Raw genomic sequence first — 72,089 nt, forward strand, 5'->3', positions numbered from 1 at the left:
ACCACATAACTTATAATCACATCTAACAAATATATTACATTACATGGGAATTTTTTAAGAGGGTATCTTTGCACAATGTGCACGCCTAGACCTTGTGATTCACCTTTGCTTGGGATGATATTTGACATAAACATCATCACTTAAGGTAATACTTTGGCTAAACTTGTAAACATTGGTGTTGCTATACTTTCTATTTAAGGTCATTTGGGCCATATTTTTGCAGCAAGCACAATAAAGGAACTACTTTCTTGTGTAAAAATTACACCCACTTTGCAGTAAAGCAACAATGATTCTATTTATCCTACTCCATAAGGGTAACTTGTACAATGTAAGTAGTTAGTTTCACTAAAGCAAACAATGATTCTATTCATCGTTTTATTCCATAGCCCAAACTAACTACTTACACTGTTAGTTAGTTTGGGCTATGCAGTAAAGCAAACAATGATTCTATTTACCATTAAGGGTAACTTCTACAATGTAAGTAGTTAGTGGCCATCGTTGACAACAATGATATATTTTCTATGTTGGTTGTTGACGTCCAAGCGACTATCCATTGCGGATTGTGCACATCATCTCACACAATACAGCTGAGCCAATATCTTGATATCGTAATTGTTGTGAAGATATCATGAAATATTGATTATTGAGGTTAAGCAACATGGAACTGACCATTCTATATGAATTGTGTCAACACACAACATTTAATGTTAAATAACTCCTATGGAGGATGAAAATTTCAATATATTTGTTTCTAGTAAAACCAAAAAGAAATCTTCAATTAGGCTTAACACCATGTACGTAAGCTGCCAAGCATGAAGCAAAATTCAATAAGCATACACATTTTGTATCCTACTCAATATTGCATCCTTGGGCTAAACCAACTAAAGGTGTGTTATACACCATCAACGTTCACTTTTGTTATGTATTTTCTGAAATTGTAGAGACCTACCTTGTGACTTTGAGTAATCAAAGTTTCTTTTTAAGCTAGATGTAGTGATAGCAACTTTTATGCTTTATCATTGATGTCCAATTAATCATTTTTATAGTTATACTATGTATGGACTGGTGAAGATAGTAGGAAAAGCTAGTGGTGAGAAATTTATTATGTAATATGGCTATTTAGTGTTGAAATGAAAGTGTGACAAAAGTGTGGGCATAGGCTGATTTTTTTAAATGTTGGCGGTCAAAGGGATATTCATTGTTGGGACCGTGAACCAGGATGAACTTGTCCATATGTTACAAATTGTCTCTCTTTGTTTAAAGGACGAAGAAACAAAGCAATGAGAAAACATTTAAAAAAAAGTCTTTCTGCATAATCACGCAAATGAAGAGCATTAAGATACAATGGTTGAATGATAAAAGCATGCCTAATGTATGATTCTAGTAGTGAGACACCCTTACAAACAAAGTCGTGTTCCAATAGTTGGGGTTCCCATGAGGGCAAGAAGTAGTTTTTCACCCATTAGCATACATTGCAATCTTTTTTTCATCCTACTTTCACATAGAAGTTCTGCAAAAATGGAAAACAACAAAAACACTGCCCTACAAAGCATCATTACATTGCGATTTGACAAGTCAAGTGCAATTGGATCCAATCAATTGATTGATTGCACTTGAGGTGCAATCGATTACAATGGAGTATAGTTCAATCTAAACCAAGTGCAAGTGAGTCCAATGAGCAAGATGGTTAATGGAAGTTGTCAAGAGTGCAAGACGCCGATTGCATTCAATCGTCCTCGGAGTCCATCCATTTGTACTACCTTTTGTTTCATGGCTCTCTTAGGCACATCCCAATTCACTTGTAGTACTCGAAAAAATACCATTAAACTTTTCAGCTTATTCTAAGCCCATCAATCAAGAGTTACAACGCAAGCTACTCTATGTACATAGCACATTGAGCTTTACCAAGATCATTTGGAGCTCTGCATGCTTGTGTAAGCCCAAGTCACGTCAGAATTTGATGTGCATACTCTTGATGAGATACTAGACTCTCTAGACCATGTGGCATATGTGAATTTCATGCCAGGGTGTTCTTAATACTTAATTCATTCACAGACTTTTATCATTCTCTCCAGCAATTCCTTTCTGATTATCAAAGAATGCCCAACAACATGAGGCCACTTTCTAATAATCGTGGAATGACCTGATCTTGGCATGGATAGGTTCACCACTAAGTCCACCCACCTCATTTATCTATATGTAGATGTAGATAAGAGGAGAACACTGGTCTTCATGTGCATGCACCAGCACATGCACAGAGACAGAGACACAGAGAGAGAGAGAGAGAGAGAGAGAGAGAGAGAGAGAGAGAGAGAGCTGGCTGTGCTGACAAATTATGTCCATCGGGATTTGGGCTTTTAAGGTGAGGTGAACATCACCAGGGATCAAAACAGGTGAGGAGAGCAAATACATGAGCAGTGCTCATTGTGACATTAGAGATACATGTGGATTATAAATATGTCTGGTTGCAAATAACATGCAATGAATTTGTAAAAGGTTCCACTCAACAGACTCTGCAGAAAGGTTAGAAGGAATCCAAGGAATGGACTCCAAATCCAACTGGCAGTGCCTTATTTAACTACTTTGGAGGTATGCAGAAGCTAATCCAATCCTGACAGGATCACCGAGCACGAGGCTTTGATACATGTGCCCTTTGGCACAACACATCTTGGCGATCCTCGATAAAATGCAATTCGCTACTTGTAAACCAGAGAGCGTACGTTCCGTCCGCCACCGTGCTATGAAGTACAGCTAATTGTTGCATTAAGAATTTCAATAAAAAATGTACTCCTCCCTGCAGCAACAGGACAAGATGCACACCTAGAACAATGGAAAACAATAGCCCAAATTATCAGACTTCAGGCAGATGCCTTGAGCTTTATTAATGGTGAGGGTCATAGAGGCCTTCTTGCATCCATATTTTGACAAGAAACTGCATCATTTCCTGTTAAAACAGAGTCTCAGCAATCTGCGTTTTCTCTTATAAAAAATGCAATTGACGCAAAGGAACGCCAGCCCACCTTTAGTGGCACAGGACGAGGAAAGGGCCTGCTAGTAGTGAGCAAATCCTCATAGGTAGTCTCGGCACTGCAGCAGCAAGGGCCCAAAGAATCAAACCACAGAATTGAAACTGAAAGCCGTAAATGCCCATTACATAATTCGTACCTTAAGACAGGCTCACAAGCATCTTTGCTCGACCTTTCTCGCCTATTACCAACCCACTGTCTTCTTTGCTCTTCCCATAGCAAGAGGGCTGAGAGTACAGAGGTGCAAATTGAGTCATCAAAAGCATGTGCAGCTCGAGAAAATTTGATATTTCATTCCATAACGAGTTGAAAACCCATACCATGATTAACAAAAACTGTGCCATTTGCTTCGTTGCCCAAACTTTTGATGTCTTGATCATGTGCGCTTCTTGGCGTATTTTGCTCGAGTGGTCTCCGCTGATTTTCCATCTCACCAGAGCTTGTCGCCCACCAATTTCTTTGAGATTGAAGACTGTGACCACGTAAACCTCTCTTAGAACTGTGTACAGCCGATGACTTCTCTACCATAATGTCAGAAGAGGCTTTTGCACGAATCCCAATACAGCCACTGTTCTGTTGCAAGCACAAAAAACCAAGCTCATCATCGAACAATTATGGGACTTTCCACGGCCTTGCAAGGTACAAATAAGCTTTTAAGCAGAAGTGTTTCCTTATTTTGATCAGAAACAAATGAATAAATAGGGGAATGGAGTTGAATGTTTAAGAAGGAAACACACCCCATACATAATACTGTTTCATAAACAAGGATTGTACGACCGAGAGAACACATACACCAGCTGCTGTTCAGCCACACCCATTAACATGATTGGATTATTCGCAAGTTCTTTGCTGGGATGTTGCCTTAAATATGAGTAAACCTGCACCTAACAAAACATCAGAACTCTCAATTTGATCTTTCCAGGTTAATTAAGGCAGCTTAATGTAGCAACATCATTTACACGAACTCTCAATTTGATCTTTCCAGATTAGTTAAGGCGGCTAAATATAGCAACATTATTTACATGAAAGCACTACTTCCATCTGCATTGGCAGGCACTTAAATAGCTTTACATACGTGCATGGATGTGCTTGTGCTTATCTGTGCATATGCACGCACACTTTCAAGACCTACTCCAAGCTCTCAAAAGACATGTCTTATTTTTCGTGTCTTAGTGAAATATGAAAAATCATAGAGAAACGGTTCAGCTTATTCCCTAAGCATTAAATGTCGAAGACGGGCACTCTAACCACGGCTGCAATCCACTGCATAACAGGGTGCTGGTAGGGATTTCCGCTGCAGCTGAGGCAACTGTTGCTGTTGCCCTGCTGAGTGCTGCACTTGCTGAAGGTTTACAGGCCGCTGTTGGAGGTTTGTGTGAGAGTGCACGCATGCAGAAACATGGAGAGAGAGAGAGAGAGAGAGAGAGAGAGAGAGAGAGAGATGAAATGAAATGAAATGTTATATTAACGTCTTCAAAAGGCCAAAGTGACCTATGAGACCAGAAAGTTACAAGGTGGTGGATCTGATACAAAGTCAGAGTAACAAAATAACAACAATACAAAACAAAGATATATACTATGGGATCGTAGATTGGTCGATGTGAACTAAGCAAAAATGGGCGGCTTGCTGGGATAGCTGAATCACAGGAGATCTAGCATCGGTCGTTGGCGGATCTCATCAATCTCCTCCATGGTTAGTAGTCTGACCAGGCGTCGTGCATGCCTGGCCATAGTGCTCCGAATCTTCTGACGTAGCCTCCGTCGATGCTGTGTAGTCCTCCGCAGTCATGGGCGCCTGAATTTCCCCAGTTCAGTTGCACAGTCGATCAGTGTGCCTCTGGTGTGAGACAAGAGGGAGCTCTACTGTGGGAGTGGCTCCTGTGGCTGTCCCGTGTCTGCTCTGAAGAAGTGTGTGATCCGTCTTTGAGACTGGCTAGCCTCGCCACTCATCAGGCTATCTCTGTGTCTGCGCAGCTCGAGCAAGAACAAACCCAGGCATCTCTGATCCTCGTATCCCATGACTCTTGAGAGTGGTCCAAAACCCTCTCCGAACAAGCAATGGAAGCGGCCTCGTATCTCGTAGTAGACAGGGCAGCGGCATGTGTAGTGCAACTCTGTCTCAGGCTCCATGTCACACTAGGGGCCTCTGCTAGTACTCGGCTGTATCTCCTAGTCTCAATCCGTAGCTGGTGAGAAGATGTGCGTAGCTGGCCAATAGCACATCGTATCCCATGAGACAAGTGGGTGTCCATGTATCTGGGTCTCGTCACAAAACCATCCTCCGTAAGCTGGAGAAGATGGTCTCTGTAGAAAGCCATCTTCGTGCCCAATGCCTGTGCTGGCTGTATCCATGTCCTCCTGGTGTCTAGCTGGGTCAGGTCTTGGCGGATGAGCTTGGTGATCTCTGACTATGTAAAAGTGAGAGATGGTGCATCCAATGAGTACTGGAATGGTGGCAGCCTGTCTATGTTGAACCCATGCGCCTGAAACCATGATGCCATCTCCCCATAAAAGCATGTTGTATCTCCTTGCATGGCTAACTGTCGAGAGGACTCAAGTGCAATGCGAGCATATCTGTCTCTAGGAAGTTCCCATGTGCCGTTTATGGAGATTGATCTGGTGAGCGCCTCAACCACTAGTGGGGGGGGGCGCTAGCTCTGCTTGGATAATGGCCCATGGTACTGATGCCTTGGCTCTAATGAGCAGCGAGATCATAGAGACGAGAGGTTTCTCCATGTTCCCCCATCCATCAATGCGACCCGGCCTCCCGTGGTGATCCAATGAAGGTCCCCATATCTCAGTTCCATAGAGCAATGGAGAAGCCACCAAAGTGTCAAAGAGCCAGAGCTTCGTCCGGGGCTCCTGAAACTGAACCTGCGAACACATCCTCTCCAATCTACCCAATGCTGCGTGGGCTCTAGTCAGTCTGGTCTCTGCTGCTCTTCTGAGTGAGAATGCAAGTCCGCTAAAAGCCACTCCAACGTAAGTGTAAGCATCTGTGTACTCCACAATCTCCTGGCCGTATGTGAATGTAGGTGCTGACCTCCTGATCCATTGTGGGGTGGTATTAAACACCATAACCTTGGTTTTACCAAGGTTGACAGACAAACCACTTTCGTGGGCAAACCTATGCAAAGCATCCAATTGACGTTGCATTCCCTCTGGAGATTCGGAGATCAACACAATATCATCAGCATATAACAAAAGTGGAATCCATGTCCCTGCCAACTGTGCACCACTATCACCATCGCTCTCAATGTAGTCAGAAACCTCATCCACATACATACCGAAAAGAGTAGGAGAGAGCGGGTAGCGCTGCTTCACCCCAATAGTGGAGTGAACCGGTGTAGAAAATCCCTCAAGGGTGCCTACATCCCCTACTACTGATCTGTACAATGCCATGATCCCCCAAATGAGCTCTGTGGGTACTCCCATCTCCTGTAATCTGCGCATCAATCTAGCTCTGGGTACTGTGTCAAAAGCTTTGCGGAAGTCCACAAAGCTACAATAGATCCGTCTCCCATGAGATCTGCCCACCTCGATGATGGCCCTGAGTGTCAAGATATGGTCAAGAGTAGAGAAGCCTCTCCTGCACCCTGCCTGCCCAGCTGCACGCATTCCTTCCCTCTCTGCCCATCTACTCAACTGTTGCTCAAGAATGGATGCATACAACCATGCCAGTGTGTGTCCAATCATGATAGTGCGATAATTCCCAGGCTCCATGGGGACTCCTGACTTGAAGATAGGTACAATCGTAGATAGGTTCCAAGTGTCCGGTAGGCCCTCACACATAGCACGGTTAAACATAACTGCTAGAAGCTCTGCTAGTAGATCTTTGGCATGCATGAAATGCTCAGCGACTAAGCCATCATGATCATATGCTCTCCCAGTCCTCATCTTGTCAATGGCTTTCTTCACCATCTCAGCGGTGAAAAAAGCACATGTGTGTGGGCATGGATCGGGGGGGTTGGGAAGGGGCGGCTGTCCAGGTATTGTGTACAAAGATGATGCGTACTGACCCCAGGTCTCTCTGGAGGTAACAACAGGGGGGGGACTGCTCATGAAAGAGCCGCCACGCCTCACGCAAGTCCTGACTCAAGAATAGCTAGTATAGATCCTGCTCGAGTCGAGCCAAAAAAGCCCTCTTCTTCCGCCGCACAAGGCGTCGGAAGTCAATCTGTGACTGTCTGTGAGTGACGTCCCCCAAAAGCACCTCCCTTTGAAGTCTAGCTTTGGCGGCACTCCTCATCGTACTAGCTGTTCTAAGGCATGCTCCCTGATCGGCGTCTCTGCTCAGGCTAGGTGTGTGGGTATGCCTCTGCTGCTGCATCATGTAATGTATGTGTCAGTATAGTAGTTAGCTCCTCCAGAGGTCGCCCCGGGTCCTCAGTGCATAGGCGTCTGTAGATCCCATCTATGTATAGATTCGGCTGAGCCATGACATAGTCCACTGTGCTGGCTCCATGTCTATGTGGGAAGCATGTAAAACCTCCCGCAGCAGGAAATCTCTGTAGGCCATTCAAGATGGCCAATCCATGTGCAGTGCCCATGTCTATCACGTGTCGCCCATACTCAGTATATTCCACATCGTGTGATAGTCTGGACAAGCCCGTCTCTACAACATCTAGCTCTCTCAGCATCTCCTCTAAAGTATCATAAGACACTGTCTGGTGATGGGCAGTCCTAGCATTGAAGTCCCCTAGAATGATAATGTCACCATCTCTAGAGAACTCCCATATGTCATCATCCAAAATAGAAAAAGGGGACTGTCCTCTGGGTGATGCATAGACTGATGTACTCGGGGGAAAGTAGCAAATGGCAATGTAGAGATATCTGCCTCTCTCTGCTTTCAATCTCACCCACATGTACCTAGCCTGCTCATCCCTACAGGCTAATGTATCAATGGCTGCAGATCCTCTCTAAATAACACTACCACTCCCCTCGAGCCCCGTCCTCTGTGCTCTGAGCGTGTCTCCTGTCTGTAATGTTAGGTGCGGCGAAATGAATGTTGTATTTTCTCAAGATTAGTGATCTTTATTGCTCAAGGTTCCTTTTAGTTATTAGGGAAAGAGAGAGCTTTTCGTCTTATGGAGAGTGCTATGATCACGAACAAAGTGAGTGGATTGTGCGTGCAAGTGAATGAGACTGAGAGAAGGAGAGAGAAGATTACGACACCGAGAGGTTGTAAAACCCTCCTCCGAAGGCCCCACTCTCGTCGGCGAGAGTGGTCTATTCTTTGATTGCACAAAGGTGTACAATGCGTATGCAATGGACTGATGCAATGGGACTATGCCGATGACGACGACGGCGCTGAAATCTGAGATCTTCTAATCGCTGAATTCTGGGACTGTTTCGGTGGCTGAAAATGACTGTTTTGGCTGCGTTTTTATGGCTGAAAATGGGGGAACATCTGCAACCAACTTGGGGGCTGATCTGCTTCTGTGTCTAGGCTGAAAATTGCGTGCATCTGCGGCGGTTAGGGCTGAAACCAAAAACGCTGAAGCTACTGGCTGTAATTGCTGATGAAAAAGACAAAACGCTAATGCATCTGCTTCCCATTTGGCTGGCGTTTTTGCAAAGAAAACGCTGGCTGGTTTCTATAGCTGGCGTTAGTGATTGGGCTGAACTGGTTGCCTTGATGCTAGTGGGGAAACGCCAAGGACTGGAGGGTACCGGCGATGGCTGATGGAAACACTAGGTTCTGCAAGAGAGGGCGATCCCAAAAACGCTAGAGGGTCTGAGTGTCTGAGGGGGTACTGCTGAGAAGTTGCCTGTTGAGCGGGAAGCTCCTGCTGCCTCTTCTGCCAGAAAGTGCTAACTTGGGTTTGCTTATATATTAACTTAGCAAAATTGCCCTACCTACTTTGGTTGGAAAGTCACTTAAAAATAATAAGTGAAAATAACCAAAAATAGGAAAATAGGCTAAATGCACTGGAAAATTCCCCTAACTGATGCTAATGGATTCTGATGGGAATTCCGATGATCATGTTGTGTGCAACCGGAGGATGTATCTATGCTAAGTGACTGGGCATGCACGGTCTACGAATAGACTCACAAAAGTGCCATATCACTGCTAAACTAACTTGCTCGGACTGACTGAACCCTGCTGTGGTGTAGCTTGTCCACGGACACATAGGGTTGGGATGTGTCACGTGACATCCCCTCCTTTTCGAAGTGAGGTACTGGTACCGAACTGTATGGCGTCGAGGGAGATCGCCAATAGCATTCGGAATCCTGGAAGGGACTCTTCGCCGGCCCACTCTGATGTGTGGGTCGTGCGGTACTTGAACTTCATAAAGGTCCGCAACGCGTGCTTCTTTGGGCCGCGTCGAAAGCGACACAAAGTCTTATGAATCTCCTTTCTTGCTTCAACTTCGTTTAGAGTCCTGCTTCTTTCGTCTTCAAGAATCTCCATGGCTGAAAATTCCTGAAACCATCTCCGACACAAAACCATGAACATACCCATTCCATGTAAAGTGAAGGAAAAAAAATCTAGTCTTCTCTAAAGACTCTGTATGCAATGTAGATGAACATAGAGACGGAGTGACAACCCATTCATCAAACACATGCAAACACTGCGCTCGAATCTTTTCTGTTTGATCAAAATCAATCAACTGTGGCAAATCACAATGGAAATGCCCATGCTTGGTGCTCACACAATCATGTGCTCATTCGGAAATTGTGTCATGCCAAGGAAGAGACATGGAATGTGACTTCCTGACATACAAACTTGTCAACTTTTCATGAACAATCCGCATACATTCGTGCTCATCCATGAGAGAAACGTGCTCAACATACAATATGTCATGCCTAGTAAAAGGGATCACATAACAATGCTGACTAAAATACAGGAAACCTTCACGAATGAAACACTCGAACAATGCGTGTGTATCAATCATGCGAACATATAATACTTCCTGTGATGGTTCTCTGGACCTAGGCTTGAGAACCAAGATCGGTTCTTCGGGATCTATCAAATCTTCTTGTGGGGGATCTGTGGACCTCGACTCGAAAGCCAAGATCGATTCTTGGTGACTGATCGAATCTACAACGAGGTTAGCTTTGCTAGAAAAAGCATCAACTAACACAGCATCCTTGTGAACAATCACATCTTCTTCATGCAACTCATCATGCTTGTGAGAAATCACATCTTGATCAAGCAAATCATCATGCTTGTCATTGGCATCCAAATCATCATGCTTAGCAATATCATTCAAATCATCATGCTTATCTTTGTCATCCAAATCATCATGCTTATCATCATGCAAATCATTGTGCTTATCATTGTCAATCAAATCATCATCATGCTTCACACAATCATGCAAATCCTGTGTGTCATGCTTTGGAGAAGGAGAGACGGAGAGAGTCTCCTTTTCGTGATTCTGTGCAAAGTACGCATGTACTTGAGAAAAAAGTCGCAACATCTCTTTGTTCTGTCGGTCGCTCTGTTCTTTGAGGGCTTTGTTCTCACGATCAAATTCTGCTTGTCTTGCTGGGTTCTATGCTTGTCTTGCTGCTTGTCTGCGTTCCATTTCTGCTTTTCTTTCTTTGAATTCACGATCAAATTTGGCTTGTCGTTCTTTGGCTTCCAAGCGTGCTTGCTCATACTCACGTGCTATGGCTGCCATTCTTGCTGCATTTCTTGCTTTGCGTTGTAAAGTCTGTTCCATAGACAGCAGGTTCAACTCCTCCATTGGAGTTAGTGCAATCGTTGTCGTAGATGGGGAAGGGTCGGAAAAACCTCCTGGTGGGGAAAATTCTTCTTCGCCTCTCTCATGCTCATCACTTCCAAGCGAAGTATCCATTCCGCTTCAAGTGATGATCATTCTGAAGTCGTGGGTTCTTGTGGGTTCTTGGGGGTCTTGGGTTCTTAAGTTCACGAGGAACTTGGGTTCTTGAGGGTCTTGGGTTCTGAAGTCACGAGGAACTTGGGTTCTTGGGGGTCTGGGGTTCTTAAGTTCATGAGGAACTTTGGTTCTTGGGGGTCTGGGGTTCTTGAGGTTTTCTTTCGCTTGCAAATCGAGTTGGAGAAGGATCTTCTCTTCACCCGAGTTCTACTCCTTTCTGTGGGCGCACCCCTTGGCGGCCTTGCACTCACACCAAGGTTGCTTTTTCCCACCTCACGTCGATTGGCCGGCCGCTAAGTGCACGGTCCGCTCTCAATGAGTGAAAAGAGACACAAGGGGAGGCTGGACAAGCCCTTCTTTCTAGGGATTCCTGTCACTCTTCAACAAAACACGATTAGGAATCGCCACGCCCAAGTAAACTTGGGTTCGTGCGATCACAAGAAGCAAAAAAAAATTCTTGTGGTTCTTGTGGTTCTTGTGGTTCTTCCCTTGAGTAATGCAGAACACTTCCAAAGCTCTGATACCAATGTTAGGTGCAGCGGAATGAATGTTGTATTTTCTCAAGATTAGTGATCTTTATTGCTCAAGGTTCCTTTTAGTTCTTAGGGAAAGAGAGAGCTTTCCTTCTTATGGAGAGTGCTATGATCACGAACAAAGTGAGTGGATTGTGCGTGCAAGTGAATGAGACTGAGAGAAGGAGAGAGAAGATTACGACACCAAGAGGTTGTAAAACCCTCCTCTGAAGGCCCCAATCGTTGGCGAGAGTGGTCTATTCTTTGATTGCACAAAGGTGTACAATGCGTATGCAATGGACTGATGCAATGGGACTATGCCGATGACGACGACGGTGATGACGACGGCGACTTGATGGCTGAAATCTGAGATCTTCTAATCGCTGAATTCTGGAACTGTTTCGGTGGTAGAAAATGACTGTTTTGGCTGCGTTTTTATGGCTGAAAATGGGGGAACATCTGCAACCAACTTGGGGGCTGATCTGCTTCTGTGTCTAGGCTGAAAACTACGTGCATCTGTAGTGGTTAGGGCTGAAACCAAGAACGCTGAAGCTACTGGCTGTAATTGCTGATGAAAAACACAAAATGCTAATGCATCTGCTTCCAATTTGGCTGGCGTTTTTGCAAAGAAAACGCTGGCTGGTTTCTGTAGCTGGCGTTAGTGATTGGGCTGAACTGGTTGCCTTGATACTAGTGGGGAAACGCCAAGGACTGGAAGGTACCGGCAATGGCTGATGGAAACGCCAGGTTCTGCGAGAGAGGGCGATCCCAAAAAAGCTAGAGGGTCTGAGTGTCTCAGGAGGTACTGCTGAGAAGTTGCATGTTGAGCGGGAAGCTCCTGCTGCCTCTTCTGCCAGAAAGTGCTAACTTGGGTTTGCTTATATATTAACTTAGCAAAATTGCCCTACCTACTTTTGTTGGAAAGTCACTTAAAAATAATAAGTGAAAATAACCAAAAATAGGAAAATAGGCTAAATGCACTGGAAAATTCCCCTAACTGATGCTAATGGATTCTGATGGGAATTCCGATGATCATGCTGTGTGCAACCGGAGGATATGTATCTATGCTAAGTGACTAGGCATGCACGGTCTACGAATAGACTCACAAAAGTGCCAGATCACTGCTAATTTAACTTGCTCGGACTGACTGAACCCTGCTGTGGTGTAGCTTGTCCACGGACACATAGGGTTGGGATGTGTCACGTGACATGTAAGCTGTCTCCCACTTGTATCCACTAATGTGAGGCATGGATTGCCCAGGGGCCTGATGTGTCTCAGAGTAAAAGATGATGTCTCTTCCAGTAAAGCTATCCTCAAAAGCACCCACATCAAGACGCATAGATCCATTACAGTTCCAGGCAGTCACTTTGAGTGTGGTCCCATAAGTCTCGCACCGTCATGTGGAGCGTCGCTCTAGTATTACCACTCTTCTATCTCGGTAAAAGGCAATCTTGCCTTTTTCCCTTGCTGCTCTAATCTCCGGCATTACTTCGTACATATGAGTGATCTGCGAGAGGGTGAGATCATCCCCCAGAAAGATGCCCGTCTCTTTAAGAGTTGGTCTTTTCTTCAAGAAGGACTTCTTCGCTTCCATGGAGCGAAAACGGAGGATGAGTGCTCTTTCTTTTGAAGTTTCCCCACTGCTTCCATTTTTCTTTATGTTGCCCACTCTCCAGGCTCTTGTGTGCATCGGCTCATGAACCCCCATCAAGGCCATGAGTTCTTTTATCTCTTCGTCCACATTGCCTTTGTCTTTAAGACCGCAAATTCTCACATGTAGAGCGCGCACCCGTCTTCTTTGCTCCTCCTCTAGTGTCTGATTAATGATAGTGGGTGTGGACGTAGACGTTATCTCCTTGCCTTTTCCTTTCTTGGCCACCTTGATCCATTTCTCAGCTTCATCCGCGTTCTGTTGAGTTTTGGTAAGAACATCCACCCAAGAAGTCGTCATCTCTTTGTGTTGCTCTTCTCCCTCTTTGATGGCCCGCACTTGCTCCTTGATCGTGTTGATTTCTTCGATTACTAAGGGTTGCAGTTCGCCCTCTTCCAGTGTGTTTCTTGATCGTGCTTCGGCGAGATCTTTCTTGAGTGACGCAATCTCTTCATCCTGAGTCGTCACTCGGTCTTCTAGTGTATTTATCTTGCTCTCTTGGATCAGCAAGCGTCCTTCGAGCATTTTTACTGTGCCCAAGAGATTGCGGTTCATCTTGGTAATGGTCTCCGTCATTTCCTCTTTGCACTTTTGAATGGCATCCTCTAGGGGGTCGGCTTTATCGTTCAGCTTCCTCATGCTTGATCGCCGTCCCACTAAGCGCATGTGTGCATCCACACTAGCAGCGGGCGTGGTAGCTGGGCGAGTGGGGGAACGCGAGGAGGTATGGCAGGGGAGGGGTAGCGCAAGGGCATGGCACGTTGGGGGGGCTAGGCAAGTGGGGCAGCGCAAGGGGCACGGGCAGCTGGTAGAGAGCGAGCAGAGGGCGAGGGACCGGGCAGCAGAGGGCAGCACGATAGAGTTGAGAAGGAGAGAGTATGATAGGCAAAAAGTTAAAAGTTAAAAGGTTAAAAGTTAAAGAGTTGAAAGTTAAAGAGTTAAAAAGTTAAAAAATTTAATTTAAAGGGAGAGCGCACGATAGGCAAAAGAAAAATGCAATAGAGTACGGGTGAGAGAGACAACGCTTGTAGCTGCCTGTGGCGTGACGAAACCCCGCGACCTGCACAGCCTACTCCTGCGCGTGCAACCTTCGCCTCTTGTGTGTGATGCCCTCAAGCCTCTGCGCATCCTACCTGGCTGTTGCAAGCGACTCCTTCACTCACACTTGCCTGCACATTGCTTAGCTCGCTGCTGTGTTGTGGTCGCCTGAACCTCTTTAGGGTTATAAACTTGCTCGCGCTGTCACGCTGCAGAGGGCTGCCCTCTCAGAGAGAGTCTTCCAGCCAGTACTCACTTCGCGTTGCAAAGGGCGCCATCACTGAGAGAGAGAGAGAGAGAGAGAGAGAGAGAGAGAGAGAGAGAGAGAGAGAGAGAGAGTTTCAATGTCGTAGGAAACTATCCCAAGAGACCTTAAAGATCTATCCGACGAGGAGAGTTGAACTCAAGACCTGTTATTCAGGAGGGAAATGGCATAACCTATCTACCACACTTGGGAGATAGAAAGGTTATACCATTTTCCTCTTTTTATTAGCGCGCGCACACACACACCCGAGGGATGGATGGATAGATTTTATTTGTCCTCGGAGGTCAAATATGACCTATGGGACCAAAGTTACATGTGATGTAGCATGTGTGTGGCTGATGAGAGTCGTAATGGAGAGCCCACATTGTAGTTGGGAGAGGAAAGTGTATAGGTCTAAGTCGTGGCTAAAAAGTTCACGGAAGTAAGTTCGGATGTGACCAAAAGCTGAGCACTCTAGTAGTGTGTGGTACTCAGACTCTCAACCTTGAAGTGAGCATAATGTGCACAGTCAATTTGACTCTTCTCCCTTGCCCCGACGCCTTGTCTCCCATTGAAGGGAGTGGGAGCTAAGCCGAATGGTTGTGATAGTGCGTATCGCTGACAAGGGATAGACTCAAGCATGTAAGCGTGAGTACGGTTTCCCGTTTTAACAAAGAACATGGTTTTGTAGTTGAGGGCAATATCGGTGGTGTAATGTATGAAGCGAGATCCACTGGATTCCTCCCAAGCCGTAATACGTTGGCGTTGTAGAAAAGCTTCATTCACTTGTGAGTCAAGTGAGACGTCATTTGCAAGTGTAATGCATCCCATCTCCCAAACCACTTCTTTATGTCTTGCATCCATCCCGTGCTCACGATCTTGCTTTTATGCGTCTTTTGAACTTTTTTGCTTGCTTCCCATGAAATTCTAGGAAGACGATGTCAGGGATATTAATGTATCTTTATCATGTACTCCACAACCCTTTCCATGCCCATAACCTCAATTGGAAGAGATCCCGACTCCAGAAGTAAAAGCATATATGGTGTTTGTGTTTTAACTTGGAGAAAGCCTGTAAGAAAACGTTTTTTGGACATTCTTAAACTCTTTCCAAGTAGACGTTAAGATGCTCCCACCCCACACTTCAACTCCATAAAGAAGAACCAGTGTCAAAGATGTGTCAAAAAAGTACTTCTTGGGAACCCAACACTTGATGTTTTCCGCATTACACATGTTCTTAAATGTATAGTATGCTCTCTTTCCCGCTTCCAAACGACGCATAGCACATTCATGCCACTTGTGATTGGCCGGAACCTCAAGGCCAAGGTATTTAAAGCTCTCAACAACTTCAAGTGTCTCATTGTTATACACTTCTCCTTATGGTTGGTTTTCACAAGCATAACCTTTGATTTGGATCCATTCACAATCAGCCCACTATGCAAGCAAAAGTTCTCAAGGACAACCATAAGATTTTGTGCATCTTCTAAATATGTGCTAGAAGCACTATATCATCCGCATACAACAAAAGCATGATTACCGCATTGCAAATAGTGAGCTCTTCAATGTCTTCTTCTTGCATAAAGTCAAGTACCATTTGTTCCAATTGATCGATGCATAGACCAAAGAGACTTGGTGACAACGGACATCCTTGTTTAACCCCAATAGTGCTTGCAAAAATTTCTCAAATTCCTCTTCCCATGCACAATTGACACATCACCTTCTCGAGAAATCGCAAGCATAAACTAACTTGGCACTTGGAGTTCTTCCATCCTTTTCCGCAAATTGTTTCGTGGAATCATATCAAAGGCTTTCTTAAAGTCCACAAAATAAAAATACATTCGCTTGCCTTTCAATCGACTTTCCTCCATGAGAACATGAAGAGTGACAAGATGATCAATGGTGCTATGGCGTCGATGAAAACCCGCTTGTCCTTTTACATGCTTATCATTCTCTTCAATCCAATCACTCAATTTCATCTGCATTACGCACCCAAACAACTTTGCCATAAGAGATCCAATCATTATAGTCCGGTAGTTATTTACATTCTTTACATCCCCTCCTTTATGCAAAGGCTTCACCCAATTAGTACTCAAATCATAAGGTATACCATGTTGAAGTGCAAGGTTGAACATAGCGCATATCCACTCATGTGTAAAGTCTCCAATCCATTTAATCATCTCCAGCTTGATACCTTGAAGATCTCCCGCTTGGCCAACTTTTCAAACCCACCGCATATATCCTCAATAGTAAAAAAAGAGGGCATGCATGGGAATGAACCATAAAATGACATTATTTTAGCATTTGGTTGCTCATATAGTTGCCTACAATGTGTGTACATATCCACAAGACTCAACTTACCAAAATTCTCAAACCCACTTGCCTTTCAAGTTTCTCCAAAATCTTCCACATGCATGTGCCTTTTCTTGGACTTGAAAAAATTGTTGCTTTACTTTCCATCTTCTCCTCTTTTGAATCAATGCCTGTATGTATGCAAATGACTTTGATAGTTGTCTGTGTCTACAGTTGCATCAAGCTTTATCAAGGACTTTCAAGCATCTTAACATTCTTTATCAAACCATCTTTTGCGTGATCTATCTTTGTTGATACCATGGACATGTTTTATGGCAAAGCATTCTTCGACACAAGAACAAATAACTTTCTTGAAAGCTTCCCATTTAGTTTCCAATGGTGCGTCATATTGAAGCTTTGTCATCCATAACTTTTGCTCAACCATTTCTATGTACATTGGTGCCCGTTTGAAATTCATACATAGTAATAACTTCTCTTCCCTTTGGCTGAGATTATCATGCTTAGTTGCTTCTCCGCATGCAAGCTCAATACATAAGGTCCGAGTGTCTGATTCCGGGGTCCATTGGCAAAACATAAAGCTCTTTATGCTATTGATATATGATGGCTTTGGAGAGTAGCATATAGTCAATCACACTATCCCCATTATGTTTTATACATGTAAATCCATTGGTTCCACTCCACAAAGATACACCATTGGCAATGAGCATACCCGTGCTATTACACGTGTAAAAGTAACTTTCCATAGTGATTTGGCTCTTTCTCATCCATTGAAGTACGATCATACAAGTGAACTTCCTCCAACTCCCTTAAAAGGTATGGCATATCAAATTGTTGAGTATCATATTGCAATGTTTTTGTGCAACCATTCATATCTCAAAGACAATAGCATCATTTTCGCCTTTGAAATAAGAAATATCCTCTTCTAAATCAAAAAATGGTTGATCTCTATCCATGCAAGCTGTTGCTAAATTGGCTTTATCTGACATAAAAATAATTCTAAATGAATTATTGGATTTATAAGTGAGAGGGTTTTCTCGCTTGGAACACCAAGGAAAAATAATTCTGAATGAATTATTGGAATTTTAAGTGAGAGGGTTTTTCTCACTGGAGACATCCGAGTACAGAGTATTTCTAGTGAGTCATTCAAAGTAATGACGGGAGCATTGTGAACGAGAATATCTGTAAGGCCACCAGGAACGGGTACTTCTGATGCGTCACATCGGATGGGTGACAGAGAGCATCGGGAAGAAGTATCTAACCATCCAGGAACGGACATCTCTGATGCGTCATAGGATGGGTGGCATAGAGCATCGTGAAGGAGATTGTATGTCACAAGATGGGCACCACGTGCCAATAGAAAAGAACAGACTGAATAGACTTTTAGAACTTCAATAAAAACAAAACTGAGAGAGAGAGAGAGAGACGACACGCGACACAGAGTGGCGGAAATCCACCCGAGAGAGTATTGGTCCCAAACCTTGGCGCCTCTTTCGGTATTTCTTTATATTGCATCAACACAGTACAAGCCGATACTCCAGACTCTGCACCTTCTCCAGGAAGCATGCCAGAGAATGAGCCCTAGCCTCATATTTAAAGGCCCTTGGCCTGAAAAGCAATTACAGTACAAAGCCTTTAAAACTCAAAAGCTTCTGATCCAAAAGCAAAGCCAAAAATTACCAGCGTAAATCACGAAAATCCGTACAACCTACCACGTCATCAGCCAACGCAAAACGCGGAAATCTGCCCTTAGGTTTAGGGTTAGGCTTTCTGCAGTTTTAGGGTTTCTGGCAGCAGAATTAGAGTTTGCATGTTTTAGGGTTATGGTTTTCAAAATTAGGGTTTGCATGTTTTAGGGTTAGGATTTCCAGAATTAGAGTTTCAACAGTTAGGGTTTCTGGCAAAAATTAGGGTTAGGGTTTTTTGCTCTCGGGCAACCACGTCATCACTTTGTGACACTTCTTCTGTTACTTGTTCTTCTTAGAATTTAGGCCCCTCGGCCGGTAGCTCCGTTCTTCAATAGGTCGACACGTCAACAGTTTGTTACATCTCCCTTCTTGAAAGAGAGTAATCGTCCACGATTACAACATATCTGCAAAACAACTCAAGTTAGCTCAAAAAAAATTCCGAGGGACATTCCGAGCGACAATCAGTTTGCTCTTTTTATTAAGGAGTTAGCTTCTCCTTTCTGCTCTTTTGATCAAGGAGTTAGCTTCTCCTTTCGGCTGTTTTGATCAAGGAGTTAGCTTCTCCTGTTTGCTCTTTCGGTCAAGGAGTTAGCTTCTCCTTTCATCCAGATCGGAACTCTTGATATTCCGGCGTAGTATAATTAGCCATCACACCCAGACCGTACTGATCTTCCACGGGTGTCTTGATGCACTAAAATTACATACCCAAGCAATCTCATCCAATTAGGAATATTCAATAGTTGGCACATCACAATGCAACACAAATGCTTACATATGCATGTTACAAGACATAGAAACATAAAGCCGCCGATGAACACCCCCCCGCGAATAACCATCCAAGTCCGGGCCATAAGCTATTCAACGACTCCCTGATCACTCCTCCCACAAATAACCTAAAAAGGTCCGTGCCATGAGATATAGAGGCCTTTTACAACCAAACGTCCCCCAGACCGCAACTTGCGTCGTTTGGAGGTGCTAAGAGTAACCACTGCTAAGACTTCTTAATACTCCCCCCGTAAATAACCATGCAGGTCCGGGCCATGAGTAAAAACAACAATTTTCAATCATTCAATACTCCCCCCGCAAATAACCACAAGGGTCCGGGCCATAAGTATGAACAAGCATTCTCAAACATCTTTTCTCACTACTCCACCCAGGAGTAAAATCACCAATCATTGAAACCAGTATTAAACCAGAGTCAAACAATTCAAATCGGCACCAAGACAGGTTCAAAATACATACCATCCATTTCAAACAATACTTTCTCAAACAAAGTTCAAAAGTATCTAACTATAGAACAACTAGAGAGTTCATTCAGGGTTTTGTTCAGACAACCGAACTTTGAGGACAACTGGCTTGTCCTTTTGCATCACGGTGATGGTTCAGTTCCCAACTTGGAGAGTGGCATCATTCTTGTCATGCCAAGGCATGCCTAATAGAATGTCAAAATTGCCCAACTTCATAATGTGGAAATCGGCTTTTCCATGATAATCTTGAATAGTCACTAGAAGAGCACCAATGAGTGGTACCACTTTCTGAGTTTGCCCTGTGGCTAGCTCAGCTTCAATTTCTCCACCCTCTGCATCATAATCAAAGTCCATCTGCTTCAAGAATTGTGGATGGATAAAATTCTCTGTAGCTCCTGGGTCAAAGAAAATTAGGGCTTTCAAACCATTGACTTTGCCATATGCTCGACACAATTCATTTGTACTTTCAAGGCGTATGCCATAGATGTCAAGTACTAATCCAATGGCCGGTTTAGCTCGTTTGGCTGGAGATGGTCCTTGGTTTCTGTCGATCGTCGACGCGGGAGTCGGCTCTGCAGGTCAGTCAGTGCGTTGGGGACAACCAAAACAGTTATGTCCTGTTTGAAAGCATCCAAAACATCAGCCTTCTTGTAGTAAGGTGTCTCGTTGTTGAGGTGTCAAACGAGGCCTTTGTGGTTGACTTTCACGAGATTCGAGAATTTGTTCGTTGTTGCCGAGAGTTGTGGTTAGCGGCCGGGGATTCTTCTGTGGTAAACTCTAGCTTTCCCTTCATCAGTTTGTAGCCGACCGCAGCATGGTCCGTAAGTTCTTGCATGGTAGAGACTTGCTTGGATAGACAATATTCCTGCAATGGTGATGGTAGTCCAATGGTGTATCGCTCGCACTGGGCCTCCAAGGAAACAGACCTACAAAAAAAAAAAACACCGGAAGGTACACGTCGAGAAACCTTTGGTTATATTCGTCCATGGTTTCGGTGGCACGCATTTTCAAGTTGCCCCACTGTAAGGTGCAACGGAATGAATGTTGTATTTTCTCAAGATTAGTGATCTTTATTGCTCAAGGTTCCTTTTAGTTCTTATGGAAAGAGAGAGCTTTCCGTCTTGTAGAGTGCTATGGTCACGAACAAAGTGAGTGGATATTGTGCGTGCAAATGAATGAGACTGAGAGAAGGAGAGAGAAGAGATACGACACCCGAGAGGTTGTAAAACCCTCCTCCGAAGGCCCCACTATCGTCGGTGAGAGTGGTCTACTTTGATTGCACAAAGGTGTACAATGCGTATGCAATGGAGTGATGCAACTTGGTCTATGCCGATGACGACGACGGTGATGACGACGACGATGACGATGACGACGACGACGACGACGATGATCGCTGAAATCTGAGATCTTCTAATCGCTGAATTTCGGGACTGTTTCGGTGGCTGAAAATGACTGTTTGGCTGCGTTTTCTGAGGTAAATCTTGGGGGATCTGCTGCAACCAATGAGGGCTGAATTTGCTGCTCTGCTATAGGCTGAAAACGCTGTTGTCTTGATGTCGCTAAGGCTGAAAAACCAAAACACTGGTTTTTAGGGTTTCTGCGTTTTTAGGGTTTGCTTATATAGAAACTTAGCAAAATTGCCCTACCTACTTTTGTAGGAAAGTCACTTAAAAATAATAAGTGAAAATCCCAATAAATAGGAAAATAGGCTAAATGCACTGGAAAATTCTCCTAACTGATGCTAATGGATTTTGATAGGAATTCCGATGATCATGTTGTGTGCAACCAGAAGATATGCATCTATGCTAAGTGACTGAGCATGCACGGTCTACGAATAGACTCACAAAAGTGCCAGATCACTGCTAATCTAACTTGATCGGACTGACTGAACCCTGTTGTGGTGTAGCTTGTCCACGGACACATAGGGTTGGGATGTGTCACGTGACATCCCCTCCTTTTCAAAGTGAGGTACTGGTACCGAACTGTATGGCGTCGAGGGAGATCGACAATAGCATCCGGAATCCTGGAAGGGACTCTTCGCCGGCCCACCTTGATGTGTGGGTCGAGCGGTACTTGAACTTCATAAAGGTCTGCAACGCTTGCTTCTTTGGGCCGCGCCGTAAGCGACTCAAAGTCTTCAGAATCTCCTTTCTTGCTTCAACTTCGTCTAGAGTCGTGCTTCTTTCGTCTTTAAGAATCTCCATGGCTGAAAATTCCTGAAACCATCTCCAACACAAAACCATGAACATACCTATTCCATGTAAAGTGAAGGAAAAAAATATTGTCTGTGCTAAAGACTGTGTATGCAATGTAGATGAACATAGAGATGGAGTGACAACTCGTTCATCAAACACATGTAAACAATGCGCTCGAATCTTTTCTGTTTGATCGAAATCAATCAACTGTGGCAAATCACAATGGAAATACCCTTGCTTGGTGCTCATACTATCATGTGAAACTGTGTCATGCCAAGGAAGAGACATGGAATGCGACTTCTTGACATACAAACTTTTCAGCTTTTCACGAAACATCCGCATACATTCGTGCTCATCCATGATAGAAACGTGCCCAACATACAATATAGCATGCCTAGGAAAAGGGATCACATAACGATGCTGACTAAAATACAGGAAACCTTCAAGAATGAAACACTCGAACAATGCGTGCGTACCAATCATGCGAACACATAATACTTCCTGTGAGGGTTTTTTGGACCAAGGCTCGAGAGCGAAGATCGGTTCTTCCTGAAGGGGTTCTGTGGACCTAGGCTCGAGAGCCAAGATCTCTTCTTCTTGAATGATCGAATCGTCCTGTGGGGTTCTTTGGACCTCGACTCGAAAGCCAAGATCGGTTCTTCGTGATTGATCGACTCTACAACGAGGTTAGTTTCGCTAGAAAAAGCATCCACTAACACATCATCTTGGTGAACAATCACATCTTCTTCATGCAACTCATCATGCTTGTGAGAAATCACATCTTGATCATGCAAATCATTATCATTCAAATCATCATGCTTATCTTTGTCATCCAAATCATCATGCAAGTCATTATCATTCAATTCATCATGCTTCTCATCATGCAATTCCTGTGTGTCATGCTGTGGAGAAGAAGAAACTGAGACAGTCTCCTTTCCGTGATTCTGTGCAAAGTACGCCTGTACTTGAGAAAAAAGTCGCAAGAACTCTTTGTTTTGTTGGTCGCTCTGTTCTTGTATTGCTTTTCTTTCTGCTTTGTCTTTTGCGTGTCTGCGATCCATTTCTGCTTCTCTTGCTTTGTTCGCTGCTTGTCTTTCTGCTTCGGCTTCTGCGTGTCTGCGTTCCATTTCTTTGAATTCACGATCCAATTTGGCTTGTCGTTCTTTGGCTTCCAAGCATGCTTGCTCGCGCTCACGCGCTATGGCTGCCATTCTTACTGCATTTCTTGCTTTGCGTTGTAAAGTCTGTTCCATAAACAACAGTTCTAACTCCTCCATTGGAGTTAGTGCAATCAGTGTCGTAGATGGGGAAGGGTCGGAAAAACCTCCTGGTGAGGAAAATTCTTCTTCGCCTCTCTCATGCTCATCACTTCCAAGCGAAGTATCCAATCCGCTTCGAGTGATGATCATTCTGCAATCGTGGGTTCTTGTGTGTTCTTAAGTTCACGAAGAACTTGGGTTCTTGGGGGTCTTGGGTTCTTAAGTTCACGAGGAACTTGGGTTCTTGCGGGTCTTGAGTTCTTAAGTTCACGAGGAACTTGGGTTCTTGCGGTTCTTGAGTCTTGAGGGTCTTGGGTTCTGGGGGTTCTTGAGGTTTTCTTTCGCTTGCAAATCGCGTTGAGAAGGATCTTCTCTTCACCCGAGTTCTACCCTTTTCTGCGGGCGCACCCCTTGGCAGCCTTGCGCTCACACCAAGGTTTCTTTTTCCCACCTCACGTCGATTGGCCGGCCGCTAAGTGCACGGTCCGCTCTCAATGAGTGAAAAGAGACACAAGGGGAGGCTGGACAAGCCCTTCTTTCTTGGGATTCCTGTCACTCTTCAACAAAACACGATTAGGAATCGCCACGCCCAAGTAAACTTGGGTTCGTGCGATCACAACAAGCAAAAAAAATTCTTGTGGTTCTTGTGGTTCTTTCCTTGAGTAATGCAGAACACTTCCAAAGCTCTGATACCAATGTAAGGTGTAGCGGAATGAATGTTGTATTTTCTCAAGATTAGTGATCTTTATTGCTCAAGGTTCCTTTTAGTTCTTATGGAAAGAGAGAGATTTCCGTCTTGTAGAGTGCTATGGTCACGAACAAAGTGAGTGGATATTGTGCGTGCAAATGAATGAGACTGAGAGAAGGAGAGAGAAGAGATACGACACCCGAGAGGTTGTGAAACCCTCCTCCGAAGGCCCCACTCTCGTCGGCGAGAGTGGTCTACTTTGATTGCACAAAGGTGTACAATGCGTATGCAATGGAGTGATGCAACTTGGTCTATGCCGATGACGACGACGGTGACGATGACGACGACGACGACGACGACGACGACGATGATGATCGCTGAAATCTGAGATCTTCTAATCGCTGAATTTCGGGACTGTTTCGGTGGCTGAAAATGATTGTTTGGCTGCGTTTTCTGAGGTAAATCTTGGGGGATCTGCTGCAACCAATGAGGGCTGAATCTGCTGCTCTGCTATAGGCTGAAAACGCTGCTGTCCTGATGTCGCTAAGGCTGAAAAACCAAAACGCTGGTTTTTAGGATTTGCTGCGTTTTTAGGGTTTCTGCGTTTTTAGGGTTTGCTTATATAGAAACTTAGCAAAATTGCCCTACCTACTTTTGTAGGAAAGTCACTTAAAAATAATAAGTGAAAATCCCAATAAATAGGAAAATAGGCTAAATGCACTGGAAAATACCCCTAACTGATGCTAATGGATTCTGATAGGAATTCCGATGATCATGTTGTGTGCAACCGGAGGATATGCATCTATGCTAAGTGACTGGGCATGCACGGTCTACAAATAGACTCACAAAAGTGCCAGATCACTGCTAATCTAACTTGATCGGACTGACTGAACCCTGCTGTGGTGTAGCTTGTCCACGGACACATAGGGTTGGGATGTGTGACGTGACACTCACTCTGCCAAAATCCGGACTTCAAACATCGAAGTCATGTAACTACGTGCAAAAACTGTCTTGAAAGCTTGCCAGGTCCTTGGAGCATGTTGTTGTGTCGCGATTGAACTCCACCATTGCATAGCATTGTCTCTAAGAAATCCCGCTGCTCGAGAAATCTTGGATTCTTCTGTATAGTTCCCCAAAGCATAGATGTTGTCAAATTGCTGTAGGAACTGCAATGCTTTCTTGAGATCTTTCACCCCGGAAAAAGTGAAAAATTTGACTGTCGTGCCACCATCTTTGAAATCTTTGGGTTGGTTAGGCGCATATCCCTAGTATGGATAATAAGGGCAAGGGTATCCATAGGGGCTCCAACCATTGTACCCTGGTGGCGGTGGTGGTGGAGGTGGGGGCAATGGTGGTGGCAAAGGCGGTTGCACTGGATCAGGGTCAGATGGTTGCACTATATTCCTGAAGACTCCCAAGATGCCGGAGGAGGAGGTACCACCTAGGGCGTCAGAGGGGGTAACATGTAGTTCAAAAATTGTTAAAAACTTTGCAGCATCGGAAGATTCTGCTAAGGATGCCGCGAAAGAATGTCCTGGAGTTCGTTGAGCAGGAACTGCAAATATTCTGCCGAATCCATGAATTCCAAGTACTGGGTTCTTAATTGGCTTATGCCCTGTAAGACACTGCGGTGAAGACGGGAGCGCGCCCGATGCGCGATGAAGTAAGGATGGAAGTGGCTAATAAGTCCGGGTTGGAGGGCGAGGATCCCTCAAATAAAATTCCAATAACTCTGTCTGCTCTTTTGTAGGACCGGTGTGCTTTCAAAAAAGCACACGCCTGATGCTCTAATACCACTGTCACAAGACGGGCACCACGTGCCAATAGAAAATAACAGACTGAAGAGACTTTTAGCACTTCAATAAAAACAGAACTGAGAGAGAGAGAGAGAGAGAGAGGCGACACGCGACACGGAGTGACGGAATTCCACCCCAGAGAGTATTGGCCCCAAACCTTGGTACCCCTTTCGGTATTTATTTATATTGCATCAACATTGTACAATCCGATACCCCAGACTCTGCACCTTCTCCAGGACGCATGCGAGAGAATAAGCCCTAGCCTCATATTTAAAGGCCCTTGGCTTGAAAAGCAGTTACAGTAAAAAGCCTTTAAAACTCAAAAGCTTCTGGTCCAAAAGCAAAGCCAAAAATTGCCAACGTAAATCACGAAAATCCGTACAGCTTGCCACGTCATCAGCCAGCACAAAACGCGGAAATCTACCCTTAGGGTTAGGGTTTTTGCAATTTTAGGGTTTCTAGTAGCAGAATTAGGGTTTGCAGGTTTTAGGGTTAGGGTTTTCCAAATTAGGGTTTGCAAGTTTTAGGGTTAGGGTTTTCCAAATTACGGTTTCAACAGTTAGGGTTTTTGGCAGAAATTAGGGTTAAGGTTTCTACTCTCGGGCAACCACATCATCACTTTGTGACACTTCTTTTGTTACTTGTTCTTCTTAGGGTTTAGGCCCCTTGGCCGGTAGCTCCGTTCTTCAGTAGGTCGACACGTCAACAGTTTGTTACATTGTACCATAAGTTCGATAGGAAAGGACTAGGTGATGGGTATTCCTGATGCGTCACAAGGTGGGTGAGGGGTGCATCGGAAAGGAGATATCCATAGTCGAGAGGAAATCCGAATTGGAAAAGAGGAATACGCATAAAGACGCAAGCACAAGAATAAAGATGGGTTCTGAGAAGCTTTTCTTAAAAAGTTTCCGGGAAGAGCAGACGCTTTCCAGCGAGGAATCTATGTCTGCATTGCCTTTGTGCATGTGGTTGCATCCAGGGACGCCTAGGAAGTGTTGTGAAAAGCATTGTTTTAAACTTATAAGGTTTTATTGAGTTTTTGGGCAGGTTCAGACCAATTTTAAAATATGCCGACCGCCCACTTAATAAGTGGGTAGCCACTTAGAAAATAAAGCAACAAAACCAACTAGCGAATTCTCTCTCCCTATTTCGGGTAGAACAAAAAAAAAAAAAAGCCCGACGCGATCTCTACGCGGCAAGCCTTTGCTCATCTATTCTTGCTGTGGCAAGGGAGCTATAAAAGCACCACATGCCCTCACTCAGAGGAGAGGTTACCAACGTCAGCAAGAGAAGACTCTACCGCCAGATAACGCAAGAGATCGCGAGACTACGAAACACGGAAGTCGCTTTTCCCGCGCAAGAGCGACAGGTATCTATTGTGGATTCGCCATACGAATTCTTGTCGCGTGCTTGCGTGTGTGTTTGCAGGTACTTCATCGCGAAGGAGAAGCGAAAAGGCTTCGGCCTACGCTTGGGAATTCCGGAAACGGAATTCGGAAATTGTCTGCGGAGTCTCAACTCCGAGTACAGACGGAAAAAGGATTGAGAGCTCATCTCTCGGATTTCCCTTACGGGAAGGAACGACCATCGAGTCAGAGAATTAGAACAGAGGGGTTTTCTCCGGTTCTTGTGCTTGTAAAAAGATTCTCCCTAATAAAGGATTCTCTTTAAGGGGGGGGACCAGCCCATCTTCTGGTCCCCAGTACTGTGTCGACCTTCTCACTCTCTCTCTCTCTATTTATTTCTCTCTATATCCTTTGGCTTCAGTATTAAGTGATAAATTCTATTTATCCGAGTATATTTTATATTGTTATGCGCTCCCGTCTTGTAACAGTGGTATCAGAGCATGATCTCCTCTCTTTTTCTGCAAAGGAGGACGACTCTAGGAAGATACGGGAAGAAGCCATGACAAGCCAAGACAGAAGTAAGCAGGCGGAACCCTAAGCCGTGTAGGAAAAGCTTGCAGAGTTGGGAAAAAAATTCCTCTCTGCAAGAAGTCGACACAAGACTTGGGATTCTCTGAGAAGGCGACAAGAGCATGATGCTCAAGAACCTAGAGAATCCAAGGAGCGGAATGCTCAAGATCCTTCAAAATCCAGAAAATATCCATGAGAGTCAATCCAGAACCATAGCCAAGAAATCACATCATTCCGGGAAGGATATGAAGAAGGTCTTTAGACCTCAGAACACTCCGGTCATGTTCTCCGGTCAAGTTTGATACTTTTGACAGAAGGGAAGATGTCCTTAAAGCTACTGCTTTCATTCGACAGTTTGAAGTTGCCTTTGCAAACGGCAATTTCTTAGAAGTGTCGAAGGTGAGGCATGTAACCAAACACTTCAAGGGGGGTTACAAGTACTTGGTGGTATACCAAAGCTCTGCAAGGAATTTACAACAAGACTTGGATTCAATTCAAGGCTGAATTTCCCGACAAAATTTTTCCTCTACGCTTTGAGGAAGGCATCCAAGAAGATTGGGATTGGTTTGCCCAATAGGAACACAAGTAAGTCAAAGCAAGTAGTGGTTCACTCTTGCCAAGGTAGCTCCACTCTCGACCCTCTCTGAGGGAGGAAAGATGAAGAAATTCAACAAAGGATTTTTGCCCAAATTTTGTAGACGCATCTGCAAAATACTTTGCAGTAGATGGTAGAGTCAACAATAAAAGCTGAAAGTGTACACCTTAGTGTACAGAGAATCCAATCCCCGTAGTGGGACGGGAACCATTGAACACAAAAAGTTTGGAGTAAGGGAATTCAATCTAACTCCTGAGTTCTTGAATAGAAGACCCTCGAACTTTAAGTGAGAGGGCAGGTTTTCGATCAAAGTTACATCTTTGCGGAAATCATAAAGTGCATTGTGTTTGTTTGCTCTTTTGCACAAGGTATGGTTATGTCTAACCGGGACTACTCACTCTCGAGTGTTTATGAGAGCAGGATCAAATTGAAACATTGTTTTGTGAGATGAATTGGTTTGCTTAACTAGCCGTCTGGTATCCGGTAATTCTCGAACAGATTACTTGCTACTGCGGGTAGGAAATTATGAAGGAACCATTCTGAGCTTTCCAACAAAGAAAAGCTTTCATTAAGCTTGAATACTCTTTAAGCCCACACCCCCTACCCGGTAAGGGAAGATATGGTAGTGCTTTTCGCACAAGTGAATGAACACTCTCTTTACGAGGGAAGGAACAAGCGACGACTACGGCCTGTGCTTGAGGAATCCAAGGATTAAAATCCTAGATTATTTGATGAGCGGGTTTTGCTCTAAGATCGAGCCAAGGGATCATCAAGTTGAGCGTCTTCGCTCTAAGGATCTTACGAAGGGAAGGTAATTTCCCAAGTTCACTGAAACTCTTAACATAGCTTAAGAATTATGTACACTTTTGAGTACATGGATAACACACGAAGATGCAGACCTATGCGGACGAGAGTTTGTTATACTCTCTTGAGTTTGTTATGCTCTATGACTTGGGCATTCCCTATGTGGGAGGACACAAGAGGTTTAATACCCTCTGGACTAACAGCGCAGGATTATGCGCAAGGACAAATACCTAGATTCATTTCTGGGAAGATTATTCTTCTCGAATTTAAGAAGACGGAATCAAGTTAACAGAGTCTCGGATAAGGAAACTTTGGATCAGAACAATTGGCCTACCCAAAGCAAAGGCCCGGAATAAGAACTTACTTTGGTAAGATGACACACTTTGTCTGCCGCAGGAAGATTCATATGAGCTTAATGCTCTCGACGTGCCCTACGCGGGAGGACATAAGAGGTTTAATATCCTCAGGACTAATAGCGCAACGTTATGCGCAAGGACATAGACCTAGATTGATTTCTAGGAGGAATATTCTTCTCGAGGTTGAGAAGGCGAAAGTGAGTTAACAAATTCTCGTAAAGACGTGAATGATGAGTTCTTACGTGGCTCGTAAGTTTATGATTGGTGAAGGATATCCTCGAGGTACTAGAGGAAGGACATGAACCGGTAAGGTAAGTACTGAATTATTGAATTTCTGTTTAATTTAATTTCTAAGTTCTCTTTTGAGAAAGGACTAGCTCAACTCACCATTGAGCAAGATTTGAAATTTTCCAGTTTCTCCCCGGCAATTCAGTTGGATCTCTACAGTTGAGGACAACTGTTTATCAGTGAGAGGGATGTTGCTAAATTGGCTTTATCTGACATAAAAATAATTCTAAATGAATTATTGGATTTATAAGTGAGAGGGTTTTCTCGCTTGGAACACCGAGGAAAAATAATTCTAAATGAATTATTGGAATTTTAAGTGAGAAGGTTTTTCTCACTGGAGACATCCGAGTACAGAGTATTCCTAGTGCGTCATTCAAAGTAATGACGGGAGCATCCTATGACATCTCTGATGCGTCATAGGATGGGTGACATGGAGCATCGTGAAGGAGATTGTACCGTAAGTTCGGTAGGAAAGGACTAGGTGATGGGTATTCCTGATGCGTCACAAGGTGGGTGACGGGTGCATCGGAAAGAGGATATCCATAGTCGAGAGAAAATCCGAATTGAAAAAGAGCAATACGCATAAAGACGCAAGCACAAGAATAAAGATGGGTTCTGAGAAGCTTTTCTTAAAAAGTTTCCGGGAAGAGCAGACGCTTTCCCGCGAGGAATCTATGTCTGCATTGCCTTTGTGCATGTGGTTGCATCCAGGGACGCCTGGGAAGTGTTGTGAAAAGCATTGTTTTAAACTTATAAGGTTTTATTGAGTTTTTGGGCAGGTTCATACCAATTTTAAAATATGCGGGCCGCCCACTTAATAAGTGGGTAGCCACTTAGAAAATAAAGCAACAAAACCAGCCAGCGAATTCTCTCTCCCTATTTCGGGTAAACAGCCAAAAAAAAAAACAAAACAAAACAAAACCGACGCGATCTCTACGCGGCCAGCCTTTGCTCATCTATTCTTGCTGTGGCCAGGGAGCTATAAAAGCACCACATGCCCTCACTCAGAGGAGAGGTTACCAACGTCAGCAAGAGAAGACTCTGCCGCCAGATAATGCAAGAGATCGCGAGACTACGAAGCACGGAAGTCGCTTTTCCCGCGCAAGAGCGACAAGTATCTATTGTGGATTCGCCATACGAATTGTTGTCGCGTGTTTGTGTGTGTGTTTGCAGGTACTTCATCGCGAAGGAGAAGCGAGAAGACTTCGGCCTACGCTTGGGAATTCCGGAAACGGAATTCGGAAATTGTCTGCAGAGTCTCAACTCCGAGTACAGACGGAAAAAGGATTAAGAGCTCGTCTCTCGGATTTCCCTTATGGGAAGAAACGACCATCGAGTCAGAGAATTAGAACGGAGGGGTTTTCTCTGGTTCTTGTGCTTGTAAAAAGATTTTCCCTCATAAAGGATTCTCTTTAAGGGGGGGATCATCCCATCTTCTTGTCCCCAATACTGTGTCGATCTTCTCACTCTCTCTCTCTCTATTTATTTCTCTCTATATCCTTTGGCTTCAGTATTAAGTGATAAATTCTATTCATCCGAATATATTTTATATTGTTATGCGCTCCCGTCTTGTGACACAAGCATAAAAGGGGAAATCATGATGAGGAATGCTGCAACTGGCTACAAAAGTGGGTGCTCTTTTGGTGTCATAATTTTCAACCATACATAACGTTTGTACTTGTCATCTTTCACAATTGATGCAAAATCTTCCAATCCTTTCATAACTATACAGGCTACCCCTCCTTGCTCTCTTTGTTGCTTGAGATTCTTTGACCACATCAATGAATATACATTGTAATCCTCCAAGCCGTTAATCCTTTGTATATTATGCTCCCAAGTTTCAATAAGAAGTACAATATCGGCTTTGCTTGTTAGTTCATCAATGCCAACCCCCACATTCCATGGGTATCCATTGCAATTCCAAAAGTATATTTTCAATTGTAACTTGGCCTCATAGATCGTGCATTCCTATTTTTTCGAGGGACTTGCCTCCTCCTTGGGCACATTTTCTTTGTGAGAGATCCATAGTTACAGGGGACGGAGGGGATGGGGCCTAGGAGCGAGGGATGGCCGAAACCGGGACAGGGACGGCGGGCTGGGAAGGCTGGGAACAGACAAAAGGGGTCAATCCAGGCGGGAACGCACGCAGACATCTTGGGGACGAACGGGGACGGCCGCCTAGTCAAAGGACTTTTTTAAAAAAATTCGAATTTTGCGCCGTTTCAAACGGTCAGCAGCAGCTCTTTTTTTGGAGGTGGCTATAAAAGCCAGCCTTTGGGTCACTTTGACATATTCTCAAGGCTCAAGCTCTCATTGCTCAAGCCTCTCCTCTCTACCTTCGGCGCTTCGCAGCTTCGCCTCTACGGTCTACCCTCTCCTCGAGGCTCGAAGCTCTACCTTTGAGTCTCCTCTCTACCCACTTGGCACTCTCTCCCTCCTCTTCCCTTGAGTCTCCTCTCTACCCACTCTCTCCCTCCTCTACCCTCTCAACTTTCAAGCTCTCCTCTACTCTCTCTCCACACAAGCTCTCCTCTACACTCTCTCCACCATCATGTCATCTCAAGCCGGCTCTTCTCAAAGGAGGCCCGCCATGCAAACATGGGAAGACCATGGACATGTAAGCTATGCCCGTACAAGAGAACAGGTGGTGCAAACAAAGTGCGAAGCCATCTTCTTCATGAACCCGGCCACGAGGTGAAGTTTTGCCCACACATTACTCCCGAAAAGAGGTTGGAGCTTCTTGAGAAGCTCACGGTGTATGAGGTCGCGGAGGCAGCCAAGAGGCGCCATTTTGTTGCCATTGATCCCTCCGCCGCGACACTGTGAGAGCAAAGGCAAGCCAACCTTGGCTCCACCTCGACTCTTCATACTAACACAACATGCTCTTTTTTGTGTGGATAGGTCTCCGTACTTTCGAACCATGGTTACGAAAATAGGGGATATGGCCCCTCTTATGTGCCACCTTCATTGGAGAGGCTTCGCACCACCCTCCTTGACAAAGAGAAGCTTGCCATGGAGCAAGCGGCCCAAGCAACAAAGGATTTGTGAAAGACCAATGGCGTCTCTCTCCTTGTAGATGGATGGAGCAACACCCGCAAGCGGTTCATCCACAGAGTGGTGACCTACTCTCGAGGGGAGATGTACTTTGTGGAGTCACATGATGCATCCGACACTGGCAAGTCCGGGGAGATGCTTGCTGCGGAGTGGACAAGCACCATAGACGGCTCGGAGAATGTCCTTTGTATGGTTGCAAATGGAGAGGCGTCAAATAGGGCAGCCGGGGCTATCATTGAGGGCATGTATCCCACTATCCATGTCACATTTTGCATGGCGCATTGCCTCAACAACCTCCTCAAGGACATAGGGAGCTTGTTATGGATTTCACCCACCATTAGTGACGCCAATCAAATTGTGTTCTTAGTGCTCAACCATCAAAAAGTGCGCCACGAGTTCTCAAAGAGTAGCCACTTGTCCTTACTCATGTTCAGACAAGATTTACATTCAATTGGCTTATGCTAGGCCGCTTGTCTACATGTGGCGGAGCTTTAAGGGGCCTCTTTCTCAGTGATGAGTTCCATGCCATGCCGGAGTCTACATCAGCAACAGGGTTGAAACACCGAGAATGGGCCGACGACGCCGCTTGGTGGGAGAAGGTGAAGACTCTTGACGCCATGGTCAAGCCTATTCTACACCTACTTCGAGTTGTGGATAGCTTGCAGCCATGCATCGACAAAGTCTACGAAGCTATGGATCGGATGATGGAGACACTTGAGAAGCTTGTGCCTGCCCCTATTCAGTAAGCGGAGATTCGTGGCTTGTGTGAGTCCAGGTGGAATGGATACTACTCTCCACTTCATGCGGCAACTTATGTGTTTGACCCCGAGTTTCAAGGAAGGCGTCAAGAGACCGACAAGGAGGTGAGCAAAGGATGGCAACTTGCATTAGAGCGCCTTGAGCCTAGCAGTGACATTAGGTGCAAGGTTAGAGATGAGCTACTCAACTACAGGCAAAAGAAGGGCTCCTATGGATGTGTAGATACACAGGTTGATCGCAGAAAGATTGGCTCGGTTTTGTGGTGGGAAGACTATGGAGGAGATGGCCCACATTTGTAGCGCTTGGTTGTTCATGTCCTTAGCCAAGCATGGACCACTAGTTGCTTGAAGCAACTATGGAGTGTGTACAACTACATTGCCTCTAAGAAGACGAATTGCCTTGGGGTCCAGAGGGCCAATGATTTGGTGTTTGTAAGCGCTAACTTACGCATGCTTGCCAAGAGCGCCACACACAAGGCAGATCCCTTCGCTGAGTGGGAGATGGCACAAAAGAATCCATCTATGGCCGAGACATTTTTGGAGAAGCTAGAGGAGGACTGGGAGCCTGAGCCTCAGTGCGAGCCTCATGAGGCCTCATATATCGCTGATGACCACGACTACGACGATGATGTGGAGCAGGCGAGCACTCCGGAGTTTGATGATCATCGATCACTCTAGAGTCTAGAGTCTACTCCTCTAGAGTCTACCTAGCCCTTTGTAATTTTTGTTATCCTTGAGGCTTGTCCTTTTTGAGCCCTTGTGGCATGCACTTTTCATTTTGTATCCATCGATGTTTTCTTAGCACATTTGCGCCTATATGACTCATGCTCTTTGGGCGAGTTTTTCTTGCCGGAGATACATTTCTTGGGACACATTGTCTCAGCAGCAAGAGTACAGATGGACCCGACCAAAGTTGAGACTATCCGCGATTGGCTTGACTTGAAGAATGTTCATGAAGTTCGAAGCTTTTTGGGCTTGTGCTCTTACTTCCGGCGGTTCATTCGGAAGTTTGCAGAGATAGGTTCGCCTTTGCACTTGTTGACTCAGAAAGGAGTCCCTTTCTCGTGGGGACCGACAAAGGTGACTGCTTTTCAAACACTAAAGGAGAAATTGACTCTTGGACCAGTGTTGGCTTTGCCAGATTTACAAAAGTCATTCGAAGTTTATTGTGACGCTTGTGGTCGTAGTCTGGGAGCCATGTGATTGCTTATGAAAGCAGAATGTTTTCAAGGCCAGAAGTGGTAGCCCAGATTTATGAGAAAGAGCTATTGGCAGTGATCCATGCTCTTACACAGTAGCGACAATATCTACTCGGAGCCAATTTCACAGTTTTTGCATATCATCAGAGTCTGCGCTACTTCTTGTCATAGAAGCAGCTTTTGGAAAAACAGATGCGGTGGGCTAACATCTTGTCACAGTTTCACTTTCAAATTGTCCATGTTCAGGGACAGAAAAATTTAGTGCCAGATGCATTGTCTCGGAAGCCCCTCATCTTGGTTATTTCCGCGATCCATTATAGAAGCTTCGAGTACGCCACAAATCCAGACTTCACCGATATTTTTACTCAGATACACAATGGGGAGACAGTTCCAGGATATTCCATACGGGATGGCTACTTGATGAAGAAAATGATGTTGTGTATCTTTGAGAGAAAAGGTCTTGACAAAGTACCATTGTCCACCGTTTACGGGTCACCACAGCATCAATACCACCTCGAAGGGGGTAGAGCGTTATTTCTTTTAGCCAAGACTTGAGAAGGATGTGGACAACTTTATTCGCACTTGTTTAGTATGCAAAAAGGTCAAGCTTGACAGGCATAAGGCACAAGGATTCCTACAGCCTTTACCCATTTCCACCCGTCCTTGGGAAAGTATTGCAATGGATTTCATCTTTGATCTCTCGAAGACACAGAGTGGGCACAATGGCATTTGGACTGTCACTGACAGATTTAGCAAGCAAGCTCACTTCCTTCCAGTGAAGAAAACAGTCAAGCCGGACCATTTAGCGAGACTGTTCATTAAACACATAATTCGGTTACATGGCATGCATGAGACAATAGTCTTCGACAGAGATCCCCAATTCACGAGTTTGTTTTGGAGGGCTATTTGGGAGAACATTGGCACACGGTTGCAATTCTCGTCATCTTTCCACCCTCAGACAAATGGGCAATCTGAGATCGCAAATTCAATTGTTTTGAATTTGTTGAAGTCTTACATGTCACGTCACACATCCAACCCTATGTGTCCGTGGACAAGCTACAGCATGACCAGGGTTCAGTTCAGTCAAGTCAGTCTAGAATAGCAAGTGATCTGGCACCTTTGTGAGTCTGTTTGAAGACCGTGCATGTCCAGACACTTAGAAGAGATGCATATCCTCTGGTTGCACACACCATGATCATCAGATTTCCATCAAAACCCATCAGGAGCATTTTTACAGTGCATAGACCTATTTTCCCTATTTTTGACATTTTTCACTTATTATTTTTAAGTGACTTTTGTTGGGAACTAGGTAGGGCAATTTGACTAAGCCAATATATAAGTAAACCTAGCGCTAGCACTTTCTGGCAGAAGAGACAGCAAGAACACTTGCTCAACAGGCACCTTCTCAGCAAGACTCCCAACAAAGGAACCCTAGCGTTTTGCAGGAGGCAAGGCCTAGCGTTTTCAGCAAAAGACAAATCAGCCAGCATTTTGCACTTCCAGTTTCCTGGCGACAACAGTACCCAAATCAGCCCTAGCGTTTTTCGATTGCATAGCAACCCGGCAACAGCATGACAGCAGATCCCTAGCGTTTTTGCAACACGGACAAGAATTCAGCCCCTAGCGTTTTTGGTTTGCAGATCAACCTCAACGTTTTTGCAGATCTTCGCGACGGAATCAGCCCTAGACTCAGCATTTTCAGTTTTCAGCAGTCAATCTCCGTAGTAGAACCCCAAACCTCGCAGATCTCACCTTCTCGCAGCAGATCCTCGCCGCACGGTCAGATCCAACGTAGTTTGCAAATTCAGTCCGGAAAACGCAGATTTCAGCATCTGCGTTTTCAGCGCGTCGTCGTTGCATCATCGTCATTGACATCGTCATCGACATCGTCACCGACATAGGGTCAAAATTCAGCAGATAAAGATTTGCAGATTTCAGCCATTAGCGTTTTCAGATTTCAGCCCGTCTCGTCGTCGTCCTCATCGTCGTCGACATCGGCGGCAAGTCCAAGCATTGTAGAGATTTGTGCAATCAATAGTAGACCGCTCTCACCATAGAGAGTGGGGCCTTTGGAGGAGGGTTTGACAACATTCTGGTGTCGTATTCTTCTCTCTCTATCTCTCAGTCTCAGCACCTTCATTCACAGTGTTTACCACTTTGTTTGTGTCCATTGCACTCTCTCACTAAAGAAACGGAAGGCCCTCCCTTCCGTAAGTACAAGGAACCCTTGAGCACAGTTCGGAGCACTCATCTTGAGCAAAGTTCAACATTCACTTCCACTGCACCTTACATTGGTATCAAAGCTTTGGCAGTGTTCTGTATCACTCAAGGAAAGAACCACAAGAACCACATTATTTTTTTTGCTTGTTGCGGTCGCACGTAACCCAAGTCCTCTTGGGCGTGTCGATTCCTAATCGTGTTTTTGAAGAGTGACAAAAAACCCAAGAAAGGAGGGCTTGTCCAGCCTCCCCTTGTGCCTCTTTTCACTCATTGAGAGCGGACTGTGCACTTAGCGGCCGGCCATCGACGTGAGGTGGGAAAAAGCAACCTTGGTGTGAGCGCAAGGCGCCAAGGGGTGCGCCCGCGGAAAAGAGAAGAACTCGGGTGAAGAGAAGATCCTTCTCTAACACAGATTGCAAGCTAAAGAAGAACCTCAAGAACTCAAGAACCCAAGAACCCAAGACCCACAAGAACCCAAGTTCCTTGTGAACTTAAGAACCCAAGACTTCAGTGGATGGTCATCACTCGAAGCGGAATGGATACTTCGCTTGGAGGTGGTGAGCATGAGGGTGGTGAAGAAGAATTTTCCCAACCAGGAGGTTTTTCCGACCCTCCCCCTTTCCCATCTACGCCAAGGATTGCACTAACTCCTATGGAGGCTTTCGACAAGATGATGATGGACAAGAGGTTAGAATGCGAAGCAAGAAAAGCAGAAATAGAGCGTGAACACAAAGAAAGAATGGCAACCATAGAGCTTGAGCACAACGAAAGGAAAGCCGCCTTGTTCCGATTCTTTTCTCAAGTGCAGGCACAGATGCAAGAGATTCGGGAAAAGAAGACTCTCTCGGTCTCTTCTTCTCCCAAGCATGACACACAGGATTTGCATGATGATAAGCATGATGAATTGCATGATAATGATGAGCATGATAATTTGCATGATAAGGACAAGCATGATGATTTGTTTGACCAAGATGTGATTGTTCACAAGAATGATGGGTTAGTTGATACTTTTTCTAGTGAAGCTAACCTCATTGCAGATTCGATCAATCACGAAGAACCGATCTTGCCTCTCGAGTCAAGGTCCAAAGAACCCCCTCAGGAAGAACCGATCTTGGCTCTCGAGCCTAGGTCCCAAGAACCCCCTCAGGAAGAACCGATTTTGGCTCTCGAGCCTAGGTCTAGAGAACCCCCACAGGAAGTACTATGTGTTCGAATGATTAGTCAGCACACATTGTTCGAGTGTTTCATTCGTGATCGTTTCGTGTATTTTAGTCACCGTCCTTATGTGATCCCTTTTCACAGGCATGACATATTGTACGATGCGCACGATTCACTCATGAATGAGCACAGATGTATGCGGATTATTCATGAAAAGTTGAAAAGTATGCATTCAAGGAAGTCACATTCCATGTCTCTCCCTTGGCACGACACAGTTGTAGAAAGAGCACAAGAAAGTATGAGCACCAAAGAAAGTATGAGCACCAAGCATGGGCATTTCCATTGTGAATTGCCACAGTTGATTGATTTAGATCAGAAAGTCAAGATTCCATCTCAATGTTTGCGTGTGTTTGATGAACGGTTTGGCACTCCGTCTCTATGTTCATCTACATTGCATGCACAGCCTTTAGAAAAGACAAAGAGTTTTTCCAGTCACTTTACGTGGAATAGATATGTTCATGTCTTTGTGCTGGAAGTGCTTTCAGGAATTTTCAACCTTGGAGATTCTTGAAGAAGGTGAACCTACGTCCATCGACAAAGTTGAAGCATTGAAGGAGCTACAGAAGCCTTTGTGTCACTTTCGGCACAGCCCAAAGAAGCAAGCGTTGCAGACCTTTATGAAGTTCAAGTATCGCACGACCCACACATCGGATGTTATTGGCAATCTCCCTCGACGCCATACAGTTCGGTACCAATACCTCACTTTGAAAAGGAGGGGATGTCACGTGACACATCCAACCATATGTGTCCGTGGACAAGCTACAGCATGACTAGGGTTCAGTTCAGTCAAGTCAGTCTAGAATAGAAAGTGATCTGGCACCTTTGTTAGTCTATTCGCAGACCGTGCATGTCCAGACACTTAGAATAGATGCATATCCTCTGGTTGCACATAGCATGATCATCAAATTTCCATCAGAATCCATCAGGAGCGTTTTTACAGTGCATAGACCTATTTTCCCTACTTTTGACATTTTTCACTTATTATTTTTAAGTGACTTTTGTTGGGAACTGGGTAGGGCAATTTAACTAAGCCAATATATAAGTAAACCTAGCGCTAGCACTTTCTGGCAGAAAAGGCAACAGGAACACTTGCTCAACAGACACCTTCTCAGCAAGACCCCCAACAAAGGAGCCCTAGCGATTTGTAGCAGACAAGGCCTAGCGTTTTCAGCAAAAGACAAATCAGCCAACATTTTGCACTTGTAGTTTCCTGGCGACAGCAGTACCCAAATCAGTCCTAGCGTTTTTCGATTGCAGAGCAACCCGGCAACAGCATGACAGCAGATCCCTAGCGTTTTTGCAACACGGACAAGAATTCAGCCCCTAGCGTTTTTGGTTTGCAGATCAACCTCAACGTTTTTGCAGATCTTCGCGACGGAATCAGCCCTAGACTCAGCATTTTCAGTTTTCAGCAGTCAATCTCCGTAGTAGAACCCCAAACCTCGCAGATCTCACCTTCTCGCAGCAGATCCTCGCCGCACGGTCAGATCCAGCGTAGTTTGCAAATTCAGTCCGGAAAACGCAGATTTCAGCATCTGCGTTTTCAGCGCGTCGTTGTTGCATCATCGTCATCGACATCGTCATCGACATAGAGTCAGAATTCAGCAAATAAAGATTTGCAGATTTCAGCCATTAGCGTTTTCAGATTTCAACCCTTCTCGTCATCGTCCTCATCGTCGTCGACATCGTTGGCAAGTCCAAGCATTGTAGAGATTTGTGCAATCAATAGTAGACCGCTCTCGTCATAGAGAGTGGGGCTTTCGGAGGAGGGTTTGACAACATTATGGTGTCGTATTCTTCTCTCTCTATCTCTCAGTCTCAGCACCTTCATTCACAGTGTTCCACCACTTTGTGTCCATTGCACTCTCTCACTAAAGGAACGGAAGGCTCTCCCTTCGGTAAGTAAAAGGAACCCTTGAGCACAGTTCGGAGCACTTATCTTGAGCAAAGTTCAACATTCACTTCCGCTGCACCTTACATTACATCTCTGATCAAAAGACTCAATGTGTTTGGTGGAATTTGCCTACAATAACACTATTCACTCTTCGATGGGGAAAGCGCCATTTGAGATAATTAAAGGTGCACACAAGGCTCCTCCCTTTCTCAGCACTAAAGACAACATTTTTGAAGCTGACCAGTACACAAGACTTGGACGCTGCTTTTCCAAGGTTCGCGAGGCTCTAGAGAAGTCTCAAGAACGACACAAGAAGGCAGACGATCGACATCGACGCGACTTGAAATTAAAGGAAAACGATTGGGTGCTCTTACGTTTTGAAAAGGCACGCCTAAGGAAACAAAAGGGAAAGAAGTAGCTTTTTCCAAAACTTAGCATGAGGTATTATGGCCCTTTCCAGATTAAAGAAGAGATAAATGACGTCTCCTTTCGACTCAAGCTGCCGGATACTTGGAAGATTCACAATGCATTCCATGTGAGTCTCTTAAAACCTTTTAAAGGTGAAGTGTCAGTTGATGGGGAGCCTGATGAGCAACCCGAAGTGGAAGAGAGCGAGAAGATACTCGTTCCTCCTGAACAGATTTTGACACACAAGGAAAGAAAAGTGAAAGATGAAGTGATTCGGCGGGTCTTAGTTAAATTCAAGAACTATTCGGCATTGGATGCGAAGTGGATGGAGGAGGAGGACCTAGCAGATACTCCTCTGATTTTGGAACTTTACCTTGAAGCATTCGATTTAGCTACGTCTACTCCGAGAGATCCCGCAGATCAGCAGGGTTGAATCTGGTGCAGAGGGATTGCACAAGAGGGGAGTCACTCCGCTCCTTTGTCACAGATTACATGGATTCAATAGAGTCACTAATATCCATTTGGGTTTCAGCGATACTGTTGTGCTGACAGTCTTCTGCTATATTACTTTATGAAATGGAATTCCCGAAATTGAACATGAATGATTTGTACTCTCTCATGTGATTTGTTAGAGTGCACGAACTGAAAGACGAAATGACTGCAACATTTCAGTCTTATAAATCTCTATAGACATGATCGCAATAAGGATTAGTTAATCCAACATCAGTGAGGTCTGGGATGGATCTAGATGCGAATACTGAATACATAGCTTGCAGTCATCGTCTGAGATTTGGAATGAATTTTTTTGTGATTGATTTGTCAAGTGATCTCCTGTGATGTCATGTGCAGTGATGTGATTGTCGTCTTTGTACATGTGCTAGATGTGTCCTGTCTAGTGCGTCGATACTTAGAGTCAGTGTCTGCTGAAATGGTTTATGGCCTCCGTTTGTTTTGCAGGCGTAGTCAAGGACGATTACAATTCTTTCAAGAGCGAGGTGCGAGGTATGTCATAAATTGATGACGTGGCAATTCTCCCAAACACACCGCGGACAGATGATGACGTGGCAGAACAGTACAGACCCCTGTGATTCGCACTGGCATGCTAACGTGGCAGTTTTGTACGGACGCGCTGATTGCTGACGTGGCAGAACAATACTGAATTTCGCTTTTTGCTGACAGCTGTACAAAATTTTTGTAAATTGTGTTGGCTTCTTTTACGGTTGCTTTTGGGGCAGTTTGCTTTTAAGTTTCATTGCTTTTGGGGGCTCTGCTTTTAGGTCCAAGGGCCTCACTTCTCAGAGCATCTGGACGCAAAGTCTGAGAGCTAAGGACCCGCGGGAGTTATACTTTGCTCAAAGATTAATACGAAAAGAAATACCGGAAGGGGCACCAGTCTTTGGGGCCAATCTCTCTTGGCACGAAACCACGCCGGTCGTGTCGACTCAATAATTTGTGAAGTGTTTTAAGTGAATCTCTCTTGTGTCGCGATAGAACCTAGACTTGGGGTGCACAAGTTTGTTACACCACCCAATGGACACATGATCAAGAAGTCAAAAAGAACAAGCCTAGTCCTCACCAAACTAGTAAGGCTTTTCAAGGAAGTTGATGACATCAAAAACAAAGTATGTAACAACAAGAAATTAATTGTAGAAAATCAACAAAGCCTCACAAGAATTACCAGACATCTAGAAGAATTTATCTTGACACACCAAGAAGAAATTCATGAGCCAATAAATGAACACACCAATCCCTCACCATTACAAGGAGTCTCCATTTTTATAATCCTAATGGAGAATTTCAAAATTTCCTCAATGTCATATTGGATACAGGAGCCAGCTTGTCAATAATTAATGAAAGGTTCCTTCATGAATGTTTTTGGGAAAAGCTTGATGAACCTATCATCATCCAATGTGCCAACAAAGCAAAGCATCCAATGAAGTATCGGACTAAAATGTAGCTACTACTTGGAATAACCAGGATACCTATCTTTGCCTACCTCTGGCCTCAAACAAGTCATGATATGATAATTGGCTACGATATTATTACATTTAAAGATAGTTATTTTCAATTCAAATCTTATTATGACGTAGAAACCTTGTATATTGTCTTGGAATTTTTGAAAATCAACAATAAGACAACCATCCATATCTACTACTTTTGAAACGAACTAGACTATGGATTTGGTTAGATATAAAGGAGGTTGCCGTCGTGGCAAACAACCCCCATCTCGTCTCTAGTCACCCCAAGCGGGCGGGTTACAACCGGTTGACCAAAATATTTGTAGCTCATATGCAATCGAACTGTGCACCGGGATTGTAGGAGATTGCAACTACACTACACCCACATACTTGCATGCACAAGGCAAGCAGCTCGCTTTAACTTGAAACGACGTCCCCCCCCCCCCCCCCCCCAAAAAAAAAAAAGTGTGATCGGTTGTGCCGGTCACCTCCACCTACATGGGGCCAAGCACCCCGATACTTAACCATAGCCCTACGCTATCCACAAAATTCATTTAGAATATCCCCAATCCTAAGGCATAAAGCCCTATCCACAGAAAATGTTGCATCTCTATAATAAAGAATCTTACCCAATGTCCTGATTTCTTCAAAAGGCAATTATATAAGACAAGAACCCCGCATTTCCTACTTCCAAAACAATGTCCAATATTACCTAGTATACAAACAAGGCAATTGGAATATGTGTTTCGGGAAATTCGCAAGGCCACAGAATTTGCTTGGGATGAATGTGTGTATATGTTTGTGAGTGTGTACACACACGCATGTTTCATGTACATATGTATGCAAAGACTGAAATTCTCTCTCTCTCTCTCTCTCTCTCTCTCTCTCTCTCACACACACACACACACACAAAACACACAAGGAGTAAAGGCTCCTTCTCTGCTTGCAAGCACAGGAGACCTCTCTCTCTCTCTCTCTCTCTCTCTCTCTCTCTCTAACACCATACAAATACACTCACGCACGCGCGCACAGAGGGGCGAAGGTTACCCGGTGCGGCGAGTGGATTGTGTGCGCATTCCGATAGCTGCAATGATGACTATCTAGTCCTCGAAAACACCTAAGTAAAGCTGAATGCGATAATCCTTCACATTTTTCCAATTGAAGTCAAAGGGACTACTTCTCTTCCTCAGTTGTCTCCCCTCTTCGAATCCCTAGTGGGTTCACACTCTGGCGGCAAAAACTCTTCGTATTGCTCGTTCTTTGCTCTACCACCGCCCTGGGGACTATCTAACACAGGCATTGAGGGGGTGGGATCTGCGGTGGGATGAAGGAGAGCCGTAGATCGCGGCAAAGTAATCTCGGGTACCTGAGATTACTTTGCACCCGAGATTACTTCGCACCCGAGATTACTTCTCGACCGACCCTCGAACCCTTGACCTCACCTTTGCGACTCCCGTGCCCTAACCACGAGCACCCGCATGTTTATTGTGATGGTATGGGCCCGAGATTACTCTTATACCAAAGGTGCCGACACTCGATGCTCTCACCATAGATCCCATGCCCCCATGCCCGTGACATATAGTCCTGAAGTACCACCGCCCACAAAATTCAAACTACTCCTCATATTTTTCCAAAAAGTCTTAAAATGCTCTTAAAATTTTTCAAAAATTTCCAAAATATCCCTTGTCATTGTAATTTCTCGCAAACACTTCCAAACACTTTCCTTTTTACAACTCTTCATAGGAAGATTAGTTCTCCCTCAATTGAAGATGATAGAACTAGTGTATCATAAAGAGACATCCTCATGATCATCCAAGAGGTCATCTGCCTTTTTTTCTACGTTCATTGCTTGTAGTATGTTCTCCTCTAGTGTCACTCGATCCAAACTTTGTTTATGTATTGAGAAGGACCAAGAAGAACATTCATTTGGAATGCACAATCCCCATTATTTCCACCTTGTCAATCATCTGCAGCAATTGACAAACATGCATCGTGGATATTAGGAACATAAGTGCACTCTACACTAAAGCTCGTACAGTCTCTACTTCAGATTCTGATTAAAATCCATTTCATACTTAACTGTCATTCTCAGATTGGGAATAGCAAATTCCATTGATACTACTACCTCTATGCCATACACCATTCTGAAAGGTGTCATGCCAGTAGTGACCTTGTAAGCAGTTCAATATGCCCAAAATGCTCTCTGAAGCTTGGTGTCCCACTTATGCGGTTCCTTCTGAACTATCTTTGGTGACGATAGTCTTAATGGTTTTATTGTTGCTCTTTGTTTGGTCATTGCACCTGGGATAATACAGTGTGGATTTCTAGTGCTTTACTGAAAATATCTCACTTAGTATCTGAATGGTTTCATTAATAAAGTGAGTGCCCTGATCTATTTCTATTGGACATCCATATCTGCATATGATGTTTTCATACAAAAATATAGTTTTGGATTTAGCAGTTGTATCCGGCAAGCCTTTTGCTTCAACCCACTTGCTGACATAACAGGTAGCCATAACAATATACTTTTTCTTTCTTGGAGTTACTTTTTTGAATGGCCCCATAAAATCCAGACCCCATTTTATGAAAATTCCCAGTGGATACACTCGAGTCAGTGGTGTCATATCAGTTGTTGTTGGCCTCCCCATTCTTTGGAAAATGTCACACGTTTTGCAGAAAGCTCTGACATCCGCCTTCATAGTTTGCCACAATAATCCTATCTAGAGGATCTTCTTATATGTGATATCAGTTGAAAAGTGTCCTCCATCATCTCCATTATGAGCTTCAATGATTACCTCTATTCGTCCTCTCATTGGCACACATCTACAAAGCACACCGTCAATGCCTAGTTTGTAAAGTGATCCAACTATGATAGTAAATTCAGACTTTTTATGATTAGTGCTTTCCTCTTATTCTGGGACCAGTCATTTGGAAATTCCCCTAGCTGAAGAAAAACATAAACGTTCTGCCATTCTGGGTATGGCTCCTCTTCAGCTATATTTTGGAATAATTTAGCATCTATTGGCTCATCTCTCAATGAAGTTTTTGAACAACCCTCTATGATTCTGGAAAGGAAGTCTACTCTACAATATGTGTTTTCTGGTTTATGGAAAATCTTAAATTCAAACTCCATTAAGAACATCATCCACCTGATTAGCCTTCCTTGTATAATAACCTTGTTAATCAAAAACTACAGAGCTTGATGATCCACATAGAAATGAAACAAATTGCCCAATAGGTAGTGTCTGACATTTGTAGCCATGAATACCATCCTTAGTGCTTCTCTTTTAGTAGTTGAGTACCCTTGTTCACCTGTATTGAATTTGCGACTGGCGAAGTAGACTAGGTAGTCCGTCTTTTCATCAAGTTAGGCCAGTATGGCTCCCATAGCCATGCCATAAGCATCTACATGTACATGGAAAATTATATCCTAGTTAGGTTGGCGAAGTACTGGCTTCCTTCTGATCGCATCTTTTAAGCATTCGAAACTCTATTCACATTCTTCAGTCCAGATAAATTTGTTTCCTTTCTTGGCCAGCTCATATAAGGTAATTCCTTGGTTGCAAACATATGAACAAACCTCATGTAGAAGTTTATGTATCCCGGAAACGAACTTAACTCAAATATCGTGGTTGGCACTCTAGCTTGGTGTATGCACTTGATCTTATCATTTGCCATTTCAATCCCATTTCTAGACATTATATGCCCCAGAAGTTGTCCCTTCTAGACCATGAATACTGACTTGAAGGGGTTCAGACAGATCCTCTTCTCTTTGCACCTTTCAAAAACCATTTCCAAAAACAATAAGTGCATCTCTTTAGTGGAGAAGACCGCAAAGTCATCCACAAAGATCGCCAAAGACATATGCAAAAATTAGCTGAAAATTTCCATCATACGTCGTTGAAACGTTGATGGAGCATTGCATAGCCCAAATGGCATCACCAGATATATGAATGCTACCTATTCAGTGATAAATGTAGTTTTGGACCTATCCTCAGGTGCAATCTTTAATTGGTTGTAGCCATTATAGCCATCCATAAAGCTATACATTTCGTGGCCTACAATCTCATCTAGCATCATTTCTGTAAATGGTAATGGAAAAGGATCCTTAATGGTCTGGCCATTCAGCTTCTTGTAGTCTAAACACTCTCTCAATTTTCCATTCTTCTTGGTGACTACCACTATAGGAAACAACAAGCCACTACTTGCTACTTCTGTGATGAACCCTGCTTTGAGAAGATTATCAATCTTCTCCTTGACTTTCTTAGCATAGTTAGGGTTTATCTGTACCTTTACAACCTAACGGTTTCGCATCCGGCTTCACTGGTATCCAATGTTGGCACACTTCTAGATCTACGCCTTTCAGGTCAGTATGTTCCCATGCGAATACATCCTTGTATTTTTGAAGTAGTGCCTTTGCCTTCTCTTTGATCTTCGGCTTCAGGTGCTTGTTGATCTTGATCATTCTAGGATTGTCTTTTGAGCTAAGATTCCACTTCTTTATCTCTTGATCATCTAGGAGTAACCAATTTGGGCCTTTTCCCTTTTGTTTGGGCCATGTACTCTGCTTCCTTCTCAGTTTGAATGCCAATACCATAATCATTAAAAGGATTACTTATTTCCAGAAGATCATTATGAATTTTTGGTGCCAGTGCTGTTGGATCCCCTTGATCAATGTTTTTTAAAGTGGTCTCCTTTCTGGGATGAAATCGAACTTATATGATGCTGGCTTTTTTGGCAGATGCCCATCTAACTGAAAGTTGTTCTCCAGAGTTTAGGTCGGTGAATTGCTTAGGATATTGTCGCTTCTTTCTTTCATCTTGCTCTTTATTCACAAGCACAACACTCAGATCAATTTTTGTCAAAGGAAAGATATTCATAGAGGCAAGCATCCTTTCAATTTTCCTTGTCCCATACTTCCTGCATAATTCTTCAAGCCTCGAAGCCTTTTTCCAGCTTCTGGTATTACCCGTCTTTATCTAAATTCTTATGCTAGATCCCTGAATGGTCAAAGTTTGATTTGCATAATCATTGAATAGCACCATCAGTTTTGAGCTAAGTTCTTCCTAACAGCATTTTATAAGCTCTTTGCACATCGAATACCAAAAAATTGGTTTTGAACTTCTCCTTTCCTACCCTGATTTGCATATTGTCAATGAGTCCAGTAGCTTGGACTACTCTGTGGTCAACCATTCTAACTGTGAATGGGGTTGGTTTCATCTCAATTATCCACAGCTCCCCAAGGATGTTTACTCCAGCTCCCCCATCCACAATTACTCCAGACAATGGTTCCCATTGCTTCCTGAGTTTGCAGTCTATGTGAATTATTGGAACCTCATCATTGCAAATGGCTACCAAGTCCACTGCTCTGGCTTTAGCTTCAACTTTTCTCTTTGTTTTAATAAACTTCACAACTGCTGGTAATGTTCGTCTGATATCATCTAACTTGACAGTTAACTTCTATACCCTTTCACAGACTTTGATGTAAATCTTGTCTTGCTCATTACCAAAATTGTTGTCTGAACTGAAAGATTTGTCCTCAGTATCTTCACAATTCCATTCTGCTTCTTGGCTAGCCATTAGCTAAACCGGAGATAGACCCTCTGGTTGGCCCTCCTTCACTTCAGTTGACCCAAATGCAATCAAGTCTGCCCTGACTTGTTGTACCTAATTGTCCAGGCTTTGCATTGCAGCTATCATGGACTCATCTAGTCCAGATACTGCCTTCTCCTTCTGGACCTCTCAAGACTGTGGCGGTAGTTTTTGAATCATCCAAGCTTCAAAAAAATTTGGCTATTTTGATAGCTTTTTAATCAAATTTTCTGTGACTCTTACTGCAAGCTCCCTTTGCTCCTACCATTCATCCTTTACCTTTGCCTTGCCCTTAGCCTTCCAGACTGCTCTCTGCTACTCCCACTTCTTGTCTGTTTGTCCTCCTTCTCTTCTGGGATCTCTTCAATGACTACCCCTTTACTTATGGTTACCACCTTGATTGGTACTCATTCTGGTCCCTTCAGGTTAGTAGTTTTTGTATTTGAACCTTCTAAGCATTAGGCAACAAAGCGACCCTACTTGACGCAATCGTAACAATTTAGGTTTTGTTTTTCATAATTTCCTTGTCCTCTGCCCCTACCAGTGTCCTATGCCCCTACCACTGTCCTATGCCCCTACCAGTACTTGTACTGGCTCCATTATCCTTGGACCCACTGGTCCCATCTGCCTTGGGTGCTTCAAGGTTGGTTGGTGCAATCATTGATAAGTCCTTGCCTTTCTTGAAGTGATGAATACTTATTCCATAGTTATTCCATATGTGACCATAGGCTTTGGAGTAAGTGCAATGGGAACATTCATCAGTCCTATGATCCTTGGATCTTCACTTTGAGCACCAAATTTCTGTCTTCTTGACTGAAGGTCTTGTCTTTGTGATTTCATCGATTTGCTTTGACATTCTCTCGAGTCTTCTGGTCCATGACCCTTTCTTCTTTCCCTTCCCCTTATCGTCTGCTTCACTCTCTGATGAGGTTTACGTAAAGCTTGAATTGGAATCCTCTTTAGTAGAAGAATCACTCTCATTAAACCGCCTTTTCTTATGCCCCTTTTCTTTCTTCGCTTGCTGCTCCATTTTCAAATCTCTTTGCACCAGATCATTGAACTTCTTTGTTGGCGTTGGTACTTCCTGCTCTCTCAATTTCTTGTTTTTGAAGCCATTTAGGAATCAAGCTCTCATTATTCTCTCAAAAGGGAATTCCTATAACTGTCTTGTTAATTCTTTAATTTATTCAATGTATCTTGTGTGACAGGCCGCAGCTTCCCTTGCTTGATTTTATTAAGCTCACACATAATATCCTCATCTCCCTTATTGTCTGAATATTCCAATATGAAAGACTTTATAAGCTTGCTATAAGATCTGAGTTGGCAAGCTGGGTAATGGTAATACCATTTTTGAGATGCCTCCTTTAAAGTCTGTGAAAATTACTGTCTGCATTCATCTTCATCATTATCTTTGAGTTTTGCATATTGTTCAAAGGCCTTAATATGCACATCGAGATCATCTTTTCTTCCACCTTTGAACACTGGGAAGGAAATCTTCACATTACAAGAGATTTTGGCTTTATGCACTGGCTTTCTGTTTTTGGGTTTTCTCTTGTTGTAATGATCAGTGTCAGCATTCCAATCATTATCTATTTTTGTTTCCAATATAGTGTCCTCAACTTTCTTCTTAGTTGGCTTATGTGTTGTTATATGACTTCTTTTGCCACTCTCACTTTCTTCAGTATGTCTTTGATTCCTCTAAGATCCATGGGAATGGATCCTCCTTTGGCTCTCTCAGCTTGTCTTCGCATGGAATGAGTAGAGTGCTGAGAATCCCTTTTTTCCATTAGCATTTCCTGGTCCTAGGGCCACATCTGTCTCATTTCTAGGTTGCTGATCCATTTTAGAGCCTCGCTCTGACTCTTCTAGAATTGGGCTAATGCCGTTGGGATCCTCCATGAATTTGGTAGCTCGCCTTCAACCTCTTTTGGGCGGCATGTTTGATGTCTATGCGCTCTAGCACCAACTAGGAGATAGTTCACCTATCTAGAGAAGCTTTAGCCCAAGCCACCGTGATCGCCAAAATGGAATGAGTTGAATGAGTTCAAACAAATATTCCAAGTTGGAAATTAGAGTTAGTTTAGTTCAGACTAAAGACCTCCATGAATCTGGTAGCTCGCCTTCAACCTATTTTGGGTGGCATGTCTGATGTCTATCCGCTCTAGCACCGACTAGGAGATAGTTCACCTATCTAGAGAAGCTTTAGCCCAAGCCACTATGATCGCCAAAATGGAATGAATTGAATGAGTTCAAAAAAATATTCCAGGTTGGCAGTTAGAGTTAGATTAGACTTTAGTACATTGAAAGACATAGTGGGAACCGGATATATGGAAATGATAATTGGAACTCGAATTGTATTATCCAAATTATAAAATTATACAACTGGAGTCAATACTGAATGAGCTTCTAGCTTAATGAAAGTACAAAGTACATCAGCTAATGGCTCAAGATACAAATATGAGGCTTGGGGTTAGGGACTCAAGAATTGGATCTAGATTCTAGGCTCTTGGATGTAGAATATCGGGTACCCAAAATGAAGTAATGGGTCCTATTTATAGTCTTCGGATTGATGTCTGACCAATTGTTTATTGTGTCAGCAATTACCGTGGTAACTGTCTTTGGATTACCACTTTTGGAACCCTCTAGTGCAGTCATCCGCCAACCATCTGCTAGGGGCTGTTCTTGCCATCTACAGGGAGTCAAAATCCAAGGGACTTTGGGTAGATTTGTTGACAACAACTATTTGTAGCCAATAGCACTCCATATGACCAATATCGCTCAAGTCCACCTTGGCACAAGTGTATCCTTATTTCAAGGGATATGGTCCCACAATAAGCTTTCCACGTTTCTAAATATGTACATCGGATCCAATGGTTGATTCTTAATTTTGTCCAATAGGGTAATTCATAGAACACTGAGAACCTGGTCATCCCTACGGGAAGGCACTCATCATACCTCTATAAACACTCTCAAGCGGACATCCTTACCGACTCATAGCTCATGGTTCTCTAGAAGACATGCTCGATGGCCTTCATAAACATTCTCCCTTAGTACTGGCAATTGACGTGCCTATAGCCTTGCACCACATGTGACACATGCATTGTAGCAACTAGTTTTAAGTCTTGCACACAAACTAAACAAGCATGAGAAAACTTTTTTTTTTCATAGCATTTATGGTGTGTTGGATGCGTACTTGAGCATTCTCCATAGCTAGGATAGCCATGCATCATCCACATTAGAATGCCTCTAATGGGGTCATTGTGTTGACCTTCATATTGGCTCATGTTCATTTCTTCTATGCTTGTCCATAGCTATTGTAGCTCTTCAAGGAGGAGGGGACAAAGATATATATCCATACTCTTTGATTTATACAGGCCTGCCACAATCATGTTGGCTCATGTTTATTTCTTCTATGCTTGCCCATAGCTATTGTAGCTCTTCAAGGAGGGGACGAAGATATACATCCATATCTTTTATACCGACCCAATACAATCAATCTTAAGAACAAGTATCCCCTCTTAGTTGTTAGCCATAGTGGAATATTTCATGTGAAAATGACAATGGGCCATACATTGTAGGATGTGGATTGTCAATACATTGTCATACATGGACAAACCAAGCCGCAAATTCCTTGGCTCTTGTTCATAATATTTCCACATGTCCTCAATGTGCTTCCTTGACACACTATTCATAGGAGTCCCTAGCATGCCATCTTAACATTCATTCTCTTTATGCCATGATGCTAAAGCATCCATTGACTTGCGATGGAAGAAGTGCTTGATGCGAGGCACAAGCGAGAAATGTCAAAGCACCTATTTTGTCCTTGGAGATCTTTTTGATATCTATCTACTTCACACTTTGGACATTTCTCTATGTGTACATACTTCTCTCTAAACAGAGTGCAATCATTAGGGCAAGCATGTATGGACTCGTAATACATTCCCAACTATTGTAGAACTTTCTTGGATTGTCTTTGGAGGCTAGCATCGTGTTATTTACTGGCAATACATGCTCCTTAAGTAACGCACATCAGAAAAGAAATAATACAAATTGCAAAAATAGTCATTGCAAAATTGAAGTTAACACAGCTTAGCGCCCTCATACAGTGATGTGACAGCCTCACATTTTATGTCAGTATAGGCAAGCCTCTCTGAATCCATGATTGTTTCAATCATACCATTGACCTCTAGCTCAAACATCTCTCGGTCGAGGTGATAATCACCGTTATCACCTTTCAAGCTTGAAGGTGATCCAAGCATATAAACGCCTATAAATGCACCTTGTGGGTTGCAGAATTGTTGTTTGATATTCACCATCAAAGTCTTAATGAATTGAAAGTAAATAGTTTTTCAATATGCAAAACGCCAAATAATTGAATAAGGTGTATCTTACTACTATTGTCCACACATACTGATAGATTATGATTGGCAATGACTCAATCTATATTATAGATGGATCAAACTCACCATATCAACATATATTTTGCATTGCAATGTGTCAAGTTTACACACATTCCATTTAAATTGATTATAAGGGCATGACACCCTAACTGAGAAATAGACACCTTGATCGGACAGGCCACATCATCATCGCTACTCATAATGCTTGTGCACACAAACCTAAATTTAGTGTTTGGGATCCCATTCAACCCAAAACACAAATTCTAAGCTCTAAACATAAACTTAATTTTAAAAACAAACTTAAAATGGATATGTAAATGAAAAACGCAAAGCCTAAAGCTACAATGCAAATCCTAAACCTACAATGCAAACATAAACACAAACCTTAAACCTAAAATGGCACAATCAGCTTATGATGCAAATCTAAACTTGCACTACAGACCTAAAACACACGCTTGAAATGTAAACCAAATCTCAAAATCCAAACTTATAATGCAAACCTAAATCACAAGCGCAAATCTATAATGCAAGTGTAGATCTGAACTCAAGATCCAAACCTAAATGACAAGTGTAAACTCCAAACTTAAACCTAAAATTATAATGCAAATGAAAACCTAGAACTTAAATCAAAATTTATAATGCAAATCTAAATCGCAATCGCAAGCCTAAAACTTGAATTGCAAACTTTAAAGGCTCCAATGCAAACCCAAACTTAAATTTAAAATGTAAATCTTAATCGCAAACGCAAACATAAAACTAAAACCGTAAGCCTTAACCGCCGCAAACGCAAACATAAAACTTAAACCGTAAGCCTTAACTGCAAGCATAGACTTAAAATCTAAACTTAAGCCACATAAGCAAACCTACAACCTAAATCTTAACATGCAAGCCTAAATCACAAGCACAAACTTAAAAAATAAACCGCAATCTTTAATTAATCACAAGTGCAAACTTTGACTGCAAGCACGAACCCAAATTTGAACTTAAAATGCAAACCTAAACTTCAAGAGCAAACATAAAACCAAAACCACAAGCTCTAATCAGAATTTCAAACCTAAAACTTAAAGCGTAAGCATAAACCTAAAACCTAAGCACTTTTTTTGTTGTTGTAAAAGTCACAATTGTGAGTGATTGTTTTAGAATTCCAACAAGAAACATACAAATCCACCTCAAGCTCATGTTAAGCCTCAAGGGACAGAAAGTTACATCAGAGCCTAATCAACCGTACCAAGTACCAAACTATTGTCGGGCCTTCATACAGGATGGCTCGATCGGATGGCGAGAGTAACCCTAATCTAGTCATCCGAGTTTTGCTCGTTTCCCACCACAAATATTATCTCCTTACTTTCATGTACCATCTTTGAGAAGCTAGCCACAGATAGGTCGCTGTTAAAAACCCGACAGTTCTTGGTCTTCCAAATATTACTGAAGAAACTTTTTTAGCAATTTGAGACAGACTAGAAGCGTAGGATTCCGCAAACGCTTCCTAGCAAGGCACATATACTTCTTAAAGAACCCTATCTTCCACGTTCTTTGTATCCATTTGCAAACCTTCCTTGTCAGGCCTCTAATTGCCGAGCATTCTATGAATAGGTGAGCGAGGTCTTTGCTAATCAATCTGCACCTTGAACATCTATCATACCTGATACCGCGTGCCTGAGTCTTGACCCCTGTCGGCAGAGCCCCCCACAACACCTTCCTCAAGGGGCCGAATCAATCAGCTTCGTGCGATAACGCTTGGTAAATGTCCTTGGTTTGAGGTTTTGAAAAGGCAGTTCTTGGGCCATTTCCAAGCTTTCCACTTGAAAGTGGAATCCCAGACCGGCATCAGAATATTGCCCAAGCCTTCTACAACTCTATTGACAAGTAGCCTCTCAGTGCTATTGTGTTGAAACTGGGCAGTCAGTTGGTCAGAGGATTTCCAATACTTTTTGTTTCCATCCCAAAAGTTGACTAACTGTTGGAGTCCTTTATTGTTCACCCTTCTTGCAATTTATCTCCAATAAGAGTTCAGGATTACACCACCAGCTTTACACAGCCAAGGGGACCACTGTGAGATGGAGTTCTTGAAGCATCTGGTTAATTCACCCCATTCTAGTACCGAAGCTGATCTATTGCACTTTTGTACCAGCTTTTGCGCAATGCCACCCAGTCTCAAGCTAGACCAACTTGGGGCTAATAGTTTGTTGTGCACCTCAATCCCTTTTCATTGACCACATTTAGAGCCAAGTTTTGCCTTGTCTATCATATCCATGGTCATGATAGTCCAATACTGGTCTTGTTTGGCTACTGATACCACAAATTTGGCACATAGGGCCTCAGTATGCACAATGGGGTTGAGAATCCTGAGGCACCTTTAATCTCACCTTCTCATTTTTCTCTAGATATTTTCCAAGACCCACTAGAACCTTTGCTCGTGTGTAATTTCTACCCCTAGGGGGACGCCTACATGTCGAAAAATCCTTCCTCTAGACACAATCTCCCTTGTCCACACCGATGGGTCAAATGAGTCGTTTTCCATAAGGGAGATTAGTCTAGACTTCTCAATACTACACTTCGACCCCGAAGCCACATCAAATGCCTGCACAAAACCTAAGCACAAATTTTAACAACAACAATAAATCCAAACCTAAACTCAAAACATAAACCTAAACCACAAGCGTAAACTTAAAACCTAAACGTAAACTTCTCGCCCTGAAGCGGTCCTATCTTAGATTTGGTGGCCTCTCAGGGGAGCTAATGAGGAAGTGCAAAAGAGCAACTGAGGTTTTGGAATGGGGGGAAGCAATCGGATACTTTAAGAACTTCATTTTTGCATTGGTCCCCTTGGCTCTCTAAAATATTGGGGCCGCCGCAAAGCCCCTATTGGATAGAAATGGCCAGGAATGTGAATAATAAGGGGCTCGTTCGACTAGAGCAATTCTGGGATGGCAACAAGAAGTGCTGGAAAACTACTGACTCTTTAGCCATCCAATTTCAACTGAATGGCTTTGAGATCTTACTAGTCTATAGGGTGATGAAAGAGCTTGCTAAGGTGGTGATTCCAATTTGTGAATCCAACTTTGAATGGGACGCTTGGAGATGGCTAGGGAGTAGCCTCTTTTGGAAACCACATTCTAAAGGCATTTACTATGCATTAATGTAAGAGGCTAATTGGTGTAGCTCACTCAACAAATTATGGAAGAGGCACTGGACGGAAAAACGGTGGGAGGGAGTCATGGAGAACATCTGGAAGCCAAGGTGGCCTTAGTATATGAAGATATTTCTGTGGAAAGTGATGTGGGGAGCTCTGCCAATGGGTGTAAAGATACAAGAAAGAGGAATCGGGTCCGATCGTTGCTCGGGGTGCAGAATAGCTAGTGAAGACCTAGCCCACCTTTTCATGGGATGCCAGGCAATCAGTGGCATGGCTGGGAAAATATGCAAGTGGATTCAAAGGACATGGCAAATTAAGTTCTTCAAGACTGATCTGTTCTTTGGTAGTAACAGGTTGGGAAGTCTTGCTCTTCTTATCTGCACTCAAATAATCAGGTACTACTTCTTTCACCATATTTGGCAAGCAAGGAACCGCCGCGTGTTTGATGGGGATCTGTGGCAAGCTTTTGTGAAATCATACAAGAGAGCAGAGTGACGATCCACAAGATCGGAGGCAAACAAGCCTCAAAGGACTAGTCTAGAACAATACATGTCATGATGACATCTTATAATAAGTAAAGCCTAGGAGTGGTTTCTCTGTCAAGCAGAAAACTTGTAATCTTTTGACCCTCAAGGCTCAATTTGAGCTCGAGGTTGGTGTATATTTATGATGTTCTTAATACTATCCACTCACAATTGTGAGTTTTGCCCAAAAAAAAAAACTAAACGTAAACTTAAATTGTAAGCACAAACCTGAACCACAAGGTTAAAGCCCAAACTTAATATCCAAACCTAAACTTGAAATCCAAATTTAAACAGTAAGCATAAACTTAAAACCTAAACTGCAAGCACAAACATAAACTGCGAGAGCAAACCTAAAACGTGAATGTAAAGCGCAAAGAATTTTTTTTTAATGTTTTTGGTATTGTTTTGCATAGACTAAACTTACTAGCAATCATATCTGGTGGCTGTTTCTTACATCTACCAATAAAATACCTGTTGTTATGGAGCATACAAGATGAGAGTGCATACTTAGAATAAAATCGTAATGTCAACCTAAAATGCAAAGCCTTCAATTGCATTGAAGCAAATAGGCGTGCCCAATTTTGGAAAAGCGAGAATATGGGGAGATCCTCTTGAGATGTTTGAGGAGAAAAGAGGAAGGGAGGACACATGTGGAGAGAGAGAGAGAGAGAGAGAGAGAGAGAGAGAGAGAGAGAGGATTATATTTATTGGAGCGGATGTGCAGAGCTGGAGAGGAAGTAGGCTGGTCTTGGGGGGGTGTCTGTCCTCCTCGCGATGGAGCTGCACAGCACGCGCGGGAAGAGATAGAGGAGAGAGGCGGGGTATTTTAGCTCTGGTGAGGGCAAGGGGGATCTACCGAGATTCGGGTTAATTCAAGCGTAGATCCACTAGAGCCATTAAACCAAGCAATTAAGTCACCCCAAGCTCACAAAAATAAAAATTCTTTCAAAACATATTAAGTGCATAAGTGAAGGGTGAGTTTAGGAAATGAAAAGAGAGATGAAGGTGGAGGGTCAAAAGACATGTGAAGGTGAAGGTGTTTCTCTTCTTTTTTATTTTCCCTTTAACATTTTCTTCTCTTTAAAGTGTTCTTGTGTTCTCTCTCTCTCTCTCAATGTTATATCCGTCATGTCCAACTAATATTGTTGCAAATCTATGTGCTTCATCATTGTTCATTGCTACGTGCTTAGCACATCATTTTTGTTGTTGTTGAATGAATCTTTGAATTAGAAATACCTTTTAAATTTTTTGAAGCCATTAGGTCTCCCCAATCTTAGATATTTTGATTTGGGTTGAAACAAATGGAATCAAGGTAGATGCTCCCTTGAGAATGGAGGTAAGAAGGGAAAGGGAAAGAAAAGTCCTTGTCACATTAAATAAATATCTCTCTTTGAACGTGTTCGTGTGTCTATTTTGAGCGTACAGGTGGTGGAAGGCAAAATGGGCATAGAGGAGGTTTGTTTCGCTTGTTGTAGTTCAAGGGTACATGGGTGCAGATGAGAGAAGGCTTGGTTCATTGAAGCTTGATCGACTCCATTACAGCTTGATTGACTCCAATGAATTTTTGTATTGATCGACTCCGTTGTAGCTTGATCAAATTTTTGTATTGATACACTGGGTTGGATTGAAGAGAAACTCATAGACTGTGGCATTGCAAAACATGACGATGACTTGAGCTCACAAGGGTATCTATCTCACGCGAGACGTGGTCGTAGAGGAGGGCAACGAGCTCACCTAGAGGTGAGGAGGGGTTGGATTGATGAGGATTCCCAAGGGAATGGTTTTCTCTCTCTCTCTCTCTCTCTCTCTCTCTCTCTCTCTCTCTCTCTCTCTCTCAAGGTGCGCAGGGACATGAAATGCATGGTTGTGTCTGTGTCTTATTGCTTTGAGCTTGGACTGTGCAGACAAGGAATGGCAAACATGCAATGGCAAAGTTTGAGGGGGGACACACCCTCTGATGATGACGGGTCACACACGTTCCCTTTGGAATTGTTAGATTCTCCTTAGATTCCAAGAATTTGAGGGAAAATTGAATGAGTTAACGGATTGTAGACCGAGTAGGATGCTCAAATAGGTAGGTATACTTTGCTTCTCTAAATATCTAGCATGCCATACTCAATTTTTCTTTTGGCTATTCAACCTCTAAGGCCTTAGCGTTACGGATTCAGTACACATAATTGGAAATCTCCACAAATTCCTCCACATTGATAGATTTCACTAGCAAATGAGGGTAAACTTACCATCCAATCACGTGATAGCCGCTGATCGGGGGTTCAACTCACATGTTAACACTAGACTGGTAACCTAAAGGACATAAAAGTGTCCTTTCAGGGTTTGGGAAAAAAATTCCAAAACCATAGTAGATCCACTCATTTTGAAAAATCCTTTCATGAGCTTATAGTTCAAAGACTTCTACATATGGAAAAATTGAGAAACTTGTAAGATTTCTCATTTCTTGGTCACTACAAGCCTCCAAAGTTGATGAACCAGTGCATTTTGCCCAAAACAGCAATTTCTTACGGTTGATTGCATATAAATAAGAGTGGGGATTTTTGTAGGATAGGAGATAAAATTCCCCGTTAACTTCAATGGGTTGGCGATCAAAACATATGGTTGCTTTTACCTCACTAATTTTTTTTGGGCAAAAGATATAGGTACAAAAAAGTTGCATTTTTGCCATTCTGCGGACCTATCATCAAAGTTTCTATAGTCACGCTCAATATAGATACTGTATACATGTTTTATTAGTTTCCTTTGGACCTTTGGATTCAAAAGGAGCCATGGAGCATGTCAAAAGGATAATGGATCTCTTACTAAGTAGAACATTGGGGACAATGATAAAGAGCTAAAGACTGTAAACATGAAAAAACTGGGTTTAGCATTATGACCTCTAGAAACCCATAGAAAACTACTCAATATCTAGCCAAGTTTGTAGTTTATGACTACATATGGTTACTACCTACAAAATACACACAATTGGCCTAAGAAACTAGCAATATTGAGAAAGTTATACTTGCTACTCTCAAATGTCTTGTATTCGTCAACAATCAAAAAACTCAACCATCATCATATACTATACTATATAGTGTATTAGGTCCCCCAAAACTCAAGGAAGATTAGCTTTATGTTATACATTACACTTACACAATCAAAATTGAATTTGGATATCAAGAAAGCCACCAAAAAAATCATAAAATTGCTAATTTTGACCAAAAAATAGGATTATGCAATTCTTGTAAGTTGGTCATAATTTTCAATTTTAACACTTAGCTCTCCCTACAAGCATCAAAACATGTTGAAAACTATGAAGGCTTATCCTTTAGCAATCTAAACCTCACAAACATGAAGTTTAGAGTGGTATAGTTGCAGAAAATTGAAAAAAAGTCAAAAACACGATCGTTTTAGGTTCAAAAATGTTGTGCAAGAGTAAAATCAATGATGAAATCGATACTCCAAAAAAAATGTCAAGTTTTTTCAGCTCATAAGGCGAATTTGTAGATATATAGTACCTAGAATTCATTTTCATACTCTTCAAATAATTCAAGCAAAATGGTCACTTAACAGAACACCAAAGTGTCCAAGGACATAAAAGTGTCCTGTTACCTTTCTAGTGTTAAAAAAAACAGTTCAGTTAGTCAATGCCTTGCCCTTGTGCAATGATAGACTACCCTCTCCTACTAGCACCAAGTGCCAACCTAATCGCTGGCACGCATCCATCGTCACATCCTTCCTCTCATATTTCCACTTTTGCTTGCAGCTCAAAGGTATTATCTTAGTTTTTTTTTTTTTAAAAATCTCTAGCTGGTATCCCCTATTGGCTAATGTGAATAGAGATGGGGTACTTCTAAGGCTAAAACTGAGACACACAAAATTAAATCACTCCCCGCCTATTTTCTTCTTTGCTCACATTGGTTGCGATGCTCACTATGTGACTAAAAACGTGTGTACATGTGCGAACACGCTTGTACACATGCACCAAATTATTATAGACACATTTTGTATCTATACTAAGGATAAAGGGGGAGAGAATTTCAGCTTCCCCCCCGCCACGTGACTGAAGCTGCTTAGTCCGGCGCACCCTGTGGCCTGCACAGGAAGCAGCCGAGTGTGTTCTCTGCAACTTTGTGCTCGCGTAGAGAGAGAGAGAGAGAGAGAGAGAGAGAGAGAGAGAGAGAGAGAGAGAGAGAGAGAGAGAGAGAGAGAGAGAGAGAGAGAGAGAGAGAGAGAGAGAGAGAGAGAGAGAGAGAGAGAGAGAGAGAGAGAGACGCTTTTTCCCAAACACTGTGAGAGAGACAGAGAGTATTATACCTTCCTGTTGAAGATGATGAAACAGGAAACAGAAGGAAGACAGCAACTCAGAGTAGGAAGAAGATGGAGAAGGAGAAGACACAGAGCTTGCGTATGAGATCTCTGTAGTCTATATCTCTGTATTTGAATAATAGAGTATATACAAACTCAGAGCTACAAAGCTTATATGAGACCCTAAGAGATAAGGTGTCCTTTCACACCAGATGTCCAGGGGGGAAAACCCAGTGGGAGAAAAGTGCCCCTGGTGAAGCGCGTATACACACTAACACTACTACATGTCTACAAATCCCCCCTGTAGTGATAGTGTGAATCCGTACAAGGTAGCAGATCATCATGTGTATGAGAGTAAGCCCAAAGCTTTTCGGAAAGCTTCAAACTTTTCTCGTGATAACGCCTTCGTAAATAGATCTGCAATGTTATCCTGTGTAGGACAGTAAGTTAGTGTGATCTCCCCTCCATGTAGCCTTTCCCTGACATAGTGGTAGTGAACCTCTATGTGCTTTGTTCTTGCATGAAATACTGGATTCCTCGCAAGTGCCATAGCACTTTGACTGTCAGTGAAAATGGTAGTGGGTGCCTGTTGACACTCACAAAGATCTGCCAATAACCTGCGTATCCATACACAATCAACTGTTGCCGTGAAAGATGCCCTGTACTCAGCTTCACAAGTTGATGTAGCCATTGTGGGTTGCTTCTTGCTTAGCCAAAATATACATGCATTTCCAAGGAAAAAACAATTCCCACTTGTGGAATGTCGTGTGTCAAAATCACCAGCCCAATATGAATCGCTGTAACCAAGAAGCTGCATAGAACTGTGCTTTCCATACATATCCCCCCTTGGAAAGAACATGGAAAGATTAGGGGTACCTGAAAGGTAACGAAGTATGCGCTTCACAGCCTGCCAATGATGCATACCTGGGCTGTGCATGAATCTGCTTGCTTGTGAAACCCCAAATTGAATGTCTGGACGAGTGTTGCCTGCCAAATATATCGAGCAACCAACCGCTGCTGCATAAGTATGTACATCAAAAGGTTTTCCAGCATCGTGCATGCTCAACTTTGATCCAGTTTCTACGGGTGTAGAGATTGGTTTACAATTTTGCATACCAAACTTGTCCAAAATTTTATGCAAATATTTTGCCTGCAACATGTATATGCCATCCTCTGATTGCACAAACTGAATACCCAAGTAATAATGTAGCAAACCAAGATCAGACATCTCAAAGGTTTTTCTCAAAGCATCTTTAAACGCTTCAATTTCATCTGCAGTATTGCCTGTAAGAAGCATATCATCCACATAAAGTGTTAGCATAATGAGAACTCCATCTCTCTTTTTGACATACAAAGTACTTTCTGTTGGACTATTCTCAAATCCCTGGCCAATCAAATAAGTATGTATCTTCTCATACCATGCTCTTGGAGCCTGTTTGAGACCATACAAAGATTTACGCAATCTACATACCTTTTGCTCTTGACCTTTTACAACAAAACCACTTGGTTGACTTACATAAACTTCTTTCTGCAAATCACCATTCAAAAAAGCAGTTTTGATATCCAACTGATGCACTATCCAACCATGATGAGCAGCAATTGCAACTAGTGATCTAACTGTGGACGCACGAGAAGTAGGAGCAAAGGTTTCATCATAATCTATGCCTTTTTGTTGCGCATAGCCTTTTGCCACAAGCCTTGCTTTGTACCTGTCAACAATACCATCTTGTTTCCTTTTTACCTCAAAAACCCACTTTGTACCAATAGGCTTTTTACCTGTAGGCAAGTCCACTAGATCCCATGTATGATTCTTATGAATAGAATCAATTTCTTGCTGCATAGCATCTTTCCACTGAACACACTCTAAAGCTTGTTCAAATGAATCAGGCTCATCTGCATCACAAAGAGTGCTAAAGCAAGCCAAATCTACTTGCTCTCTGCCAAAAGTAGTACCAACACGTGTTTTTCGTGGCAACGGTGCATCCAACTTGCTATCCTGCAAAGTTTTTTGAACCCATTTAGGCAAAGGTTCTTTCTTCCCTGAGAACTTCTTGCTCTTCACGCACAATTTCCTCTACATCATGAGGTGTCACATGTTGATCAAAAGATTGATCAAGATTATCAACCTGTTGTGATTCTTGATTCTCCACAAAAGAAGGAAGCAAACCTTCAAATACATCATGTGTCTGCATATCAGGTACATCAAAAGCAACCATAGGTTGAGAAGTAGTTTCTGCAAAAATTACATCACGACTTTCAAAAATCTTGTTTGTAGCAGGATTGTAAAGTCTATAACCTTTACTTCCACTATTGTACCCCACAAATATACATTTGATTGCCTTATCATCAAGCTTCCCATGTAACTGCTGAGGGATGTGAGCATAAGCAAGACAACCAAAAACACGAAGATAACTGACTGAAGGTTTTCTGTCATACCAAGCTTCATATGGAGTAATGGTCTTCAAGGCACGAGTAGGACACCTGTTCAAAACATGTGCTGCACAAGCAACTGCCTCCATTCATAGCTTATGAGGCAAATTCTTAGCCTTGAGCATACATCTAGCCGTCTCCATTAAAGACCTGTTCTTCCTTTCTGTAACACCATTCTGTTGTGGTGTGTATGGCATAGTGCATTGGTGTTTAATGTCTTTCTTTCCCAAAAAATCCTTAAATGCACCTGACATGTATTCACCTCCTCGATCGGTACGAAGAGTCTGTACTTTGCAACCTATTTCATTTTCAACCATGGCGACATAATGTTGAAAAATTGCAAACACATCTGACTTTGCTTTGAGTGGATACACCCAACAAAACCTGGAAAAGTCATCAATGAAGGTCACAAAATAAAGGTTGTTTCCTATAGATGGCGTCCTCATAGGACCACATACATCACTGTGTACAAGCTGCAACTTTCGTGTCCCTTTAACTGAACCATCCTGCAAAAATGCAAATCTGTGCATCTTTCCAAGAACGCAACCTTCACATACATGTCTTGGTGGCATCTCCAATAAAGACAAATCATGCACCATATTATGACGTTGTAAAGTCATCAAACTGCCATAACCAACATGCCCAAATCTAGCATGCCACAACTCAGCATCCTGCATGGCCTGAGTCTTTGTTTCTGTAGTACATACCTGAATCTGCTTTTCATAACGATCTAGCACAAATAGTCCATTTTCCAGCGTACCTGTAGTGATAAGAGAATAATCATTCTCTCGATCTCGTACAACACATCTGTCATCCTAAAAAATGACCCGAAGACCATTTTTTGCAAGAGAGGATACAAACAACAAATTCTTCTTGATCCCTGGAACATATAAGACATCTGGCAAGCATAAATCTGAACCATTTGAAATGGCAATCAAAATCTTACCAACGCCTTTGATCGGATAAGAAGCATTATTTGCACATGTCACCGTCTTTCCTACTGGAGCTGCATCCAATGAACAAAACAAATCCTTCCTTGAAGTAATATGCCTGGATGCACCACTATCAAAGTACCAAATCATTTGTGTCTCGTCAAGACTGTAAGCAGAAAAATCTGAATATACTAAGAAAGCATAAGAATCCTGCACAAAGTTTGCAGACTCTTCTTTAGCTGTAGAAGAATCACCAGAAGCTGAAACAACCAAACTTGACTCTTTCTTCTTTTCTTTAGCAATTCGCTTTTTACACTCACTAATGTAGTGACCAGGTTTCTTGCAGTAGTGACATTGACCTTTCTTCTTGGACTTGTCGGAATCACCTTTAGACTTCTCTGAAGATTGTCCTGCACCAGACTTGGAGTGATGAGCACTCTCTTTACCCTTGTTTTTGTTCTGTACAACAAGAGCATGATCCATACCATCCACCTGTAAAGACTTGTTCTTACGTGATTGATCCTCCTGCAATAGCAAAGCCACTAACTCTTCAAAATGAAGAGGCTCAGGATTAGCTCGCAAAGACAGAGTCAAAGAAGTCTGAAAAGTCAAATAAGATGGTGGTGGTGAATTGAGTGTTTTGGAAACCAAGTCCTTCTCTGGAATCACTTCATCAATGCTAAGTAATTGCTCTTTAAGATCCCTGATTTTTGTAAGATGCTCGACGATATCGTCACCTTTGTCCATCTGTATTTTGTCAAGTTGTTTCTTCAAAAACTCTATTCTGGCAGCGTTTCTTCCTCCAAACATAGCTTGAAGAGTGTTCCAAGCATCCTCAGAAGTTCTGCAAGATCTGATATGTGGTGTGATTGTCCTCTTTATGGTTAAGGCAATCACAGCCATAGCTTGTGCATCTTTAGTATCCCATTTCTTTTGCTCTGGAGTGACTTGTGAGGGTCCTGCACCAACAGCTGCACCACGACCAGGCATGGCAGGTGCAATGCTACCTGGACGAACTTCATCTCCAGATACATAATCCCACAATCCTTTACCAACCAAAACATTTTTGGCCATAAAAGACCAAAGAGAATAGTTGGTACCATCCAATTTGTCTTCGGATGTAAACGCACCAAAAATCTCTTTCTCTGTAGATTGAGCCATACTGTGGATGCACACAAGAGAGCAAAAGAACCTCCAAGAGATTCACAAATCTCCTCTCCAATGTAAGCAAAACTCTACACAAAATCTCAGCACAAAGCTAAGACAAGCTGCTTCCCAAAAGAACTGTTTACCTGAAGAAAATCTGTCAAAAAGCACACCCTCTTGATCTAAACGCCTCTGAAAAGTAACTTCTGCTACGCTGCTCAGAACAAAATTCTGAGGGCTCGAACGGCTTCAAAAGGGGGATAAAACCACAGGTCACCTATTTAGAATACTCCCGGAACGTCGAGGATGCTCCCACGAGTAAATTTTCCGAAAACTGCCTGAAACTGCGATTGCGCACGCGGACGTGAAAACGCAAGTAGAGGCTCTGGAAATCAGCTTGCTCTGATACCAATTGTTGAAGATGATGAAACAGGAAACAGAAGGAAGACAACAACTCAGAGTAGGAAGAAGATGGAGAAGGAGAAGACACAGAGCTTGCGTACGAGATCTCTGTAGTCTATATCTCTGTATTTGAATAATAGAGTATATACAAACTTAGAGCTACAAAGCTTATATGAGACCCTAAGAGATAAGGTGTCCTTTCACACCAGATGTCCAGGGGGAAAAACCCAGTGGGAGAAAAGTGCCCCTGGTGAAGCGCGTATACACACTAACACTACTACATGTCTACACTTCTGGCTTCGCCAGAGAGAGAGAGAGAGAGAGAGAGAGAGAGAGAGAGAGAGAGAGAGAGAGAGAGAGAGAGAGAGAGAGAGAGAGAGAGAGAGAGAGAGAGAGAGAGAGAGACCCCTCTGAATCTGATGGCGGGCGGCACAGAGAAAGAGAGAGAGACGCCGCCTATTGGCCATTTTTGATGTGGTTTGAATGTACACAGTGCACAAGTGCATCCTGCTCTCTCTCCCCCTCTCTCTCTCTCTCTCTCTCTCTCTCTCTCTCTCTCTCTCTCTCTCTCTCTCTCTGATTTTCAATGCTCTTCCCTCTCTATCACCTGCTCCTGCTCCTACGATCTATCACGTGGTCCGTTCATCCACCCGTTTGCCCACCACCCAGTTCTCATTCGAGTGTGTAGGCTGCAACACCTGGCCCGCCATCATCCGACCTGTGCAGGGAGCCCCATGAATGCATGCATCGCTAGCTTCTTCTAGCGCCATCTCTGCCTCTACTCCCAGAATTTCTCCAGCAGGCCCTTGCTTCGAAGTTACTTTTGTGGTGGCTAGGCAGCATTCGAGAAACAATCGTTTTTCCAAACATACAAAATTCATTTTCAAAATTTTGGAAAATTAGGTCATTTTTTGGGTTTTTACACTATTTTTCTCTATTTTGGTGTGGAATTTCTCCTTTTCCCCTTGCTCTCAATCAACATTTATGGAATTGAAAATGGCACGATAGTAAGCTGAGACACATTTTTCCGAACACTGTGGCTAGGCAACAAACCATGCTTAACAATGAGCTAGGTCGAGTGGTAGGGTCACGACCCCTAGGCTGCAAGTGGCGTTACAACCTGATGTGGCCTACGATCAGAGAAGCTACTCGCCTCTACTTTGCAAACTCATCCGCCCCCATAACCCTTCCCTTCCTCCTGCTATATGCTGGGTCACGACTCCTAGGCTACAAGTGGCGTTACAACCGGCCAACGTGGCCTGCGGTCAGAGACTGCTAGCCTCTACTCATGTGAAATCTCATCCACCCCCATAACCCTTCTTTTCCTCCTGCTCTCAACCTACAAGCTCCTCCACCTGCCAAGATTCTGTAGCTCCTTGCACCTGTAAGCTCCTCTAGTTACAGACCCCTCCCCACTTCCAGCTATGCTTGGCACTGCATTGATCGACATATATGCCAAATGGAGTGCACTTCATAAAGTATGAAAAGTAGAGGAGCTTCATGACATGAGGGACATCGTCTCTTGGAATGCACTGATTGCAGGATATGTCCAATTTGGGTAGGGCCAAGAAGCTTTGAGTTGTTCTTAGTGAATGCAAAGTGAGGGTGTCTCTCTAGACGCAATCACATATGCTTGCATCTTGGAGGCATGTGGCACTATGCGAGATGCTCCCGCTAGTGGTGGTGAGGAGTGGACTTCAACACCAACTCTCTTGGGCATTCATATTGAACGGCTGGCTATTGTTGGCCTCGCGTACACTTGCACCTTCAAGGCATGTGGCATTACACAAGAAATCAATTGACATGGGCAAAAGAACTCACGATGGTATTGTTAGCCGGGGGTTGTTGAAAGGAAACGTGCTCGGCATTGCCTTGGTCGACATGTATGCCAAAAGTGGTGCACTTCATTAAGCACATAAAGTACATAAGGATCTTTTTTTTTGGGACGTCGTCGTCTTTTGAAATGCACTGATTTGTGGGATATGCCTAACTTGGGCAAGGCCAAGAAGCTCTAAGCTGTTTCCAGTGGATGTGAAGTGAGGGTGTCACTCCATATGCAATCACATACACTTGCATCTTGAAGGTAAGGGTCAGCAATCCCTTGGCTGTTTTTAGCAGATGCAAAGAGATGGCATCTCTCTAAATGCAATCACATAAACTTGCACCTTCAAGGCATGTGGCAGTACACAAGATGTTGATATGTGCAAAAGAATTTATGACGGTATTGTTAGTGAGGGGTTGTTGAAAGAAACCGGGGAATAGTGAGTATGATCGCCCATTACGTCGATATAGAATCTGCTACTCTTAAATGCTTCTACTTCTCATATCACAATTTGATGACCCTTAAAGTAATCTCTCTCTCTCTCTCTCTCTCTTTGATGTGTTGGAAGTCGACGCTGCTCCTCCACATGAAGTTATATATATACTATAATAAAAGGGGGACAAGCAAGATCATCTCGATGCATGATAACCAACAAGAGGCACAGTCCATATATTGTAGTGTAGGACCCTATGTAGGACCCTAAAATTATAAGGGGAGCTACCAAGCTGATCACCATGGCCACCATAATAGGAAATGGGATCCCCTTTCAACGTGATTGTTGCCTTAAGGTCTCCTTGCTCTCTCTCTTATTCCTTCCCTTAACAGTCGTAAGCAATCACGTACACTTTCACCTTAAGGGTATTTGGAATTACATTTGAAATAAATGCATTGTCTATTAACCAATAGGCAAAAGACAAGCAAGATCACCTCGATGCATGATAACCAACAAGAGGCACGGTCCATATATTGTAGTGTAGGAGCCTAAAACTATAAGGGGAAAGTTGAGCATCATGGCCACCATAATAGGAAATGGGAGCCCCTTTCAACGTGATTGTTGCCTTAAGGTGTCCTTGCTCTCTCTCTTATTTCTCCCCTCAGTGACCGTGAGCAATCACGTACACTTGCACCTTGAAGGCATTTGGAATTACACAAGATGCGGATATGGACAAAGGAATTCATGATGATATGGTTCGCCAGGGGTTATTGAAAGAAAACGGTGTGCTTGGCATGGCCTTGGTCGACATGCATGACCAGGAAGCTCTGGGTTGTTTTTAGCATTTGCAAAGAGAGGGCAGGCATCTCTCCAAATGCAAATCGCGATGATATGGTTAGTCAAATGAGAAAATGGTATGCTTGGCTCTACCTTGCTGGACATGTATGCCAGATGTGGTGCACTTCATTAAGCACAAAAAGTGATTGAGGAGCTTCCTGTCCGAGATGTCAGGGGCTGCTTGGCTCTGCCTTGCTAGACATGTATGCTAGATACTGTGGCTAGGCAACAAACCATGCTTAACAATGAGCTAGGTCGAGTGGTAGGGTCACGACCCCTAGGCTGCAAGTGGCGTTACAACCTGACGTGACCTACGATCAGAGAAGCTACTCGCCTCTACTTTGCAAACTCATCCACCCCCATAACCCTTCCCTTCCTCCTGCTATATGCTGGGTCACGACTCCTAGGCCGCAAGTGGCGTTACAACTGACCGACATGGCCTGCGGCAGTCAGAGACTGCTAGCCTCTACTCATGTGAAATCTCATCCACCCCCATAACCCTTCTTTGACCATGCAACAAAACGTATAGGGGTGCAAAGCCTTAATCATGGAGTAATACAAACATGAACAAGGTTGGGCATTGGGCAACATAGAAAAAAGAGGAGGCATAAGCACATACATGCGTAGGGCTGGGCAGCCGTTGGCAACCAAGCAAAGCCATAGGCTTTGTGCAACTGAGGGGCTGACTAAGGAACAATGCACAGAGAGAGAGAGAGAGAGAGAGAGAGAGAGAGAGAGAGAGAGAGAGAGAGAGAGAGAGATGCTAAGTAAGAGCAAGGGGTTTGAAGGTAAGAGAGGCCATGCTGCCGCCGAAGGTGGCGCCGTTTTACTAGTATTATATAAACGAGTGTGTTACATGTCCTTCAGATGGGGGGGAGAGAGAGACCATGGACGGTGAGCTCCAACACTTATATACTAAACCCACCGTTGTTTAGTATATAGAGAGATATCCACATTATCATGTGCGCACGCTCAAGCACGCATGCACACACACACACACAAACATATGCTTTATAGAAATCTACGTACGTAGCACACACACACACACACTCTTATACACATTTGCATACATGTTTATCCACACATACATATGTATATATATGTATGTGTACATATACATACATGCACATACACATGCACCCGTACTCTTTTACGTGTGTTCTAATTCGATACCTTGTTCTTAGTATTGGCAAAGTAATTTTTTTCATGACAATTGGCTTCTATACTATTTACACCTTTTGTAGTATAAAATAGTATTAACTACTTTTCCTAGATGGGCCAAAATGTCAATTTAAGTGGAATCTTGCCAAGAAGCCGTGACAAAAGAAGAGGGAAGTTCAATGAGGCGAGAAAAGAGAGAAAAAAGGGGGAAAAGGGGGGGGGGGGGCGGGGGGGGCGGGGGGCAGAGAGAGAGAGTGTCAAGACGGCTTTTTGTAGCATTTGTCAGGTGACGGGGTGGAGAGACAAGAAGATTTTTTCCTCCCTCTTAAGCATGGAGATTTTGGTCAAAGGGCCTAGTTGAATTAATAGGCAGCAAAAACATTTGAAGCTTAGGGCAAGGACGAAGTGGTAGCACGAGACTAGGATGCGGGCTAAAGTGCGGAAGAGGCTGATGTGCAAGTGCAATGACTCTCTCTCCCTCTTAGGTTCTCCCACCTCTCTCTCTCTCTCTCTCTCTCTCTCTCTCACACGCACACACACACACCTACTTGTCTGTGTGTGAAGAAACTGCACGCGTGCACGTGTTGTGTGTGTGTGTGCACGCGTGCACGCATGGAGCAGAGCAAGGTCGAAGTAGGGGATGGGGATGGCATAGTGCAGTGCTATGCGGAGCTAGAGAAGGGGAAGGGAGCATCGATCATGTGAGGGTCAAAAAGGATCTCTCTCTCTCTCTCTCTCTCTCTCTGTGGTTTGTCTACAATGCTTCAACAGAATCTCTCTCTCTCTCTCTCTCTCTCTCTCTCTCTCCGGTTTGTCTACAACACTTCAACATTGCAGCCAGTTGGAACTGATGCTGATAAAGGGAGGAGGGGGGCAACAAAATGTGCATGCAATTGGCCGAGCAGGAGGCTTAGTCCGTAGTGAAGGGGTGACTATCGTGGCTTGTTGAGACAGCCAATGCAGGACAAGACGACGATAGTGGGGGAAGAGGGGTGCTTCATCGCAATGCACTGCAAGGGACGGTGACTGGAGGGAGGTAGACATGCACGCAGGGCAGGGGGAGGGTAGGGTGCTTGCTTGATTTTTCCTTTGGGAAGTTTGGAACCGGAAGGGCATCTGCGTAGATTCCATCTAAAAAAGTTGGAGCGTGTAAGGTTTGTTTGGGAATAGATTTTGGATTAGATACAGTGTCTGGGAATACATTCGGGATAAGTGGAGTGCTAATTTACAAACAACCATAAACTAACCATTAAAAAAACCTGAAAACTAACATTAACCACCATTTAAACTAATTCACCTAAAAATCATTTGAAACTAATCCTAACTAACCCTAAAAGAAGCTTAAACTAATACTAAATTATCCATAAAAGTAATCCTATACACAATCTTAAACTAACACTAAAAGAAACCCTAAAACTAACCTCGAATAGCTCTAAACTAAAACAAACCTACAACTAATTTTTACTCTAAATGCTAAAATAAACTTAATTACATAAAATTTAATCTTAAATGACACAAAAATCAATTTTAAACAACAACCACCATAAATATTAAAAGAGTGAGGATAACATTCAAATTTTCTACATTCACAAAACTTTAAACCTAAACACTAATAATTTGTCAAAAAATTAACTTAAACAATAAACTATATGTATAAAGAGCTTTATAAAACACCTAAATCTACTACTAGTTTTGCAAATTGAACTTAAAATTAAGAAAAAATCATTTTATTTTATTTTGTCCGTTTGTGTGTGCGCGCGCGTAGATCTACACAATGTACATGTATTTTTACCTTGATTTTCTAAGAAGGTTTTCAATGATTTTGAAAGGAGGGAGTTTCCGCCTATCACCAATAAGAATAAGATTTTTGGTGGATTTTTTACTTGCCCCTCCTTCCACATGGCACATTGCTGGCCTTTGTTTTAATCGCCCAACCTAGGTTTTAAAACCCCACGAGGAACAAAATACATGAGCAAGAACTCGGGCACAAGAAAAAACTCCTCAATGATTTCTCCAACACGGTTTAGCAAGAACTCATCTTCGTAGAAAATCTTCATGTCCTCTCTCTCTCTCTCTCTCTCTCTCTCTCTCTCTCTCTCTCTCTCTCTCTCTATATATATATATATATATATATATATATATATATATATATATATATATATATATATATATATATATATATATCCCTCCCTCTCTCTCATTCTCTTATTCTCTCTTCTGAATTTCACATGGGTGGAAATTCATGATGAGATTGCTAGTAAGGGAATGTTCTAGAAAGATGTGCTTGGCGGCTATCCCTTTGGTTTATATGTATGCAAAATGTGGTGTTGTGACAAAAGCACAAAAAATTATTGACTTTCATCTTTGGAGAAGGTGTTGCATTAAGCAGCCATCATTTATAGCAATTTCTTTCTCCCAACTTGGGCAACTGTAATGCGTATGAGTTCAAGTTCTCCCAATGGCTAGAATGTGGTACCCTCACAAAGTTTTTGATGGGCTTCCTCTCCTGGTAGTCATCACTTGGAACACATTGATTGCAGGATATGCCCAACATGGATGTGCTAAGCAAGCACTTTGCTATTTTCACTAGATGCAAAGGGAAGGCCTCTTTCCAAATGCAATTACTTATGCTTTCACCTTGAAGGCATGTGGCCTTATGAAAGACGTTGATATGGGTGAGAGAATTCATGATACGCATGCTAGTCTAGGGCTGCTGGAGAAAGATGTTGTTCTTGGTGGTGCTTTGCTTGATATGTATGCCACACATGGTGTCATCATGAAACCACAAAAAGTTCTAGAATGTCATCGCTTG

At 43.2% G+C, this 72,089-nt stretch overlaps 1 protein-coding gene across 9 annotated transcripts; it reads right to left on the reverse strand.

Moving 5' to 3' along the window:
- Positions 1 to 2,323: 2,323 nt before the first annotated feature.
- Positions 2,324 to 43,354, reverse strand: LOC147426561 (uncharacterized). 9 transcript variants are annotated; one of them, XM_086498983.1, is made up of 6 exons: positions 43,211 to 43,354; positions 3,764 to 3,904; positions 3,347 to 3,594; positions 3,166 to 3,253; positions 3,021 to 3,087; positions 2,324 to 2,944 (listed from the first exon to the last, which is right to left on the reverse strand). In XM_086498983.1, exons 2-6 carry the CDS (start codon positions 3,814 to 3,816, stop codon positions 2,882 to 2,884), a joined length of 519 nt encoding a protein of 172 aa, XP_086355109.1. In that variant the 5' UTR covers positions 3,817 to 3,904; positions 43,211 to 43,354; the 3' UTR covers positions 2,324 to 2,881. The 9 variants fall into 9 exon arrangements, with proteins under 9 accessions (XP_086355109.1, XP_086355111.1, XP_086355116.1 ...); XM_086498985.1 differs by having other exon boundaries at positions 3,819 to 3,904; positions 43,211 to 43,353; XM_086498990.1 differs by having other exon boundaries at positions 3,347 to 3,599; positions 3,819 to 3,904; positions 43,211 to 43,353.
- Positions 43,355 to 72,089: the final 28,735 nt, after the last annotated feature.

The sequence above is a fragment of the Adiantum capillus-veneris genome, chromosome 24 (assembly GCF_014529385.1).
Source record: "Adiantum capillus-veneris isolate H3 chromosome 24, ASM1452938v2, whole genome shotgun sequence".
NCBI classification, from domain to species: Eukaryota; Viridiplantae; Streptophyta; class Polypodiopsida; order Polypodiales; family Pteridaceae; genus Adiantum; species Adiantum capillus-veneris.

Excerpts from the sequence above, each read along its gene's own strand:
- LOC147426561 (XM_086498983.1), bottom strand. The coding sequence starts at position 3,816 with ATGTGTTCTCTCGGTCGTACAATCCTTGTTTATGAAACAGTATTATGT. Across the intron at positions 3,254-3,346 it reads CACAGTTTTTGTTAATCATG|CCCTCTTGCTATGGGAAGAG; the intron begins GTATGGGTTTTC and ends CTGTACTCTCAG. Across the intron at positions 2,945-3,020 it reads CTCGTCCTGTGCCACTAAAG|GAAATGATGCAGTTTCTTGT; the intron begins GTGGGCTGGCGT and ends CTGTTTTAACAG.